At 43.3% G+C, this 60,948-nt stretch overlaps 2 protein-coding genes across 2 annotated transcripts; one reads left to right on the forward strand and one right to left on the reverse strand.

Annotated features, from left to right (window-relative positions):
* Positions 1–6,582: 6,582 nt before the first annotated feature.
* On the forward strand, positions 6,583–9,232 carry LOC120931410 (transcription factor SOX-3-like). Its single transcript, XM_040342825.1, has one exon. It carries the CDS (start codon positions 6,583–6,585, stop codon positions 8,722–8,724), a length of 2,142 nt encoding a protein of 713 aa, XP_040198759.1. The 3' UTR covers positions 8,725–9,232.
* A 16,386-nt stretch (positions 9,233–25,618) lies between these two features.
* LOC120914210 (uncharacterized protein At2g34460, chloroplastic-like) lies at positions 25,619–51,661 on the reverse strand. The gene is made up of 5 exons (XM_040324790.1): positions 51,554–51,661; positions 44,927–45,070; positions 38,252–38,453; positions 33,969–34,136; positions 25,619–25,897 (listed from the first exon to the last, which is right to left on the reverse strand). The coding sequence occupies exons 2-5, from the start codon at positions 45,059–45,061 to the stop codon at positions 25,740–25,742; spliced, it is 663 nt and encodes a 220-aa protein (XP_040180724.1). The 5' UTR covers positions 45,062–45,070; positions 51,554–51,661; the 3' UTR covers positions 25,619–25,739.
* Between the last annotated feature and the right edge of the window lie 9,287 nt (positions 51,662–60,948).

A 60,948-nucleotide genomic window follows, 5' to 3' on the forward strand; every position in this document is an offset into this window, starting at 1 on the left:
GAGGACAGTGAATGATGAAAAAAAAAAAATTAGTCGGCTAAGTCAGGACCATTGAATAAAGCACAACAGTTCCCAGCAGACAGCAGATTAAAGTGGCATTTTTTGAACTTTCCATCTATTAAATCTATTTACCTTCTTCCCAAAATACTAGCTGCCTGGCTGCTATACTGATCTTCAGGCTTCAATATGATCCTAGTATATGACCCAGAACAAGTTTGCAGATCAGTAAGGGCCCTTTTACATTGATCAGTTTTTGATCAGTTGTTAAAGTGGTTGTAAACCCACTTTTTCACTTTTACCTACAGGTAAGCCTATAACAAGGCTTACCTGTAGGTATAAAGAATATCTCCTAAACCTGTACGGTTTAGGAGATATTCCCCTCGCAATGCGGGCAGCGCATGCGCAGGGGGCAATCCACGGCGAAAGGACCGGCATCCGCCGGACCCTGCCGATTTTAAATCTCCGGCGCGCACGCGCGGGAGTGACGTCATCGCTGCTCCAGCCAATCACAGCGCTGGAGCGGCGATACCCAGAAGACACGCCGGAGCAAGATGACATCCTGCTCGGCGTGGACCAGGTAAGTGGTGTTCACCTCGTTCTGAGGTAAGTATTTCATAATCGGCTAGTATGCGGTGCATACTAGCCGATTATGCCTTTTGCCTTTCAGGTTTGAAAAAAAAAAAAAAAAAAGTTTATGCGGTTTACAACCGCATTAAGCTAAAAAAAGTGGAATAAAAATGCATAAACAATGCAACATTTTACTATTTTCCTATGTGAACTCTTCACACTGGTCAGTTGTGTTTCAGTTGCATTTTTTAAAAGTTCTGCTCCCTGCATTTTTGGTGCACGTTTGGTGTGGTAAAAAAAAAAAAAAAAACACACCAAAAATGCACCCCCTTCTTTGAAATGAATGGAAACTGCTGCAAAAATGCATAAGAAACTCAACGCGCTTGTGGGAAGTCTGAATTGCATGACAAGGGAATTCACATTGTTTTCAATGATACCAGTGCTTATCAATGTGACTTCCCGCATTACTTTGGTGTGACTCCAGTGCGATTTCAGCTCCATTGACTTCTCTATTAACTTGCAGAAGCCTCAGAATTAGATAAGAAGCCATTCCTGTGGGACTTTGATAAGATAAGTGTTTTTGTTTAACCCTCACCTCCTTCCTTGCTGTCTAAAAACTCTTCTCTCCATGCACATTCTGTACGCACCAGAGCGTAGCGGAAACATGCATTCCCCCTCGTTTTATTTTTTGGTCGTTTTTCTTTTTCAAATATAAGTTTTTATTAAGATCACATATGGAGAGATTCCAACATCACAACATAGATGTACATGTCATCCATAAATAAGTACAGAAGGTTTGTATACATTGCAGCTATCGCCATGCTATACCTCTGTACAAAGTCGTGCGTGGAAGAAAGTCAGTAGGCCATGCACGTTACATTCTTACCAGTTAAAAATGCAAAAATGAGCAAGAACCTCTCCGTGTTCATTTTTTGAAAACATTAAAGTAGTAACAAGTGTAATAGAGAGAAAATGGAAGGGGGTGGGGGAGAAAGGAAGGGTGGGGGGGGGACAGAGACAGGGCGAGGGCGGGGAGTGGACGACACCACTCCGGGTCAAATCAATGTTAAGTCCAAAGTAGGGATGTCCCCTCATCCGAGTAAATAAAAATATTCCAAGGACTCCAGGTCTTAGTGTAGTTCCCACGCTTATGTTGCGCGGTAAGGATCAGGTCTTCCATTTTCTTTGTTTCTTCTACTTTCCACAGCCAGCACCCAACAGATAGTGGGCACTGCTGCTTCCAGTAAAGGGGTATACAAGCCTTGGCCGCGTTCAGTAGGTGGTGCACCAAAGATTTTTTGTAGGATGTGATTGGGATCGTTGACAGGTGAAGTAGAAAGAAAGACACGTCCTCCGGTATTTCATATTCCGTGAACGTTTGTGTAATACGGCGAACTTCTGTCCAGAAATTCATCAGTCTTGGGCAGGACCAGAAAATATGTAACAATGAGCCCGCGTCCCCCCCGCGCTTTTGCCCATTTTTCATGTTAAAATTGTGTATAGCATATAAGACAGCCGATTGACTTAAATGGGCTGCCCAACATGCAACAAAGGCCCAAAGTAGCTCAGGAACCTTTTCGGTTGTGGAGTGTCGCACGTTTTTTCAGTGGGCGTTTTGACATATTGTAACACTTTGTCACGCAACAAACACGTGACAAAATGCACATCTGCTAGCCATGACTGGGGTGTCATTAACAATTAGGCTGCATTCACATCTGTGTATTTCCAAACACGTGGCAACCCACACAGAAAAGGCGTTTTTGAAATTGCCCAAGGGCATTGCCCTTGTGTTACCATTATGGTGACACAAGCGTGATATGGTTTTGCAGCGCGTTTCGAAACACACGGCAAAGGATGCCTTCTTCTGTGCCGGTTGCCGTGCATTTGGAATTGCACAGACCCCAAAAAAACCTGATCGGGGACAAGCATTTCTGCTACCCTCGGGTGTGTTTGGGAGGAAAGTTTTTAGGCAGCAAAGATGACCTGGGAGTGGTGAGGGTTGAAAAAAAAAAACACTGGTCTTATCAAAGTGTTTCAGGAATGATTCTTATCTATGGTTGATGCAGCTTCTGTGAGTAAAGTTGCATTGAAGTCTGATCAAGTAAGTCGCACTACTTAAGTTGGCCATAGACAGTTCAAATCTTGGCCGGCTTAGCAAGGACTAGCCAAGATTCAAACCATGATGTATGGGCAGGATAATTGTACTCAATTTGATCAATCGATCAACGTGGGTACAACCAGTATGTTGGATTTTTCCTGTGATTATTGCCAGTGGCTAAAGTTGGCAATAATCGCTGTGTGATCTTGTGGCATGGACAGCTCCCCCACCTGCTGGGAGAACACAACAGGGATTCCCCTATCAACACTGACTGTGTTTTCTTTTCTGTAACTTGTGCTTGCAGGAAAGAAAATTGCACCATCTATGTCTGGCTTTATTCGCTCTGGAAATTGCATGTAAATCACATTGCATAATGATATGGGGAAAGCACAGCACAAACACTGCAAAAACGCCTAAAAAAATGCATTTGTGTTGTGGTAATGTTAACGCACCGCAGAAAAAATGTGGCATATGTGTTTTTGATGCATTTTTTCGGAGCGGTGTGAAAACAGCCTAAGGCTGAGGGGAAGTTTGAAGTCTTTGGGCCAGATTCAGGTAGAATCGCCTATCTTTAGGCGGGCGTAGCGTAGCTAAGATACACTACACCGCCGTAAGTTTGAGCAGCAAGTTGTGTATTCACATAGAACTTGCGCTTAAACTTACGGCGGCACAGTGTAACTGGGCCAGCGTAAGCCTGCCTAATTCAAAATAGGCTGGTTGGGGGCGTGTACTATGTGAAATAGTAGTGACCCCACGTTTTTTACGTTTTTAACGAACGGCGCATGCGTCGTCCGTGGACATATCCCAGTGCGCATGCTCCAAATGATGTCGGCAAATCATCATGCTTTCGACGTGAACGTAAATTACGTCCAGCCCTATTCGCGAACGACTTACGCAAACAACGTCAAAAATGCAAATTTCGTCGCGGGAACGACGGCCATACTTAACATTGGCTGCGCCTCATAGACCCAGGGGTAACTTTACGCCGGAAAAAGCCTAACGTAAACGATGTAAAAAAATGCGCCGGGCGGACGTACGTTTGTGAATCGGCGTATCTACCTAATTTGCATATTCCTCGCTGAAATCGACGGAAGCGCCACCAATCGGCCAGCGTAAATATGCAGCCTAAGATACGACGGTGTAAGAGACTTACGCTGGTCGGATCTTAGGGAAATCTATGCGTAACTGATTCTAAGAATCAGGCGCATAGATACGACGGTGCACAATCGGACTTACCACGGCGTATCTGGAGATATGCCGTAGTAAGTCTCTGTGAATCTGGCCCTTTGTTTTCAAACATTTGGGTCAGTGATCCAGGACCTATTTAGACTTGTCTTATTTGATAGGGTAGTAGTATGTTGCCCTGGATTTGCACCAAAAAAGAAAAACGGTAAGTTTTTGATATACTTTTCCATAATTTACACAAAAGAGTGTAAATCCAGCCTTAATATATTGAAGAATAAGGGTCAGCTTTGGCAGCCTGAACACTTTTCAGAATGAGAGGCAAGCGATAGCAGCCTCCATATTTTTTCATGACATACCGTATTTATCAGCGTATAACACATACCCTAATTTTAAGAGGGATGTTTCAGAAAAAAAAATAATAATAATTATATAATGCACTTTGAAGCAAAATAAGGGTCAGTGCCCATTAATGAAGCCTAATCAGTGCCCATTTGCAGCCCCACCATTGCCCATTATTCGACTCTGATCAATGCCCGTTTGCAGCCTCAGCAGTGCCCATCATTGCAGCCTGCTCAGTGCCCATCTGCAACCTTGCCATTGCCCATCATTGCAGCTTGCTCAGTGCCCATCTGCAGCCTTACTTTTGCCCATCATTGCAACCTGATCAGTGCTCATCGGCAGCCTCACCAGTGCCTGTTAGGCCCCTTTCACACCGGGGCGGGAGTTGCGGTGGCAGTATAGCGCCGCTACTTTTAGGGGGGGCATTGGCCAGGAACTTGTCTTGCATACAAACGGCACACAATTGTCGGCCAACAAAAATGAACGTAGTTACGTACTACGTGTTTTTTCAGCTCTTTAGCGCCATCCTTTGGGCACCTTCTGCTAATGTTGTGTTTGGTGAGCATTGCTTCCGAGCATGCATGTTTGTACTTTGGACTTTTGTCCGACGGACTTGTGTACACACGATCGGAAAATCCGACAACAGACCTGTGTCCACGGAAAATTTTAACGCATGCTATCCAACATTTTTCCGCGGAAAACCCAAGGTAATCAAGGTAATCCTATAGACATAGTTCACATCATTGCAGTACAGTTTAGCGCAGAAAAAAAAAACAGAGCGTGCTGCACTTTCCCACACTGCAAACGCAGGTAACGCGCTACAAATGTGCTTGAAATGTACTGCACAATGCCTCTTTTAGGCCTGATTCACACCTATGCAGTTTTAGTGCTTTTTGCATTTTGCAGATTTGCACTACAGTCCATTTAACATTGGTTCCTATGGAACATGTTCTGTAGTACAAATTTGCAAAAAGTACAAAAACTGCATAGGTGTGAATCCAGCCTAAGCCAAGTCCAAAAACGTATTGAAAAATGCAGCACAAAATGCATGCAAAGTGCGCGTCACGCACACTTCAAATGCGCTTCAAACGCATGTAAATATGCAGTCAAAAACACGCAGTTATGTGCAATGTCTTCTGTGAATCGGCCCGTAAAAGGGATTTTTGGTCTGTCTATACAGTTCAAATTGCATCCAACTGCATTTGGTGTGAAAGGTAGGTTTGCCACCTCATCCCTTTAAAACTGAACACATATAAATTACACAGGAGGCTAATTTAATGCAGATAAGGCACCAATTGAGTTTAATTACCACCTTAATCCGCCTCAGAACCTGTGTAATTCCTATGTGTTCAGGTTTAAAGGGATGATACGGCAACCCTATGTGAAAGTGCCCTAGCGTTAACATTCTATTATTCAGCAGAGTATGGCAATTGTATGCTGGTCTTTCCAATATAAAGGAAAAGAGGCATTCATATGCCCTTGCCCTAGTTTGTTGAAGCAGTTTGATATTTTTGTATGTTTTGTAACCTTTTATTTCTCTAGGGAATGTTTATGGTTGTTATGGGCATAGGCGTGCGCACAGGGTGTGCCAGGTGTGCCTAGGCACACCCTAATCGCCCTGTGTGGTGCAGATTGGACCGAAATATACTGCGTCAAACGTGCACTAACGCACAGAAAAATGCAGCATTAAATGGCACATAACACACTGAAATATACAACGTTAAACATGCACTAATGCACAGAAATATACTGCGTTAAGCATGCACTAATGCACAGAAATATACTGCGTTAAGCGTGCACTAATGCACAGAAATATGCTGCATTAAACGTGCAGTATCGCACTGGAATATACTGCGTTAAACGTGTAGTAATGCACAGAAACATACTTTGTTAAACGTGCAGTAATGCACGGAAATAGACCCCTGATATTTCACCAAAGCTCCCTAATGGGGCTCCTAAAATAAAAAAATTGATTAAAAATAAAAACTACTGACACCTTCCACCGCCCTACTGACACTGTCCACTGCTCTGCTGACACCATTAGTATACTGTATATGCGCATGCAAATATGTTTGATCTTTGGGGTGCACACCCTAATGCAATAGGCTGTGCACACCTATGGTTATGGGTAATTGCTCTACTTTACCATGTATTCTTTGCACATGTTTTTTTGTAAACTATTCACAGTGATATACAGTATGTCAAGTAAAAGGGTTAATAAGCCTTTGCAATGGTTGATGTTAGCTGGGCCGTCCGACCTTGTGATTATTGGCTGATTGGATCCAATTAATATACAATCAAGCAGAGATCTAGATTGCTTTTAACCAGAGAAACAGGAAGGTGTTAGTGTTTGTCATATGTTTCTGAGAGGTTGCTGCTACAAGCTGCACAAAATGTATACACTGGTGGAAACTAGCATCAAGAACCCTGTGCAGAAACCTAGCACACACACTGGGGAAGGTGTGCCTTCAGGGGTGACAAGCAATACTCCCAACCCAGAAAAGTTTGTAAGCAATGCTCCCAACCCAGAAAGGATGCACAGCATGGCTCCCAACCCAGAAAGGATGCACAGCATGGCTCCCAACCCAGAAAGGATGCACAGCATGGCTCCCAACCCAGAAAGAATGCACAGCACTGCTCCCAACCCAGAAAGGATGCACAGCACTGCTCCCAACCCAGAAAGGATGCACAGCACTGCTCCCAACCCAGAAAGGATGCACAGCAATGTTCCCAACCCAGAAATGATGCACAACACTGCTCCCAACTCAGAAATGATGCACAGCAATGCTCCCAGCCTAGAAAGGATGCACAGCAATGCTCCCAACCTAGAAATGATGCACAGCAATGCTCCCAACCCAGAAAGGATGCACAGCACTGCTCCCAACCTAGAAAGGATGCACAGCACTGCTCCCAACCTAGAAAGGATGCACAGCACTGCTCCCAAACCAGAGAGGATGCACAGCACTGCTCCCAACTCAGAAATGATGCACAGCACTGCTCCCAACCTAGAAAGGATGCACAGCAATGTTCCCAACCCAGAAAGGATGCACAGCACGGCTCCCAACCCAAAAAGGATGCACAGCAATGCTCCCAACCTAGAAAGGATTCACAGCACTGTTCCTAAACTAAAAAGGGTGACCACCAGCTCTGCTCCTCAACCGGAAAGGGTGACCACCAGCTCTGCTCCTCAACCGGAAAGGGTGACCACCAGCTCTGCTCCTCAACCGGAAAGGGTGACCACCAGCTCTGCTCCTCAACCGGAAAGGGTGACCACCAGCTCTGCTCCTCAACCGGAAAGGGTGACCACCAGCTCTGCTCCTCAACCGGAAAGGGTGACCACCAGCTCTGCTCCTCAACCGGAAAGGGTGACCACCAGCTCTGCTCCTCAACCGGAAAGGGTGACCACCAGCTCTGCTCCTCAACCGGAAAGGGTGACCACCAGCACTGCTCCTCAACCGGAAAGGGTGACCACCAGCACTGCTCCTCAACCGGAAAGGGTGACAAGTATGACTCCTAAACCAGAAAGGGTGACAAGCACTGCTTCTTCGCCAAGCCAACCCAAAATAAAGAGGCCTATGAATGCTTTTATGTTGTGGTCAAAGCAAGAGAGAAAAAGGATACATGAAGCATTTCCCAAGTTGCATAATTCTCAGATCAGCAAACGGCTGGGAACAGACTGGAAACTTCTTACTGACGCCCAAAGGAGACCCTTTATCCTTGAATCAAAAAGACTGTGCGCAGAACACATTTCCGAATTTCCGGATTATAAATTCACCCCAAGGAGAAAGCCAAAGAAACTACAGCAAAAAGACCAGGATTCCCTGCCTGGTGATAATTCAGCTGCGGGTATTAATCCCATGGTGGGTTCTAACGGAGTTGGTCAGCGGGCAGACCATTCTGCCGGCGTTGGTCAGCGGGCAGACCATTCTGCCGGCGTTGGTCAGCGGGCAGACCATTCTGCCGGCGTTGGTCAGCGGGCAGACCATTCTGCCGGCGTTGGTCAGCGGGCAGACCATTCTGCCGGCGTTGGTCAGCGGGCAGACCATTCTGCCGGCGTTGGTCAGCGGGCAGACCATTCTGCCCCTATGAATGGATGGCCGACAGGTCCATATGTTTTTAGGCAGGAGCAGCTTGGCTACATGCAACATCCTGGTATTAACCATCCCCTATTTCAGCAAATGCAAAGGTTTGCTATTAATGGCTTCCATTATGGTCCCATGTTGGCTCCTACTCAGACTTTTAGGGGTTTAGCTCCCATATATAGCATACTAGCACCCTACACTCAGCAGGCTTCTGGTACCATGAGCTTTGGCTCTACAGCACCAAGGACTGAATCTGATTCTAGCTCTTCTCCGGTCTCCCCACACCCTCAACATATTTACTCAGCAGATATGAGGGATGCAACACGCATGTATTTGCCTCTAAATCGAAATGTCAGTGACCCATCTTCCGTATCAAACCGGCTACAGAATGTTCCTCAGCACTACCAAAATACCGGCACTGGAAGGAATGGGATGCATAATACAAACCTATAAAATCTGTATGATGTGCAGTGGCAAAGACTTTTTTGCTTGATTTTTAAAACCTATGGAGGATGCATTTTTTTATTTTTGTTTTCTAGAATGATTACTGGACACCTTTTTTGTGTTCTGGAATTTTTAAACATACCATTTTGTACAGTGGCATTATTTTACAGTTACTGCTTTTTTATGTATTGTACACATTTTGCACTTTTTTTTTGCCAAAACCTAATTTGTAACTACCTCACCCAATACTAATGCTGTCCTGTGTAGTAAAGGATTTTTTTTTTTTCACACATTTTTGACCTACACACATCAATAAATTGACTAGATTTAATCTTCTTACTTTGTAGGCTGCTTTTTCATTATAATGCATGAATAAACCTTTCATGTTGCTATCAAGTCAATCACAACTGAGGTGTGTGTCCCCCCTACTCAAAGTAAAAACGGATGATTAATCAGTCAGTGCAATGTGTAATGACGCACAAAATGCTGCAGCCAGTTAATTAATGGACTGATGAGTAAATTGATAAGTGAGGCTGTCCATACACCATACAATTTTTTCCTATTCAATTTCCTTTAGATTTACCTTCAACTGTGTAGTACAAGGGCCTGCCTGCATACACATTGAAAGGGTTTAGGTCTGCCCTCACATGGTTTTGGTAAATCTAAAGGAAAGTTGAATGAGAAAATTGTATAGTGTATGGCCAGCCTTATTGCACTAAGCACAAGTCCTGTTTGACTTGCTATTTTTCCCCAAAGCATTCCTCCCATGTCTTGTGGTTTCAAGGTGATCTCATGTATTACATAATGTACTAGTAATGTGCCTTACCACTCGGGTTTGTTGAAAGGCGCTTTATTTGTTTTGCTCTCCTTCATAAAATAATTATGTAGGTTACCATTACTGAATGTCTCAAAGCTAGCTGCCTGGTTGACAATTACTTTTATACATTTAGAGTATATGTGTGTGTTGTGTTTTTTTTTTTTTTTATATATATATTTTGCAATCTGACGGTACCAACCCTCTCCTGATGCCTAGACATTTGTTTTAGGACAATGAAGTGAACACATTAAGACCCCATACACATTATGCAACTTTTCTGATTTAATTTAGATTAGAGCAAGGGCCTGCCTGATTGCATACAAATTGAAACTCTTAACTTCTTGAGGCCCGCGCTATAGCCGAATGATGGCTACAGTGCGGACCTGAATATCCAACTGGACGTCAATTGACGTCCGCTCCTTTGGGCGTTCCCCGCGCGCGCTCCAGAGCGTGCAGCGGGGAAACTCTGTGTTGGCCGTGTCCCTTGCACAGCCGATTACAGATCACCGCGAACGGCCAATCAAAGTGGCCGTTTGCGATGCGATCTGTGCCGCCAATGAGAGATGATCTCATATGTAAACATATGAGATCATCTCTCATTCCCGGCTCACACAGAGACAGCGTCCTGTCTCTGGAGAGGAGACCGATCTGTGTCTCTTGTACATAGGGACACAGATCGGTCACCTCCCCCAGTCACCCCCTTCACCTACAGTTAGAACACTATGCAGGGAATACATTTAATCCCTTCCTCACCCCCTTCAATGCCAGTCACATTTATACAGTAATTAGTGCATATTTATAGCTCTGATCGCAGTAAAAATGTGAATGGCGCCAAAAATGTGTCAAAAGTGTCCGATGTGTCCGCCATAACGTCGCAGTCCCAATAAAAATCGCAGATCGCCGCGATTTCTAGTAAAAAAAAAAAATAATCTGTCCCCTATTTTGTAGGCGCTATAACTTTTGCGCTTATTGTGATTTTTTTTTTCTATTTTTTTTTTACCAAAAATATGTAGAAGAATACGTTTCGGCCTTAACTGAGAACATTTATTTTTTTTTTTTAATTAGCATATTTATTATAGCAACAAGTAAAAAATATTGTATTTTTTTTTCAAAATTGTCGCTCTTTTTTGTTTATAGCGCAAAAAATAAAAACCGCACAGGCGATCAAATACCACCAAAAGAAAGCTCTACTTGTGGGGGGGAAAAGGACGTAAATTTTGTTTGGGAGCCACGTTGCACGACTGCGCAATTGTCAGTTAAAGCGACGCAGTGCCGGAAGCTGAAATTTCACCTGGGCAGGAGGGGGGTATAAGTGCCCAGTAAGCAAGTGGTTAAGGTCTGACCTCCATTATATGGTTTTGGTAAATCTGAAGGAAATCTAATAGTGTGTATGGGTGTCCTGGAACTGGTTGCTTGTGATTTGTTGCATCAGACAGAGCTTAATGTCGCAAGTGTTTTTTGGTTCATTTTAGTTGTAGCTGGAGGATGTTGGGTCAGCCCTTGGCTTGACCATGTGCCTTAAAGCGGAGGTTCACCCTCAAAATGAACTTTTTAGCTAACCTATCTCCAGCCTTAATAAAGGCTTGTAGCGTTGTCTTTTTTTTTTTTTTTAAATGTGTACACTTACCTGTCTTCAGCCTCACTTGCGGGTCTTCTTCCTTGCGGGGAGTGGGCGTGTCGCTCCTTTTTCTTGACGGGGAGCTCTGCGCAATGTCTCCTGGGAGTGAGTGTTGTTCCTCCCTGGAGACGATTGACGTGCGGGTAAAGCATCGCCTTCCGAAAATACCCGATGGGGACTCGGCTCTTTCCGTCGCGATACTGCGTCTGCCATGTAGAGCTGACTGCGCAGGCGCCGTAAAGTGCCGAGTCCCCCTCAGATATTTTCGGAAGGCGATGATGCGCTTTACCCGCACGTCAATCATCTATGCCTCGTCTTAGGAATGCCTACTCCCCGGGGGAGCGAGAACCCGGAAGCCCGGTGAAAACAACCATGAGACTGTAAGTACAGCGGATAAAAAAAATCCAGCATACTGTAGATGTCAGCAGTATGCTGGATGTAACGGTCTATTGATGTTCTAGGGTGCACCCCCACTTTAAGTATACTTAAAGGGGTTGTAAAGGTTTTTTTTTTTTTTATTTCCAAAGGTTCCTTTAAGCTAGTGCATTGTTGGTTCACTTGCCTTTTTTTCTTTGATTTCCCGTCTAAAAAAATAATTCTTTGTCAGAATTTCTCACGTCCGGTTTCTCCTCAGTAAGCTTGCCCCCATCATCCATGGGGGTTAGTCAGCCAGAAAAGCTTACTGAGGAGGAACAGGAAGTGAGAAATTCAGAAAAAGAAAACCAATGGGAAAAAAAAAAACATTTAGAAAGGTAATCCAAAGGAAAAGGTAAGTGATCCAACAATGCACTAGCTTAAAGGAACCTATTTTAGAAAATAAAAAAACTGACTTTTACAACCCCTTTAAAAAATAAGTTCAAATTTTTAGAAAAAAAAAATTGCACATTTTATTTAAAGGGAAAAAAATTGTCTTTTTCCGCAAAGGATGTCAGGGCTTGTAGTTCATTCACACAGATGTGTGAATGAATGGCATGCCCATGTAGGTGGAGCAGTGATTCAAAAAGTGACGGCTAGTATGTGAGCTTCTCCCTGTACTGCTGGCACAGGGAGGGCGGGCAGCCGCTGCATCATTGAGAACGTGTTGCATGTTCCACCCCAAAAACGTGTGGCACATGTAACATGTCTCCAAAGGTAAACTTATTCTGTAAAGGATAAGTTCACTTTAAAGAAAAAAAAGCGAGAAATTAGCGCGTGTGTGTGTTTGTTTGTAGGAGCCTGTAAAGCATTGCACCCATGATCAGCAGATTGTGGGTGGCATGCAGAATTCCAACACACAAGGTGTAAGCTGTATGCGCTCTGGCAGTCTATTAAGAACTACAAGCCGACAGCCGCAAAGACTGTCGGTACTTGTAGTTTTTACATTCACAAAACTCTGTGAATGAATGACGCGGGTGGCCATTTTTTTTTTTTTATTACTGTGAGCGGACCTGCGGGAAACCTTCCACCCCCCTCTTTTGATCACCTATGCAGTTTTTTAATTTTTTTTGCGCTTTTAGCCTAAGTTCACACTGGGCTGCGAGAGTGATGCTGTGCGTGTTCAGCTGAACGCGCACTATTTCACTCCCGCTGTCAGTCCCGATTTTGGCCGCAATTTCAGAGAAATCTGTGCAGGTTTCTGCATAGATGTCAATGTAAATGTGTGCCAAAATCGCAAAAAGTATTACAGAAACGACTTTTTGAAATCGGTGCAGCGCCATTGCTGAAAAATGCCACCGATTTGACATGTCAAAACACAACAGTGTGAACCAGGGCTTAACAAAAGACATATCCAAAAACGAACAATTTAGGCCAATATGTATTCTGCTACATATTTCTTGTAAAAAAAATAAAATCCCAAGAAGTCTATATTTGTGCAAAAGTTATAGCATCTACAAACTATGGGATGGATTTTTAAAATGCGTTTTAATTTTACGGACACCCCTATTTCTGCACATATATCGCACTACGAACTGTTAGTTCGGACATGAATTGGATCACATGGGTGTGTACACCCATGTGATCTGATTTTGGTGCGGACCAAAAAAAGAGTCCTGTGCAAGTTTGGTCCGAATGTGATATCTTTATGGCTGAAATCACATGTGATTTTTATACTGCAGTGCAAATCATATATGATCTTGCAGCGTGCAGTAGTGTGAACCTCCACTTAATCTTCCAATGGGGACGCCAGTTCTAGTGACATTGGGGTACCAAGGGATTCCCTATATTTTTTTTTTTTGGTATGTGACGGGAAGCAACGTGAAATCTCCCCAATGGGCCACAGATGGCAAAAAAAACTGACGGATTATAACCTTCCTTTACGTGATTAAAATAAAATGCAAGTTTTTGCCTATAGTTCTACTTTAATGTCTAAAAATAAATAAAGGAGACGGACTTCTCATAGATGATTTGCATATCAATTTTTTTAAAACTTAAACTAGATATTTTCACTCATCCTGCTTTGCACAGAACGGCTTCATACATCAGTTGGGGGTCCCCTATTGGCACGGTCCGCTCTTCCTTTTTGGCTTTTGCCCTCTTAGCAAGGCACTTGCTATGAGGGCGCACTCACAAGCCAGGCTGTGTGCATCCACAGCAATGCATTAAGGCTGTTAAGACCCACTTTAAGAGCATGTGTACACATGGGGTCTTGCGCATCAAGAGCTCTTTAATAGTGTCTCTAAAACAAAAAGTTCAGCCTTTGTCCTTTAATAATCCAGCATCTATAAAAATTGAAACCTCCAATTTGAAGTGAACTAACCCCTTTAAGGTGGTTGTGTGAGGGCTAGTTCTAGGTGTTCTATAGCAGTGTTTCTTGACCTTTTTCCAGTCAGAGCGCTCTTTAAACATTTTCAGTCTTGAAGCACCCCAGTTAAGGCTTGAGTCACATTACTCTGTGTTGGGGAATGCGTGCAAAATTGCCTGTTTTTTCAGCATACACTGTTCTTTAGCAGATGCACAGGGTGCCAATCCTTAATGATGACCCCATGCACTAGCAAATGCAATGCATTTTTGGTGTGGCACAACTTGAACAAGGATCTGGAATCTAGAACTGGTTCACACCTGAATGCAATGTGGTAAAATTGCGCTCTGTCTGCGTTTCCCTGCACTGCCTTTGTGATCTGCATGCAGGTGCCAATGCATGTTATCGGGTGCAACTGCAGTGTGTTTTGAAGGCACCAACTTGCATGGTATCGCAGTACCATGCAGTTTGGTGTGACACCTTTTTAAAAGTAGTGCATGTACTGATTTCTCAGTGTTCCAGTGCAATTTTTTGCCCATTTAAATGAATAGGCTGCAAAATTACACTAGACGTTCCCCTCTAACTTCTGCACTTAAATGATCCCATTCTGTTCACCTTTGGACCGCAATCCCCCTGCTTATCTCTGCACCCAATAACCCTTCTGCTCCCTTCTGTACCCCAAAAACCCCTGTTGGCACACCTATGTACCCCAAAACCCACTGTTGGCACACCTATGTACCCTGCTCTCTGCAAGCCAACCCCCATCCTCTACGCCCTGCTTTCCTCTCACCACAGCTTCAGGGCAGGACTGTTCTATTAAAATCCACACTGCTGTGGGTGGTGCTGGGTACTGTCCTGTGGAGGAAACTGCAAGCTCAGGATTCGTCTCCCCCTGCCACTAGGGTGACCACATTTCCAAAATCAGCTTGTGGTGTAACAAATCACAGCACAGTGATTGGACACAAGAGGCGGGATTAACGATTTCTCCAATCGCAAGCAGGGGGCAGGGACTGTGCTCCTCCAGGCTTTCCAGGCCAGAAAAAGTACTTATAAAGTAAAGCAGTGATGTGGCGGCCTTTTTTGGGGGCATTAGTTTGGCTTGGAGGGAGGCTGTGTCAGTTTCATTCCGGGACACTGTATTGTCCTGGAATGAAGATGCCCGGGACAGACCTGCAAAATGCGGGAGTGTCCCGGGCAATCCGGGACACGTGGTCACCCTACCTGCCACTGCTTTTCACTGCACTGAGTTGCTGATGTTCAGCAGATCTGACAGCCTTTTTCAACCAGGATGCTGCAGCACAATGATTGTGAAAGGCTGCTCTATAGTTTGGGGGATATTGGTAAATCTGCTGAAATAATAAGGCGCTATCTATAGCAACTGTCCAGAAGGAATGGATATTTGTTGCAAAGGAAACTAAAATATTATTTGGTTTACTTTTTGGAAATGTCTGTTGGGTGCAATTGGTAATGATGTCAAGCAATTGAAATGGGCTGACTGGCATTTTTTGGCCCAGGGGGCAAGTACAACCAGAGGCTCATGGTGCATGGATATGGCTCCCACTCTTCTCTTCCCAACCCCCACCTCCCCAGAAAGCACCTCATGCGTGCCTCACAGGTCATGCTGTGGCACGATCTGTCTGACAGATCGGTGTACTGGGCCGCTGCTGGTATCATATGATTGCTGTATCACGTTACAAATGTACACAAAGGATGGCAACCATCCATTCATTGTGTACTATTGTGTTGATCTGTGATTGGTCACATGGTACAGACAGGACCAATCACAATAAACGCAGAATTTGATTAAAAAAATAATTTGATGCTTAGAACAGTGAAATTTACTGGTATAAGCAATATTAACCACTTCAGACCCAGGAGGATTTACCCCCTTCCTGACCAAGCCATTTTTTGCGATTTTCTTTTGGTGGTATTTGATCACCGCTGCAGTTTTGAAAACAATATTGTTTACTTTTTGCTATAAGAAATATCCCAATAAAAAAACAAAAAAAAACTAATTTCTTCACCAGTTTAGGTTGATATTCTTCTACATATTTTTGGTTAAAAAAAAGGGATGTTTTTCCTCTTTTGTTGCTATTTGTTTTTGATCTGGGGCTGAGGGTGGGTAATATTTGGAAAGGGTGCAGAGGTAAAGAAGAAAAAAGAACTCACACTGAATTAATGAGCTGTTCAAGAGGTAATGTACATTTAGATGGAAATATTAAGGATGGTATAATAAGACACTGTAAGACTGTGATGAATTGTAACATGAATTCTATGAAAAATAAAGAATTTATTAAAAAAAATTGCAATAAGTCTATATTGATTGGTTTGCGCAAAAGGTATATCATCTTCAAAATAGGGGATAGATTTATGGCATTTTTATTATTTATAATTTTTTTTACTAGTATTGGTGGTAGTCTGCTTTCTTCTTTTTCTTTTTCTTTTTCTTTTTCTCGGCAGACAGGTCGGACACTTGACACATTTTTGGGACCATTGACATTATACAGCAATCAGTGCTATTAAAATGCACTAACTACTGTTAAAATGTCACTGGCAGGGAAGGGGGTTAACACTAGGAGCAATGAAGGGGTTAAATGTGTTTCCTCACTGTGGGGGGGATGGGACTGACTTGGTGAGGAGACCGATCGTTGTTCCTATATACTAGGAGCACACGATCTGTCACAAATACCTGTTTTCGCTCTGTAAGGAGCGGTTGCGGGTGCCAGGCGGACATCGCGGCCGTCGGGCACGCGCATCGACCCCTTAGGGACATGTTGGGCACGCGCCCCTACACTCAAATCGCTCGCCGTACAGCTACATCGATTTGTGCAGGAGTACAGTACTATTCTGCTCATTGCCAGCGGGCAGTCGGCAAGTGGTTATTATGTAAAACAAAAAAAAAACCTCATCACCTAGGTAGTAAAAAAAAAAAAAGGTAATTAAACAAAAAAAATATATAAACATTTTTTACCAGACAGAAAGGATTTACTCCCTAATGACCAGGCTATTTTTTGCGATACTGCACTGCGTTTTTTTAACTGAAAATTGCGCGGCCACGCGACACTGTACCCAAATAAAAGTGATGTCCTTTTTTTCACCCACAAATAGAGCTTTTTTTGGTCATATTTGATCACCTCTGTGGTTTTTATTTTGAAAAAAATATTTTTTTTTATTTTCTGCTATAATATATATCTAAAAAAAAGCCTTCATAAATTTAGGCCAATATGTAGTCTTCTGCATATTTTTGGTAAAAAAAAACAATCAAAAATAAAGTATATATTGATTGGTTTGCGCAAAAGTAACATCGCCTACAAATTATGGGATTTTTTTCAGCGATTTTTAGTGGGACTGCAACATTGCGGTGGATAACTGACCACAAGTGACACTTTTTGGGGACTAGTGACACAAATACAGTGATCAGTGCAAAACAAATTACTCCTATAAATGACACTGGCAGGGAAGGGGTTAACTGTATTCCAGCAGTGTATTTTCTAACTGTGTGGGCTGGTGGACTGACTGGGACAACACAGCGATCGGTGTTCCTGATTACTAGGAACAGACAATCTTCTCACCTGTCAGAACAGGAATCTGCCTTGTGGGTCTGCAGGACCCACGCACACGCGCCCACAGCATCTCAAGCACAAAATGGGTACAGGTACATTGTTTTGCACAATAGAGCCACCCTGCTGCAGTATATATGTGGTGGGCGGTCTCTAAGTGGTTTAAAAAACGTTTGTTTTTGTTTTTTTACATACTGTCACTAGTCAGTATCCCCGATCACTGCCACATCAGTTACAGTGGAACCTCGGATTGCGAGAAACGCGGTTAACGAGAGTTTCGCAATACGAGCACTGTATTTAAAGAAAAACCTGACTCGGTTTGCGAGTGTTGTCTCGCAAAACCAGCAGGATTCGAGCCAAAGCGGTGTGCAATACCATGTTTAGCGTGAGGTGGGGGTGCCGGAGCCAAGCAGAGCCAAACGGCACCGATTTGGAGCCTGTCGGAAATGCTGGGAAACCTGGGGAAATACTTATTTTCAGACGTTTTCTGAGTTCACCTGAGGTGTCCTCGGCCCTTTCCGAGTGTTTATGAGGCTCTCCGGCGCCCCCCGCCTCTGGCCACATGCGGTATTGCATGCCATTGAAGTCAATGCGGAACAAATTCATTTTGTTTCCATTGACTTCAATGGGGAAACTCACTTTAATATGCGAGTACTTTGAATTACGAGCATTCTCCTGGAAAGGATTATGCTCATAATCCAAGGTTCCACTGCATATGATGGTGCTGTACTGCACTGGGTGAACTGAAAGTGCCAAGCATGGCGCTCGCTGTTTACCTTTTTTGACGCCTAGTAGAGCCTAACGCCCCCTGCCGCTGTAATTTAGGCCCCCGGTGCCCAAGAAGGCACCAGGCGCCTGAATAGATTCATGCAATGCATGAATCTCTCTATTGAATAGAACCGCCTCTCTGCCAATCGGGTGCTCGTGTCTGTTACCCGTCACCTGATAGGCATCCAATCACAACACCTGTCATTTTGGCCAATCAGGCGTCCGATCATACGAGAGTAATCGAACATATTCGCCGGCACACCATGGATCGTGCAATTACATCCAAAAAAAAATTATTGTAGAAAAATCACATCACAAAGGTGCAACTTTTCGGGGTCACGCAGGACCCCTTCTTCAGGCATGTGATAAAGTGTACCAGTGCAGCAGCAAAAAATATATACAATGATTCATACGAGAGGACAGGAGTAGAGGACGGGAGAAAACATTGAGGACATCACTCGCCACCCGGTGCCCCACCGAGACAGTGTAAGTGTAGGGTAGACAGTGGACGGGGAGCAACAGTGGGAGCATTTGGGGCACATTGGCAGCGTTTGGGCACAGTGGTAGCGTTTGGGCACAGTGGTGGAATTTGATGGTACAGTGGCTGCATTTGATGGCACAGTGGCTGCGTTTGATGAGCACAGTGGTGGCATTTGATGGCACAGTGGCTGCATTTGAATAAAACTGTCTTCCTTCAGAGAGATTTCTATTAACAAAACTTCCCGGGGATCCCGAAAAAGCAAGGGCTCTCCCACTGTTACGGTCTCAAAGAAAAGCGAAAGGGTTTCTACTCACACATTTTTGTGATCAAAAAACCTTCCGGGAAGTTACGACTAATATTAAATCTAAAACCCCTGAGTCAAGCAATAAAGTACAAGAAATTCCACATGGAATCTGTATTCTCAGTCAAGAACATTCTTCAACCGTTAACCTTCCTGGCAACCATGAATCTCAGGGATACCTATATCCACATTCCCATACAAGAAAATTCCCAGAGATACCGGAAGTTGGCAGTGGAGATGGAGGGAAAGGGGTATAATTTCAAAAGCAGGGCTATTCCTTTTGGGCTATCATCGTCACAAAGGATATTTACCAAAGTCCTAGCAGAAGCCCTGGCCTCTCTGAGGTTGAAGAAAATGACCATAGTGCCTTACCTAGACGACCTGCTCTTCGCGGCACTGTCGGAAGTACAGCTGGTAAAAGACCTGGCAGAATCCCAACTATGGCTGAAGTCTTTAGGATGGATTTTAAACATCGAAAAAATCCAACCTGTGTCCTACTCAGAACATACGGTTTCTGTGATATCTGCTTAAAGCGGAGTTCCGGCCACAATTTCACTTTTTAAATGTAAATACCCCTGTAATACACAAGCTTAATGTATTCTAGTAAAGTTAGTCTGTAAACTAAGGTCTGTTTTGTTAGGTTGTTACAGCATTTAGACACTTTATAAAATAGAAATTGACTGGGGCCATCTTAAGTGTGGGCATCATGAAGCCAGACTGTATGACTTCCTGGATTTCAGCCTTGCAGATCTCGCACATGCTCAGTGCTGCACAAGCAGTGTAATAGGCTTCAGATCAGGTTTCAGCACTTGTACTGTCCAAGTCACATGATTCTTCGAGACTGGGGAGTGCACAGACTCCTGGAAAGTTACACCCACTACATTCCCAGGAGTCTGTGCGGTGTAGGTTAGGAAGCTTAAGCACCTAGGTGCAGGAAGTGGGAAGATTAACTATTCTGCCTAGCAACAACACTTTGAAGGCATCTAAAAAAAAAAAAAAAAAATTCTTAAAGAACTAATGACATTTTTTTTAAACTACTGATGTAATGTTATATTTATGGATGGAACTCCACTTTAACTCCACAGTGCATAAAACGTTCCTACTGGAAGAGAAAGTTCAAGACCTTACAAGGAGAATGTGTTCTATACAGAACAACCTCCCAATATCTATCCGAGAGATGATTTTGGTTCTGGGTCTGAGGACCTCAATACCTGTGGTTCAATGGGCCAAGTATCATCTAAGGCCTCCACAAACCTTTCAACTAAAAGATCAACAAGAAGATCTAGAACAGTCTTTTTTTTATAACAAGAGAAAAGACAGAACCGTCTTAAGCCTCGTACACACGATCGGACTTCAAACAAACGTTTCCTTGTTTTTTTTTTGTCCGAAGGGAGTTGGCTGGGCACACGCTCTGACTTTTTCGGCAACAAACACGAACGTAGTGACAACTCTATCTTTCACCCAGCCTCACACCTTTTTTTGCGATTTTTAATTGCACCAGGATGTGCCCTATCTTTTATGATCTCCTTGTGCTTTATTCTATCATTTACTTTATGTAAATCATACTCATTGCTAGAAAGTACAATTGTCAATCGCATAGGGTTGTAAGCGTGAATCTTTCATTTTAGTAATTACATTACATTTCAGCAACACTTTGGGGTCTTTTTAAAACAAAATTAGATTTGCAAATGTCATATAATTCGTGCAAGTATAACTAATAATACCTAAAATGTTTGTAGTATATGTGTAATAATTTATTTGTTGCTGGGCAAATGTAATATTCCCTAACATTCAATCCAGAGAGAAAACTAACATTCAGCTATGGAAGTTAGAGAACTTACACCAGGGGTGCCCAACCTTTTGAAGAGTGAGGGCCACTTAAGCAACTTGGTAACCAGTCAGGGGCCACAATGAGCAGAGCGGGCACATGACAGGTCACGGCTACTCTATAGGCCTTCTGATCCACCCTGATGGAAGGGGACAAATTCCCTTCTGTTTTTCGGATTGGAGCTAGGCGGGCGTAAACAGACATCTGTCGCTCTATAGAGGTGAATTGAGGGTCCCATTTGATCAGGCTGGTCGTGTGAAAAGGGCCTAAAGGCCCGTACACACGGTCGGACTTTTTGCCAACAAACTTCAAAATCTGCAAGTTTTCAATTTTGTCCGATCGTGTGTACGCTCCATCGGACCAACTTTTTCGGGTTTTATCGGACAAAAAGTTCGGTCTGCAAACGGACAAACTTTTCGGCAACAAAAGTCCGATGGTGCCTAGTCCGACTGTGTGTACAGCAAGCCATCGGACTTTTGTACAAAGTGCAAATACACATGCTCAGAACCAATGTTAAAATCAACCAACAATAGCAGAAGTTAACCAAAGGGTGGCGGTAAAGAGCAGAAAATAGCAGAAAAAACATGTGATGTTGGGAAAGTTTTAGAAAAGTTTGCAGAAAAGTCCGAGCGTTTGTATGCTATGGGTGTGACCGGACAACTCCCTTCGGACAAAAATCCAAGGGAAAGTTTGTTGGATGTCCGATCGTGTGTACGAGGCTTTAGACTGCTTTCACACTGATGTGCTGCGGTTTACCCACACTGCGGGTGCAGCGTAGTGCATCTGTGTCTATCCTGCGGGTTAGCTTAACTTTGCCATAAACCCCGCCTGTGGCAAAAGCCAGAGCTGTAGAGGAAGCATTGGCTTATGGGGCTCTGCTCCGCAGCCACTTTCTTCCTCTACCACCAGCTTCAATCACAACACTGATGCTGTGGTATGGCGGGTCGGCAACCTGCGATCTGGACTTGCCAACCCGCCATTCCAGAGCAGGAGGTCGCGGGCCACATCAGAGGGCTCCGCGGGCCACTGGTTGGCCACCCCTGACTTACACCCATAGAGGAAAAAAGCCTAACGCTATAGTCTAAGAACATTCAACCAACAGGGGAAACCTCAGCACTGTGTACAGTCTATGGAGACTTCTATGTAAACGGCTGGTCAAATGAGTGTTTGGTCGAACGCAGCTCCAGCTCAGTGGCGGCTGGTGGGTTCACCTTTTGGGGGGCAACAAACAACACCCTCACCACGGCAGGAGTGAGACAGCATCCCCCGCCAGGCGGTGCAGTGTCCTCTCCTGGAGTGCGGGCAGCAGCGGCTCCGGTGTCCGTTCCTCATGATTCCTCTGCTGTGTATCTCCTTTTCCACCAAAACAATAGGAATCTAGTAGGATCGCCTGCCGCTTTGGCCAAACCGGAAACATGTTTCACGACCTGCCTCCTGAGTGACGGGGAGGAACTTTAGTGTGAAAATAACTAAAATTAATTTACTATCGTCACACAACTGGGTGGGCTCGGAGCGTAATGCTCTGCGCTCCGAAGCCACCCTTATTTGAAGGGTCTGGCTCTAATCAGGTCCTTTATAAAAAAAATACCTACCCCTCATTGGAATCCATGCCCTAATATGAAGATCAGGGGGCTAGACGCATTGATGGGAGAGGTGGCGCCAGTGAGCCCACTATGGACGGGCCACCACTGCTCCAGCTGCAGGATGAAGTGAAAAGGGAAATATTAGGCAGTGGTATGTGACAGCTTGCAGCTCAGAGCTCCTGGTTGTTGGGAAGCCTGCACCTGCCAGTTATTATACAGCAAAAACTATTTTTTTCTAAACAGTCGTGTTATTGAAATTATCACACCGAATCATATGTATAATTTACACTTTATTTTGTATACAACTTGCAAATTCATTATAAAAATTGCTAGTAAAAACAAAGTAAACTGTACACATTTAAGCAAGGAAAATTGTTGTTAAATGCAAAAACGGCAGCATATATATTTAATTTCTGTTTGTCGATTTCTGTTTAAAGTATTTTTGCTGTCTGTGTCTCTGTTGGAGAGATTCACTTTCTCTAATTGCCCTGATCCCCAATGTTACTGAGAATGTGTACAATGATGTTGCTGGCTGTGATTAGTCAATTTGATCACATGGTACAGACAGGGCCAATCACAGCCCATTTATACCATGAGATTAGCTTTGACCAATCACAGTTAATCACAAAAAAATAAACAAAATGATTCAGTTTCATTCAGTTAAATGCTTGCTTATAGCAATGTAATTTACAGCTATAAGCAAACATAATGTGTGAAAAAAAAAATCCTGATCACTTCCCCAGAGTAGTACAGTGTTACACTGGTCCCAGTGTGTAAAAAAAGAAAATTGTAAAAAAAAGGAAAACGAAAATGTAAAAAAAGTGTCCCTGATCACCGCCACACCAGTATATGATGATGCTGTACTGCACTGGTGACAGTATGTAAAAAAATAAATAAAAATTGATTGAGTTTTTTTTTTTTACATTTCTTCATTATCCCAAACATTTTAACAAAAAGTGACAACTTTAAAAAAAAAGTCACTAAATAATTTGTGTGTCTACTTTCCAAAAAGGGGATATTTGTACTGTCCTGGCATTGTAGGGCCTCAAGAGATGAGATTGTCTGTCAGTACATTCAATTTGATCAATTTTCAGATATATACCATAGTTTGTGGACTCTACAACTTTTCGTACGTTCAGTGCGGTGACGTCAGTGTGCGCCGTCCCAGACGCGTTTCGTCATCAATGGGGATCAAATTGATAACGTCTGTTGATGGCGAAATGCGTCTGGGACAGTGCACACTGACGTCACCCCGCTGAACGTATGGAGGAAGGGCTACTGTAGTGCCGGCCGGCATTTGTATACATGCTTTTAAAAACGCTACATTTTGTAAGTACGTTTTCGTCCTTTTTTATTAAAATTTTCTACGGAATCACACTATGGTCCGTTTTCATTTACATCCATGAACTGAGGACCTGTTTACTTATGAGGAAGTGATCATATCCTGGATATCTGACCTTTGGAGTCTCTGTTTGGTCCGGTGCCTCAGTCCGTGGATGGAGTTTCTTACAGGCCTTTGAACCTCATGGTTGTGGTAAGCAGCTTTCCATTAGGTGGTGGTTTCCTCACAAGAAGTCATTCTCACGGTGGTGCTGCTTTTATCCACTACTTGGGACCTTTTATTATTCATACCCCTATTATGTTACTATTCTTGGGGCTCAGAGACCTTGTTTTTCTGTATTAAAGCACTGGCACTTTGGTGCTGGTTGGTTTCACTGGTGCAGTTTATTTTTGTACTATGTTATCTGTGTTTATCGCTTTTAATTGCTGCCTTTGATCTTTATTGATGTCATTTATATTAGTTTAGCGCAGTCTTTTTTTCCTTACTTTAATTTACCCCTGTCAGTCTTAGCCCTTTTTCACACAAGGCGGACTCGCTATGGAGTCCGTCAGCTCAGCAGGAGATCTCTACGCTGATCTCCGCTGAGCCGGCGGATTACAAGTCCCATCTCTGCTCACTGAACGGGGAGGGGCTTGTGCAGCCCCACTGTCTCCTATGGAGAGATCTGATGAAAACGGACAGCATGTCCGTTTTCATCAGATCTCACCCGATCCGCCATGGACGGATGGGGACATATCGCCATACGTCTGATTTTGGCGGATCGGATCGGGTCGGATGTCAGCGGACGTGTCTCTGTTGACATCTGACGCTCCATAGGATTGCATGGAGTGGCCGTTCAGGTCCTCCGACAAAACTGACAGGTGAACCTGAACGGTCCGACCGTGTGAAAGGGGCCTTATAGTTTGTGCAAATTCTTTTTACTTGGTCTGCATGTAAATGTGGGGAAAATGTAAATAACCAAATATGAAACATAATAAATTACTTTGATTACATGCTGATTTGTTGAAGTTAGTTTTGGAGAGGTTTTCTCTTTAGGCTACTTTCACACTGGGGTGGGGGTCGTTAGCGGTAAAGCGCCACAAATTTTAGCGGCGCTTTACCGTTGTTATAGTGGTGCTTTTTGGCCGCTAGCAGGGTGCATTTAACCCCCCGCTAGTGGCCGAATAAAGGGTTAAAAGTGCCCACAAAGTGCCACTGCCGAAAGGGGTTTGCAGGCGCTTCGGCAGCGATGCCCATTGATTTCAATGGCAGGGGCGGTGGAGGAGCCCCAAAGATTCTGCTTGCAGGACTTTTTCTTACGTTCTGCAAGCGCACCGCCCCAGTGTGAAAGCACTCAGAGATCTCACACTGGGGCTGCAGGGGAGGTGTTTTACAGGCGCTAGGAAAGCACCTGAAAAACGCCCCAGTGCGAAAGGGGTCTTAGAAACCTACTAGGAATTAAAGGCCATGTTATAAAGAGACTATTGTCTAGAGTGGAAAAGTACTTCTATTGGAGCTCAAAGTAACGTAAGCCTCCACCATGAGCTTTAAAGGATAAGTTCACCGTTAGGAACATGTTACATGTTCCACTTGTTTTTAGGGTGGAACATGTCGCATGTTCCCAATGCTGGAGTCGCTGCCTGGTCCCCCCCCCCCCAGTATGAGGAGAAGTTCTCATACTAGCTGTCAGTATTTGAAATCTGTGCAGGGCTCCGCCCACATGACCGCGTTGTTCATTCACAGAGTTCTGCGAATGAATGAACTACAAGTACAAGTACCAATATCCTTTGCGGATGTTGGCTTGTAGTTCTCAATGAACTACCACGGCTCTGTGGAGTGCTCTGGTAGTTCATTGATTTTTCCTGTCAGTGTATCTGCTTGCTTTACAGGCTCCATGAAAAAGGTGCATTTTTTTTTTTGTGAACTTATCCCTTAACGATTTAGCATTCACCCACTGATCAAATTCTAGGTTTAGCAACATTTGGGTTTTCCTTCATTATTACCATGAATTTCTACATTATTTCTACATTATTTACAGCACATTGCAACTATTTTTCTGGTCCACTTTTCATCATTGAGGGTAGAGAGCATGAAGCGCGATACGTCTCCTCGGGACACTGTGTTGGTACAAGGGTATCCATTTTCATCTGGGACAAAGTAGCCTTCATGAGTCAGTATTTCTTTGTCTGTAGAAAAAGATAATAAACATCCATCATTTTTATGTACAGAATTGTACTGTTTGGCTGAAAATAAAAATGTAAAATTAAGCACAGTATCTTAAAATTTTTATCATTTAGAACCAATAATATAAATATAGGAGCTGCTGATAGGTCTAACTAACCTCTATGGAACCTCTGTATATTTTGGGCCAGATTCACAAAAGAGATACGACAGTGTATCTCCTGATACGCCGTCGTATCTCTGTTTTAGGGTCGTCCTAACTATGCGACTGATTCATAGAATCAGTTACGCATAGTTAGCCCCTAAGATCCGACAGGTGTAATTGAATTACACTGTCGGATCTTAGGATGCAATACCTTGGCCGCCGCTGGGGGGAGTTTGCGTCGTAAACCAGCGTCGGATATGCAAATTAGTACTTACGGCGATCCACGACGTTTTTTCGCGTTCGTTACGTCGTTGCTAGTCTAGTTTCCCGTCGCAAAGTTAGTCGTCGTTTTAGCTGCCCTAACTTTACACAGCCCATGTTAAAGTATGGCCGTCGTTCCCGCGTCAAATTTCCCCAAAAAAAATTCTTGCGTAAGACGTCCGGGAATACGAAAGTACGCTACGCACATATATATATATTCGCCAGCACACTAGGGATCATCTTAAAAAAACGTCCAAAGATTTAATGCATATCTATTGATCCAAAAGAGCAACGTTTCGAGGCCACGCAGGACCTCTTCGTCAGGCAAAAGATGAAATGACGTCACTTCGCGCAAAGCACGGCGGGAATTTCAAAACGGAGCATGCGCAGTAGGTCCGGCGTGGGAGCGCACCTCTTTTAAATGGCACACGCCCCTTTGAATTACGCGGGCTTACGCCGGAGGCTGACGGCGTAAGTTTTCACGCAAGTGCTTTGTGAATCAGGCACTTGCGATGAAAACTTGCGGCGGTCTAACGTATCTACAATACGTTACGCCGCCGCGATTCTACGTGAATCTGGCCCTTTGAACCTATAGATTACTTAAATTGACTTAATTTTCTAGCATACAACAGAAACTTAATTGGGTTTAGGCTGCCACTACACTTTTGCTTTTGCCATAAACTGTTTTTTTTTTTTCCTCAATCACTAGTAATATCATTAGCCTCCTGCATCAAGGATTCTAATCAACTTCTACAAGCTCTTAGGAACTAAATTTGGGAACACATAGTAGGTGTTGCACCATAAATATATTGCCTTCAGTACAATCAAATGGCAACTGCCCCAACCCATAACTGGCTTTAACTGCAAGGAGAACAGAAACAAAGACAAATTCCCAGCTTAAAGGGGTTGTAAAGGTTTGTTTTTTATTATCTAAATAGGTTCCTTTAAGCTAGTGCATTGTTGGTTCACTTACCTTTTCCTTCCATTTCCCTTCTAAATGTTTTTTTTCGTTGTCTGAATTTCTCAGTTCCTGTTCCTCCTCAGTAAGCTGTTCTGGCTGACTAACCCCCAGCCAGATCAGCTCGGATGATGGGGGCAAGCTTACTGAGGAGAAACAGGAAGTGAGAAATTCAGACAAAGAAAAAAAACATTTAGAAGGGAAATCGAAGGAAAAGGTAAGTGAACCAACAATGCACTAGCTTAACCACTTCATTACTGGGCACTTAAACCCCCTTCCTGCCCAGACCAATTTTCAGCTTTCAGCGCTGACGCATTTTGAATGACAATTGCGCGGTCATACAATGCTGTACCCAAATTATATTTTTATCATTTTTTTTCCCCACAAATAGAGCTTTCTTTTGGTGGTATTTGATCACCTCTGGGGATTTTATTTTTTGCGCTATATACAAAATTTTTTTGAAAAAAAAACATTTTTTACTTTTTGTTAGAATAATATCCCAATTTTTTTTTTTAAAACAATTTTTTTCCTCAGTTTAGGCCGATACGTATTCTTCTACATATTTAAAAAACAAAAACAAAAAAAAAACGCAATAAGCGTATATTGATTGGTTTGCGCAAAAGTTATAGCGCCTACAAAATAGGGGATAGATTTATGATTTTTTTTTATTTTTTACTAGTAATGGAGGCGATCTGCGATTTTTTTTTTTTTTTCGTCAGGCCTGCGATATTGCGGCGGATATATCGGACACTTTTGACACTATTTTGGGACCATTCACATTTACACAGTGAACAGTGCTATAAAAATGCATTGATTACTGTATAGATGTGACTGGCAGTGAAGGGGTTAACTCTAGGGGGTGAGGAAGGGGTTAAATGTGTAAACTGAGAGTGATTCTAACTGTGTGTGGAGGGGGACTGACTGGGGGAGGTGACCGATGCTGTGTCCCTATGTACAAGGGACACAGCATTGGTCTCCTCTATCCCTGACAGGACGTGGAGCTCTGTGTTTACACACAGAGCTCCACGTCCCTGCTGTCACCGCCAATCGCGGGTAGCTGGCGGACATCGCGCCCGCCAGGCACACGCATCGGGTTCTCAGCGATATGCCGGGCACAGTTTTTCCCCGCTGCGCGCCCCCAGCGGCGCGCGCGGGGAATGCAAATAGAAGAACGACCAGGGACGTCCACCCAGCACTTGAGAGCCGCGCTGTGGACGTCTTTCGTCTACAGCACGGGTCTCAAGTGGTTAAAGCAACCTATTTAGAAAATATAAAACAAACCTTTTCAACCCCTTCAACTTACCAACCTGCCTGCAACAAACTAAATTGTCCTGTCTCACAGATCACAATATATACCACCTTATCAAATAGGTATCAACTCAAAGCAGACACTGCTTTTTATTGACAGTTTACTCTGGAGCACAATTAATTTACATTTTTGGATCAACTCTTTATAGCCAAGATACCACTATAGAAAAAAAAAACAATGCCCCCAGCTATGTGAATGTGACAAAGGGCTATTGAGAAAACCTTAAAGAGTTTTTTATCTTAATGCATAGAATTCATTTTTGTGTGTAGCAGCCACCCAATTATTTACCTGAGCCCCTCTATATCCAGTGACGTCCACGAATGTCTAAGCAGTCCGGGACACTCCTGATTGGCTGAGACACAACAGTGGTGCCATTGGCTCCCGTGGCTATCAATCAAAGTCAGTCAGCCAATCAGGGGAGAGAGGGGGCGGGGATGGGGCTATGTGTCTGAATGGACACACGGAGCTGTGACTCGGCTCCAGTGCCCCCATAGGAAGCTGCTGACTGTGGGGGTAATCAATAGGAGGGAGGGGGCAGGAGCAGCAAAGAGGGACCCGAGAAGAAGAGGATACAGACTGCTCTGTGCAAAACCAACTTCACAGGAGGAAGTAAGTATAACATGTTTGTTTGTTTTGTTTAAAACGAGACTTTACAATCACTTTTAAATTTGGAAACACAATTCATTTTCACTAATATTATAAACCATGCAAGACACAGATGGTGCCCTAAAAATGCTTTTAAGGATGCCTACCAGACATTTTTAAATCTTCCAAATATACTGTGTGGCTATTTATATCACTTATGTCATTAATTCTCACTCTTGTTAAAAACTACATTCCAATAGTAACACCCTGTTTGCCCCTAGTACCCACTCGTTATTCTCTTATTCACATTTTCTTTTAATTCCATATATTTGTCTTCTTGAATTTGTGAATGTTTCCCTTATTTGTATCTCCTTTATATTTTCCATGTATTTCTTACTTGCATAGCCTAATACTATTACATAGTTTTATTACAGTTAATTCTTATTTCCATTCTTATAGTGCTTTTTAGGGCCCTTTCACATGGGGCGGATCAGTAATGATCCGCCTCCGTGTGTCCGTAAGCTCAGCGGGGATCGCTCCATATATCCCCCCATTTTAATGTCTATATATATATATATATATATATATATATATATATATATATATATATATATATATATGTAGCGCTCACCCCCGAAGGAGCCGCTGGTTATAGATTGGCATGGCGTGTTACCTCTGTGAGCGTCTAGGGGTAGATGATGATGAGAGTAGCAATGATGGAATGTCCAAACAGCAGGTGTCTTTCTTGTGCTTTTATTTTTGCCCAACACGGCAAACAGTAAAACTTGAGGTAGATAGATCAAAGATGGGTGAGGAGGAGGAATAGCAGATTCAGGCCCAACAGAACGGGAGCAGTCCTGCTTCCAACCACACTTTACTTTCGTCGCCACTCCAGCCGGAGTGGGTATAGTGTACCTGGACAGGCCTCTCACACCGACCTGGCAGCCAGGGAATCACTCGGAAAACTTGAGGGAAACAAGTCTCTGCCCTAGACCCTTCCCTAGAATGTAGATTATGGAGAAGATTCTCCTCAGAAGTATTTGGTGCCTGAATCTCCCTTAGGTAATTCTCAACTTGGTCACCGACTGACAGGTGGCTAACATCCAACCTTTTCAGTGTCCGGTTACCTTGATCCCCGGTGGATCGTCTAGGCCCTGTTGGACCGCCAGCCTCTCATTGGCGCTCCTCAGACGGACTCCCCACCGAACAGCTATCTCGCTTGGGATCTTCTCAGAATTGGGGACCCAGTCAATTACTGGGGCCCCGCCATAGCTTCAAATGCTCCGGGCCAACATGGTCCCGGAACCAGGAACACTGCGCGGCACGGGCACTCTGGCCTGGTAGGCCATATCGCCGGGGAGCCGTGATGTGTGGTCACCCTAAAGGTGGGCGCCACACCAGGAACAAGAACACCGCCTAATGGCGTCTGCTCCAGAAATACCTTCCCCCAGCATCCCCGCAAGGGAAAAACACTCCTGATTGGCTGCTGGCAAGAGGGACTCCAACCTAGACTCTACTGGCGCCACCTGCCGCCCCAGGTGGAATAGCACCTCAGGAACACAGAATGAACCCACAGTACAGCCCAGCTGAAACAGAGGCCTAATTTGTACAAATCACTTGGATGAGAGCTAACTAACTCTCTCATCCCCCTTTAAATTTAGAATAGCACCTGTGCTGAAAGTACACAGGCGCTACACATACAGTGCTCAGCATGAATGGGTACACTCCTTTTGAAAAGTAAGATTTTAATCAATATCTCAATGAACACAAGAACAATTTTTGACAAAATTCAGTTTTATAGAACATTGGTTTAGCTCATTACATGAAACATGAAGGTTAATAATATAACTTAGATTACAAAATCTTAGAATACACCCCACAACAAAAACTATCTAGTTTTTGTTCTAAGGCCCCATACACACGAGGGGATCTCCGCTGGAGATTCCTCCTCTGGATTTGGATCCGATGGCGTGTACTCACCATCGGAGCAAAATCCGCGCGGAATTCATCCGCAGTGACGTGTCGCGCCGTCGCCGCGATGACATGCGCGACGCTGAAATGTAAGTTCCTCCACGCATGCGTCGAATCATTACGACGCATGCGAGGGAGGGGAGCGGACGGATTGATCCGGTGAGTCTGTACAGACCACCGGATCAATCCGCTGGACCCGATTCAAGCGGATAAATTTCTTAGCATGCTAAGAAATTTATATCCGCTTGAAATCGATCGGGCCGAGAAATGTCCGCGGATAAATATCCGCTAGGCCGCACAGACGACCGGATTTATCCGCTGGAACTGATCCGTGGATCAATTTCAGCGGATAGATCCGGTGGTGTGTACGAGGCCTATGACTTCAATGATTTGTCATGTTGGAAAAGTGCACGACGATCAAGGGCAAAGAGTGATGGCAGCATCTTCTCTTTCATTAGCAGTGCATCTTTGAATTCATGATACAATTGATGAAATGCAGCTCCTCGACACCAGCAGCACTCGTGTAGCCCCACAGAAGGACACTGCCACCACCATGCTTCACTGTAGGAACCATGCTTTTTTTGTACTTCTCACCTTTGAAACGCCATACAGTTTTGAAGCCATCAGTTCCAAAAACATTTATTTTGGTCTCATCACTCCAGAGTACAGAGTCCCAGTAGTTATCTTTTTCAGCATGGGCCCTGGCAAACTCTAGGTGGGCTTTTTTTGCACGGACTTTAGGAGAGGCTTCCTTTGTGGATGACACCCATGCATGCTATTCCTCTGAAATGTATGCCGTATTGTGTTACGGGAAACAATCACCCTAGTTTGGCTTTCTACTTCTCTAGCTAATTGTAGTGAACTTGTATGATGATTTTCTTCAACCCTTCTCATCAGAAGACGTTGCCGTCAAGGTGTTAATTTCCATGGATGGCCTGGGTCTCTGTGAGATGGTTGCAGTTACATTTTTGCTAAATTTTTGTATGAATTTTGCTACAGTATTCTGACTGATAAGTAAAGCTTTGCTGATCTTCTTGTAGCCTTCACCTTTCTTGTGTAAAGAAATTACTTTCTTTCTCAGACCTTGCGACATTTCTCTTTCATGTGGTGACAGCATGAAATGGCAAGGGGTGTTCTTTGTTAAGTAATGCCCTTTTTTAATCAACTGTCTGCTGGACACCTGTTTAATGAATAATTAGACTCTGTAGTCGAACTCTTGTTAATTAGACTTTTGTCTAAAATTTAGCTTTGCTCCTAAGACTTTCAGTGAGGTGTATTTATTTTTGCAACATGGTCTTGAATGAATTTGTTAGGAAAAAAAAATTTGTGTGTGCAAATTAACAAATCTTGGTTTTAGGGCCTGCATTTGTGTGAGTATTTTGTAATATAAAGTCCCATTGAAAATGTTGATTCTGAAAGGAAAGTAAAGGTTTTCTGACAAATCTCTTGGGTTGTACTCATTTATGCTGACCACTGTATATGTATATACAGTGTGTGTGTATATATGTGTATATATATACTGATCCAATGGCGGGACATTGAATCAGTGTGACGTGATCACAGGAGAGGTGAGGCAGCTGGGCACAGGTAGGCTGCATCCACAGGCACTCGTGAGGCTGCATATGACGGACACTGGTGAGGCTGCATGTGACGGACACTGGTGAGGCTGCATGTGACGGACACTGGTGAGGCTGCATGTGACGGGCACTGGTGAGGCTGCATGTGACGGGCACTGGTGAGGCTGCATTGATCTATTGTATCATGTCTGCTAGAGGTGCACCGAATGGAAATTTTGATAATACTATTATCAGTGTGTAAGAGACTGCAGACATGATACAAGAGATGGTTAGAGACTAAAGATATTATGCAAGAGATAGTTAGAGACTGTGGGCATGATGCAAGAGATGGTTAGAGGCTGAGGACATGATGCAAGAGATGGTTAGAGACTGAGGACATGATACAAGAGATGGTTAGAGACTGAGGACATGATACAAGAGATGGTTAGAGACTTCATATTGCATTTTTCTTGACCTTTCTTGCGCCAAAGGTGCCAACAATAAATTCATATTCATTTAAATTGATGATATTAATTAAGTGGATGATAAATTATATCTAAAAATATAAATATTTTTTTAAAACTGTGATTTTCGGTTTCGGTTTTTCAGCAAAGTGCATCCTGCATTTTTGGTTTTGGCACCAAAATTTCCATTCGGTGCACCCCTAACGTGTGTATATATATATATATATATATATATATATATATATATATATATACACACACACACTCACATATTGCAAGGCACCCTTCTTGTGAAAAGTGGATTCCAAAAGTTTTACTATTGTATCCCTTTTACTTTGCTATGTATATTAACATGATGTTTCCCTTTTTTAGGCTGTTTACCATCAATTTTATGTCACTTTACTTATAGTACCCATTTAGCATGTTTATATTGTGAATTGGCATTACAGATGTTGATAACACCGGCCGTTATTTATATTCTTCAGGATGCCCAGGTTTGACAAAGGGAGAGGAGCCCCAGAAATGTATTGCAATAATAACTCAAGCTACCCGAAGTGAGGCACCAATCAGTTCCATTGCTTTCACATAGTAAAACATTAGTATAGACTTCGCTCCTTACACACTGCTCTGCTGCTGGCTGTGGAGGACTGCCAGGTGCACTCAGTGATCAACTCACCAGGCTCTACATGGGCTTTCACTTCTTTGGAAATTGTAAGTGCAATATTATTGTGTCTTATTAAACTCCACTGGTTTGTAATGTACACAGGTTGTTATCCCCTATTTCTGCTTTTCACCTTATATTTCGAAAACAATTATACCATGCATACCTGTTACTGGAACATTTTGAAGACCAGGTGGTCTTACCACAGTCCAGTCAAGATCAGGACATTCTTTTTCAAGGTACTGTTCCATCTCAAACATGTTTGTGAGAACGCTTTTTATGAGAGGAATGAGGAAATTGCGTACAAAAAATGAAGAATTCTGTGCAGAGCTAGCTATTGAAAGAAAGAAAACAATTTATTTGGTTATGATGCCAAACTTACATTTAAAAAATCACATTTGTATGTGTCCTGTGTGCAATCTAATATTCATAAGTGTTGTGACCTAACTAAACATTTATCCGGATATTTTGATAACACGGGTAAGGTGCAAGACTAATGAGCTTGTTCAAATGTCAAACCTACAAAGTCCCAGGGTGAAAGTATCTCAGAACCTAATAACAAAGCTCTAATTGGATAGCGGAGGTGTTAAAGAGCGCTACATTGGAGTTAAAGACAAGGGGCCAGATCCACAAAGAAATTACGCCGGCGTATCTATTAGTACGCCACGTAATTTCAAAGTTCCCGCGTCGTATCTTTGTTTTGTATCCACAAAACAAGATACAACGGAATTAGGGATCGATCCGACAGCGTACGTCTTAGTACGCCGTCGGATCGTAGGTATATATTTACGATGGCCGCTAGGTGGCGTTTCCGTCGAATTCCGCTTCGAGTATGCAAATTAGCTAGATACGGCGATCCACGAACGTACGTCCGGCCGGCGCATTTTTTAACGTCGTTTGCGTTCTGCTTTTTCCGGCGTATAGTTCCCCCTGCTATATGAGGCGCATCCTATGTTAAGTATGGCCGTCGTTCCCGCGTCGAATTTTAAAAATGTTACGTCGTTTGCGTAAGTCGTTAGCGAATAGGTCTTTGCGTAGAATGACGTCACCGTCGTAAACATTGGCTTTTTTCTGGTTTAATTTCGAGCATGCGCAGTTGAAAAAAAAATTAATTTACGTCGGGTCTAGACATATTTACATAAAACACGCCCCCATCACATCCATTTGAATAGCGCGCCCTTACGCCGCCAAAGATACACTACGCCGCCGTAACTTACGGTGCGCATTCTTTGAGGATTAAAAAAAATAAAATAAAGTTACGGCGGCGTAGTGTATCAGAGATACGCTACGCCCGACGGATATATGCGCCGATGTACGTGGATCTGGCCCAAAATCTCTGCACCTGGCACAGTTTCAAGCTTAGTAAAAACTTCATTCATTCATTCATTCATTAAAGCGGTAGTAAACCCGCTGCTTTTTTTTTTTCTTTATACCTGTAAGGGAAAAGGCATATTGAGCTAGCATGCACCGCATACTAGCTCATTATGAAATACTTACCTTAGAACGATGCGTCAGTGTCCCTCCCGGTCCACGCCAAGGCAGCTGACATTTCGCCTCGGCCTCGGGTATCACGGCTCTAGCGCTATGAGTGACTGGAGCCGCGATGTCGTCACTCCCGCGTGTGCGCGCGGGAGACTTCTTTCCGGCAAGGTCCGGCGGCTGCCGGTCCTTAACCTGAAAACTCCCTGTGCGCATGCGCCGCTGCATTCAGTGGCCCATTGCGAGGGGAATATCTCCTAAACCATAAAGGTTTGGGAGATATTTTTTTACCTACAGGAAAGCCTTATTATAGGCTTACCTGTAGGTAAAAGTAAAAAAAAAAAAAAAAAACTTTACTACCACTTTAAAAGCCAAGCAAAAACCTTTTTTAAAGCTACAGCTAGCACACGTATTAAAGCTAAACTCCACACAAACACCAACAAAAAATACAGAAAAAATACATACAGTATATGGTTTGTGTATTAGATGCCAAGGGAATTGTAAGTCCAATTTCCAGGTTCAGCAGCTGAGCTTCAGTCTCCTGATTGGGACAGTGACTCCGCACCATCACCTCTGTCTAGTGAACAGTGAGCAGATGCAGGAAGTAGCACTTGCAGTGTTAATCCCTTTGTTTTCAATAGTTGCAAGGTTGGTTAAAAGATACAATTCTTAGCCAATGTCAGTTACCCTCCTCAAAGTGTATGAGATACAGTGCCTTGAAAAAGTATTCATACCCCTTGAAATGTTCCACGTTTTGTCATGTTACAACCCAAAATGTAAATGTAATGTTATTGGGATTTTATGTGATAGACCAACACAAAGTGGCACCTAATTGTGAAGTGGAAGGAAAACGATCAATGGTTTTCAATTTTATTTACAAATAAATATGTGAAAAGTGTGGCGTGCATTTGTATTCAGCCCCCCTGAGTCAATACTTTGTAGAACCGCCTTTCTCTGCAATTACAGCTGAAAGTCTTTTTGGGTATGTCTCCACCAGCTTTGCACATCTAGAGAGTGAATAAAAAAAATGAAAACCATTTATAATTTTCCTTCCATTTTACAATTATGTGCCACTTTGTGTTGGTCTATCACATAAAATCCCAATAAAATACTTTTACTTTTTTGGTTGTAACCTGACAAAATGTGGAAAATTTGAAGGGGTATGCATACTTTTTCAAGGCACTGTACACAGGAAAAGGATGTTGGCTGAGATTTTAATTTTTAACTTTGCAGCTTTTCATAAAGTCATTAACCTGCAAGTGCCTCTGGGTTCTTTTGCTTTCAAAGCATCGATTATGGGGATCTCCTGGTAGAGGAGTGCACCTAGATTATACAGTATTATAAGCTGGAAATTGATCTCTGAAAGGTACCACATACTTTCTCATCTACTCTGTATGTAATAATAGTAAACCTGAAAAGAAGCTGAATGTTCTTAGGGGCTAGCAAAGGGGTGTGTATCACAAAATCACTGGGCCAGATTCAGAAAGGAGATACGACGGCGTATCTCCGGATACGCCGTCGTATCTCTCAGTGTGCGGGGTCGTATCTATGCGCCTGATTCATAGAATCAGTTACGCATAGATTTCCCTAAGATCCGACAGGTGTAAGTGTCTTACACCGTTGTATCTTAGGCTGCATATTTACGCTGGCCGCTAGGTGGCGCTTCCGTATATTTACGCGAGGAATATGCTAATTAGGTATTTACGCCGATTCAGAAACGTACGTCCCACCGGCGCATTTTTTTACGTTGGGCTTTTTTCGGCGTATAGTTACCCCTGCTATATGAGGCGTAGCTAATGTTAAGTATGGACGTCGTTCCCGCGCCGAGTTTTGAAAATTTTACGTAGTTTGCGTAAGTCGTTCGCGAATAGGGCTTTGCGTAAGTTACGTTCACATCGATACCAACGAGGCTTTGCGGCGTAATTTCGAGCATGCGCACTGGGATTTTTTCACAAACGGCACATGCGCCGTTCACAAAAAACGTCAAATACGCGGGGTCAAGTGAAATTTAAATAAAACATGCCCCCAACATCCCCATTTGAATTAGGAGAGCTTACGCCGCCACACATACGTTACGCCGCCGTAACTAAGGGCGCAAGTTCTTTCTGCATACGGAACTTGCGCCCAAAGTTGCGGCGGCGTAACGTATCTGAGATACGTTACGCCAGCAGAAAGATCCGCTGATCTTTCTGAATCTAGCCCAGTGTCTCCTAGCAGTGTCAAAAAGCAAATCTCTGTAGTTGAGGCTTCATTTACATGGCCATATGTTTATTTTCTGCATGGAATGCAGGGTCTTGTTGCCAACTATTAGAAGATTCTGTGAAAAATGTGTAAAGTACTTGCATTTAGATGCATACAATTATTTTAATGACTTTATGGGTGCATGCATGCAGGTATTTACATGAATTTACTTGTGTAAAATTTGCAAATGTATGTAAATGTACAAGCAAGAACAGAGATGTGTAGGGTAGTGCTGTGTTTAGATACGTACAATACTATAAAGCCCTGTACACATGCTCGGTTTTCTCGCCGAGAAAACCAAGGGGAAAACGGAGAACCTGGAAGGAAAACTGCCAGGGAGCTTTGGCCAGGAATCCCGGCCGTGTGTATGCTCCATCGGCACTGCCTCACAGTCTTTCCCATGGGTAAGTAGTAGATCTGGCAGAAAAAAAAAACGCTGGGAATCCCGACGGGAAAATAGAGAGCAGGTTCTCTATTTTCCCGCCGGGAGTCCCGGATCTTTTCCTGACGGGAAAAAAACTGCGAGGAAACATACACACGTCCGGTTTTCTTGGCCAAAAGCTCTCCTGGCAGTTTTTGCTGCCGGGAAAATCGGTCGTGTGTACGAGGCTTCAGTGTAAGCATCTAAAATCAGCATTTAGGCTCCTATGTGAATGAGCCCTAAAGGGTTTTATCTAAATGGTTCTCTTATTTGTATACACTCGCCAAATATTTGGTACATTTACTTACTATCAGTATACCATGAAGTCATCACTACTATTCTGTTCACTTCAGCCTGTCGCATTGCTCCCACAATGGTTTTCATGGAGTCAGTGTAACCACTAATAGAGGAAAACATTTTATAAGGAAATCCCAGACATGACATAACTGCATCCTGGCCTTGCAAATGTTCCACTAGGGATTCCTGTGAAAATATATTGGCTTCTACCACCTGGAAAACAAAGTATGTGTTAGATTCTAAGTGAATGTTTCTGCAACATGAATGCTGCATAATAAATATTTTTTCAGTTAGTGTTATGCTATTAAAGCAACATAGACCTTATATATCTGTTTATAATAACACTAACTAAACACATTGGAATAATTAAAGCCTTTGATATTGAACATTAAAGTGGTCAGTCTATTTTGGTTTACAGTCTAAAACCAATGGTCTCTAACCTGTGGCCCACGGGCCAGATGCGGCCCTTTGTTTGCCTTTATCCGACCCTTGTGGTACCATTCTTCCCACTGATACATGGCACAATTTCCCACTGACAACGATGAGAATCCATTCCATTGCTTCCACTGACCCCAACAGTGGGGAATTATTCCTTACACTGATACCAACAATGGGGCTGTATTTCTTTCACTGAAATCAATGATGGGGCATTATTCCTACTATAGATATAAACAATTGAGTACTATTCCTCCCACTGACAGCAATGATGGAGTCCTATTCTTCCCAGCAATACCAAAGATGGGGCTTAATTCCTCTTATGGATATAAATGATTGAACACTATTCCTTCCACTGATACAACCATGGGCGTCCGCTGAAATTCTTCCGGGGGGGCATCATTTTAAAGTCATCCCTGCTCGGTCCCTTTTTGACAATGTCATGAAGGGGGTGGGGCTTTGTCATATTTGCGTTGGGGGGGGGGGGGGGGGGGGAAAAAATCAGGCCTGCTTTAATAAAAAACAAATAAAAAAAGTCGGTGAAATAATTGTGCCCAATTTATCATGGTGCCCTGTGCATATATCTTGTTAGCATGTATGGGAAATGTGAGGCCGCGTACACACGGTCGTTCCAAACCGATGAGAATGGTCCGACGGGCCATTTCCATCGGTTCACCGCTGAAGTGGCCTGATGGTCTGATGTGCGTACACACCATCGTTTAAAAAACCGATCGGGTCAGAACGCGGTGACGTCAAACACACGACGTGCTGAATAAAACAAAGTTCAATGCTTCCAAGCATGCGTCGACTTGATTCTGAGCATGCGCGGGTTTTGAACCGATGCTTTCTGTACTAACCATCGGTTTGGACCGATCGAGCAGCGGGCCATCGGTTCGATTTTGAAGCATGTTTTAACATTTTGGACCGAAGGACAACAGACCGATGGGCTATACACACGGTCGGTTTGGACCGATGAAACTGAACCTCGGTCCATTCTCATCGGTTTTGTCCGACTGTGTGTACGTGGCCTAAGTGTTTTTTCTTTATATTTACACCTGTAACAGCCACTAATGATTACATTCTTGACCCTAATGAACCTTTTTGTTAAGTTGAGTATTTTTATATATATATATATATATATATATATATATATATATATATATATATATATATACACACACACATACACATACACACACACACATATATTATAAAAACACTTAAGTCACACAATTCTAAAACCCTGAATTAACAATTTATTTACTTTTATTTATTTACTTAAAAAAAAAAAAAAAGGAATATAGGCTCCCAAGAACCCTAAACTTTTTTTTTTTTTTGCGTTGTTTTTCATGCAGTCCTATCTCCATATTGTCGGTACAAATGAGCCCTATTGCTGCATTTTAAACAAATAAAGGAAATTTAACTAGTTGTAAACTGGTGCAAGGAACAGAGAGGAGGAAGGAAACAGGCCAGCTTCCCAGTATATCTCTTTGACATTGCATAAGGTCACTTGCAGAACAGTCCTTACCTGTAGTTCCCCAGGGCAGGCACTGGCCATTCCTCTCACTGATACCAATGATGGAACACTATTCCTCCCATTGACACTAACAATGTGACATAATTCCTCCTACTGACACCAGTGATGGGAGACTATTCCCTCCACTGACACCAACAATGGGGCATTATATTCCTCCATGGAATGTAAACAATTGAGCACTATTCCTCCCTCTGACACCAACAATGGGACACTATTCCTCCCACTAATACCAATACATCCTACTGACTACAGGTGCAATGTAAAATGTTTACCACTGGCACTTGGGCATTTTCTACTCACACTGGCCCCCCTAAAGTCTGAAGGACAATAAACTGGCCCTTTGTTTAGAAAGTTTGGAGAGTCAGCTTGGTATAGGAAATTATTTAGTGAATGCCGTTTTTGTTTCCAATGACAGTGATCAGCAACCAAGAGCAAATGTTACTGGTTTCTATGCTTTTAACATTACAATAATGTCTATCAACATTTCTATTATGGGAACTGGAACTTATCTGATCAAACATTCATTAAAAAAAAAAAAATTCCATGTAAGTAAACTCTATTGTACCTAGATGTACTGTATACAGGCACATGCTGATATATAGAAGGTGTGATAGTCTGCTGCACTGATGTAAAGCTAAGCTGTACATGCATGCCTGGGTACATAAAAGTCTTTCTTTAAAGTCAAATTCTATTCAAAATCCTTAAGTGGAGGTCTGTTATAACAAACTGCATTCTCTCTTGTAATGTGGTACTCTTCTATTCCAAGATTTTTATTGGACCAGTCTTTCAAGGTTCTTTTCTACTTTTCCTTTTCTTGTCTCCTGACCCTTTACCATCAGAATATATTTAGCCATTGGCTCCGCACACTTCCCAATCAACACCATATATAAAAATAAAATAAAACATGTATGCTATTGCCATCCACAACTGTCAAGGGGACTATCATACCTACTTTACTAAGTTCTGCTAAATCAACTTGCAAAACATCAGCACCTTCTTTTGATGCCTACAATATCAAAACCATTACCTCCATAATTTCTTACCCCAAACATTTCAGCAAGATTCCACTAACTAGACCAGCCTTTTTCAACCTTTTTAACATCGAGGAACCCTTCAAATAACTTTCTTGTCTCAGGGAACCTTCGTTAATAATTACCATTGTATATTTGTGGTCATTATTTAATTATGTTTAAGTATGTATGAGATTTTAGTGTTTGGGTTTACATAAACTTTAAAGGTGAACTCCAGCCAAATCTGTACCTCCAGGATAAGGATTTTTTACTGCCCCCCAAACTGTTCCCCCTTAAGTTGCAAAGGCAGCGGCCAGGGGTGTACATATGCTTTGCAGCTGTGCCAGGAATTAAACCCCCTGTCACCTTGGGTGGGCACTACTGGTTGCCGAATGTGACCCATTCAAGCAGGGATGGACTGGTCATTGGGACTACAGGGAGTTTCCCGGTGGGCCAGTGGCTCAGCTTCAGTGGCAGTGGACCGCCGCAACCCTCCGCTCCTCTGTCTCTCCCTTCCCGCAGCGCTTACCTCCTCTCCCTCCCCGCAGTGCTCACCTGAGGGGAACAAAGAAGCAGGGGGAGGACCAGAGGAGCAGTGGGGACGACAGAGGAGCATGGGGGAGGGGACAGCTGACTCAACAGCTATGGCCTGGGAGTTTCTCACTTCTGCCTAATCTTGTCCCATAAGGGGGGGGCATCAAACTGATTCTTTCCCCCGGGTGAAATAATGTCTAGCTTCCCCACTGGTACTGCCTATAAGAGTACCAGTACCAGCCGTTTTACTCTAATAAAGTAGTGGCTAGTGAAGGGGGAGAGGGGGCTTGGGTGGTCGGGGGGTGTGGGAGTTGTCCGGCCGCTGTGGGAGAGATCTGTCAAAGTGGGCCAGTCTGGATGAAGTCCAGGGCCAAATTTTTGTCCCAGTACAGCCCTGCATTCAAGTAAAAATCTTTGTTGAAATACATACAGTACATAGTAGCTATTTTACCTGTAAGTGGATTTCTGTTTCTCTCTATTCAGTTCTAAGATTTGCACAGGTTGGTTACACGACGTTTCTCTACTGCAGTTTAAAAAAAAAGTCCATCCATCCTTGTGAATAAGCAGCTGCAGGATTATGGACTCATCTATCTGCCCTCTCCTCCTGTCAATATGTTCAATGTCACAATCTGTTTGCCCTTCACACCTAGGGTTGCCACCTGTTCAGGATTCACCCAGACAGTCCAGGTTTTGAATCATGTGTCCAGGTTTCAGTACACCTACAATCTGGACACATTATTCAGACCAGGCTGTGGTGCTCCAAGTAACATGGATAGTTACAAAGGAATCTGTTGCCATTCGGGAGCTGCGGGCGGCATCACTGGGGGGCAGGGCAATGATGTCAGCAAGAGAATTTTGGCCAAACCAACTGTTCACCACCGCGCCCTATACACGCTGTAATACTGCTTTCCTTGGGGTACTCAAAAGTGTCCCAGGTCTTTTATAATCCTATAGCAGGGGTTGCCAACCAGTGGCCCGAGGGCCACATGTGACCCGCTGAGCCCTCTGATGTGGCCCGCGACCTCCTGCTCTGGAAAGGAATAGAATACTGTTATTAAAGGTCAGTTTATTTCTAAAATCACAGTGTATACATGGGCATATCTGTTCTGCAGTGGTTACTGGGCTGCTTTCAAACTGATCCGCAGGTACAGAGCAGTTTACCTGCAGGTTATCTGCACCAAGCCATAGACTTCTGTTATTACCTGCAGGTTTGATGAGCTTTCTGAAAGTGCACCAAACCTGCAGAATATAATAGAAGTCTATTGCAAAGTGCAGAAAAGCCAAAGGTACACTGCGTTGCACCCGTGGTGCGGGTAAACTGCAGCACATCAGTGTGAAAGCAGCCTTGGGCCCCTTTCACATGGTCAGTCCGACCAATTGGACCCTCCATTCACCTCTAAATAGTGGCAGACATAAACAGACTTGTGCCCTACCTCCAATCCAATTTGCTTTGTATAGTGGGCTGTGTCTGCTCTGCATATGCAGAGCAGACACGGACATGCCATCCACCCGCTACGCTCATTTTGTCCCGCAATTGGTTACCAAGTCGCTTAAGTGGCCCTCACTCTTCAACAGGTTGGGCACCCCTGTCCTATAGTGTATACTACAAAAAAATAAAAATAAACAATTGCCCTGCACTGCTAAAGTGTTCAGGGTTAGCTTGAAGAAAAGGTGGCAACCCTATTACACACCCGATTGTCCCTTTTAGCTGGCAGAGGGTTAAAAAGGCTAATGCTAAACTAGGCTTCATTCGCTGATAATTACGATGCTGCAGTCAGATGCTGCATCTTGCTACATCACTCTGTGCTATGATTTGCTGCATTGATTTGGATTCATTAAGATGATTCCTTGCATACAGTTTGTGTGCAGTCAGAACTGCTGATCCTGGGTGCAATTTGTGGCCAGAGCTGATCAGAGGCTGTATTTGCATTTGTATGTGTGGTTACATACATGGGGATGGCCATTGATTTGGGTTCAAATCCATCCATGACAGTTGCTAGCTACGGCTGTTGACACACAGTGTGCATGGGGCTGCAGTTTCTGCGTAGAATCTAATCGCCAGTGTGCATCAGGCCTTAATGCTAGTTGCATTTAAAGTAATGATTTCAAGTAAATACAAAATGTGTTATTTGGTGTTTTTTTAACCTTCTTGATGTTGTATTTTAAAGACTTATGCCCCATACACACAAGCGGTATTTCCGCCAGCAAAAGTCTGATGTGAGCTTTTCATGGAAAATCCGACCGCGTGTATGCTCCATCAGACTTTTTCTGTCGGAATTTCCGGCAGCAAAAGTTTGAGAGCAGGTTCTCAATTTTTCAGACGTAAAAAACTCCTATCGGAAAATCCGTTCGTCTGTATGCAATTCCGACGGGAAAAAAATATGTAAGTAGGAGGTTGGTTTATCTCCTTCCTCTTTCCCTTCACATTTTACTATATAGCTTCAATACACTTATTGGCTCTCATATGTATGTATAATGTTTTTCTTTTAGATTATATGCATTTTCTCCTGATGAGGCATTACAGTCGCCGAAACGTGTCGAGCCAATAAGCCCTCCAAAATCTTCAGGCCGTCCTAGATGCATTAATTTGATCATATATGATGTGATTCAGCAATTTTGATATTTGATGTTAACCTATATCTTTATATGGAGCCTGCTCCAGGCAGCGCTGGCCTTAGCAACCAGTTCCGGAAATGTAGTTATTAGTTAGTAGGGGGTGGCTGTGTCCTATATTTCATTGTATTGTCCTGGAATGAAGGTGCCCGGGACCCAGGACAGACATGTCAATTGCGGGAAAGTCCCGGTTAATCAGGGACACGTGGGCACCCTAATGTCACATGATCTACAGGAAGTGGTGAAAGCAAAAATAATGTGCAGTAGGGAACCGGGCAGTGAAGCCGCAACGATTCACTTCCTGATTCCCTCATCGAGGATGGAGGTTGGGCAGCCGAGAGACGAACGATTGCTCGGCCTTGGCTGCCGACATCGCGGGCGCCCTGGACAGGTAAGTGTCCATTTATTAAAAGTCAGCAGTTGCAGTATTTGTAGCTGCTGGCTTTAAAAAAATTATTTGGGTGGACCTCCGCTATAAGATAGAAAAATACTACATTACTTAATACAAAGCAGCAAAACAACCAAAAGAAAAAAGATTAAATGTGTATTACACAAACCTTTAGCTTTTCATGCTGAATTGTTATTTTATTGACATCTCTCACGAGGGCTTTTACTTCATGTCCCTGTTCCAATGCTTGAGACAATAAGTATAAACCTGTCTGGCCAGAAGCGCCAAGGATTGATAACTTCATTCTTGATGCCTGCATGTGGAAAAACACAAGTATACTTCTCGGTCACTATTTTCTCAAAATGATAAAAATAGTCTAATATGTCTTTATAACAGAGTGTAAAAACAAATCACAAAAATGTGTTCAAAAAGTCTTCTTTTGTACATTCTAAATTGTCACTCACTTCAGTATTCTAACATGTGTGGCAAAATTATTAATTTCATATGTAAGCGTCCTTGATGCATTCATATATGTCGAGAGGGCTTAAAAAATGCTTGCTTTTTTTTTTACTATATTTAACTTTTTTTTTTATCTTCCAACTTACCTTTATTGCTATCACATATGGGACTGACAAGTCCCCTTATGTTAAAGTATAGTGCAGGTGACCGGTTGTCTTATAGGAGACATCAGAGATCTATTAGATCCCTAATGTCACCTCTGCAAACCATTGCAGCTATTCAAACACAGATTGTGCAAACAGTGAGTGTTCAGTGCTGCGCAGCCACTGCGGCACGGCTGTCAACTTTTGATGTGCGGCTGTGTCCGTTGAGCTGCTCTATAGGCTGCCTACACAATGTAGGGTGGATGCAGATGCCAAAACAAAGACAGACTGCATAGAGAACAGGTACCATCACCTTCTCATTATTTCACCACCACAGCCACTGGGGCATAAATTATTAGGAATGAAATTAGGAAAATAACGTAGAAGTCCATTCTAACACTAACATTTCTGCATCTACAGAAATCACAATCTAACACTAACCTATCTAACCCTGTAAGGAAGAAACCGGTATACATAGCTTTTTTGAAGCCGAACCGATCCCAGGTTGAGCTGTCAGCTGCAGCTTAGTTGTGGAGGCGGGTGCAGAGGGCAAGGCTGACAACGGAAGCCCCATAGTAACTCTATGGGCGACGTCACTCCCTATTCATTTCACAGCCGTTGTCGGCTGTGTCCTCGGCAGAGCTTCTGCCGCTGGAGATCGAATTGGATCGGCTTCAAAAAATATATAAAGGTATGTATACTGATTACTTCTTTACAGAGCTAGATAGGTTAGTGTTAGATCATGGATGTCTGTAGATGCAGGGAGTTTAATGTTAGGGTGGACTTACACTTTAAAAAAAGAAACCTAACATGGACCCTCACATATACCCAGTGAAGTGAATAGCCTCAGATGATACACAGAAGTTAAACAAATCCTCCTACATAAGTTGTACTTGTTTGTCTGCAGTCTGCTCTTTTCTACAGTCCATTCAAAAGATCTGAATTTAGATAAAATCCTTCTTCATCTGTCAGGAGCACAGAGAGGAGGGTCTGGAAAACTGCAGTTAGAGCTCTTGTACAGTGTGCGACAGCTGATTGGAGAAAAGGAACAACCCCCCCCCCCCCTTTCACACACAGAACAGGAACAAGGGAAGGATGCAGAGCTGTGTTGTGAATTGACAATATGTGTGCTGAGCCCCCTCCCCTGTCACCATTTTATCTCTGGTGTCAGGATAAGTTGTAAGAAGAGACTCTGATGCTGATAACAGAGGAATGAAGCATCAGAGAGAAATGACACTTAGAGCTTTGGAAGTAGACAAGTAAACACTACAGATATATGTGCTTTGTTCAGATTTCATGACTGAGGTTTACAACCACTTTAATTATCTTATGGTTTCTGATAAAGGTTGTAACATTTATGTTTCTGGATAGTATACATTTTCACCACAAGATGGCGCTGCAAAACACACTGTAAAATACAATGAGGCATGTATTGATAATTTACAGTTTTTCCACAATGAGTTGTTAACATATTGTGGCATCCTATAAAACTAGATAATAGAAAGTAAAGACAAATTTTGAATTGTTGTTCAGAGCAAACAAACATAAATTACCTGGACTAAAAAATGAATGCTGAATATGTCATTTTTCTAATTTTGGAACTAGCTATGTAACTCCAGAAATAAGGTTTTGCAACATTTATGTCGGTACAAAGGTGAATCTTTGAGACAATGTTGACACAAATATTATTAGTCGTTTTGTCATGGTTTTAAAGCGGTGCTCCAGCCCCCCTTCATGGAAGAATTTAAAGTCAGCAGCTACACATACTGTAGCTGCTGACTTTTAATATTAGGACACTTACCTGTCCAGGGATCCAGCGATGTCAGCACCTCAGCCAATGTTTCCATCAACTCTTGGGTGCTGCCGCCACCAATGCCTGTAAGGGAAACCTTGTGGCTTCACAGCCGATTCCCTACTGTGTGTGTGTTTGAAGCATGCTGCGCTTTTTGAATGGCCCGACGGCGGTGAAGGGCGAGGGGGGGGGCTAAACCTCTGACTTACCTTGCCGTGGCAAGGTCTGGCGAAAGTGGGGACAGGAAACAGATAAACAGAGCTTCCACTTTTGGGTGGATCTCCGCTTTGAAGAACATTTCCACTCGCTAAAGTCCTGCTCTATGTGACCATCAGAAAGTAATTTGATTTTGTTATATAACAAAATAAAAGTAGATATCTATCTATATACATTTATAGATAGATAGATATATGTATATATATTTATTTATATAGATTTATATAGATATATATCTATGCAGCTCTGCGCCACGAGCCCCCATTATTTTGAAGTCTATTACTGACAGTCAGGCATAGCAAGGGTTATACTCTGCACAATAGATATTCTTTAGGCTCCATTCACACCTTGGCGACAAAACGCCCGGCGCTCGATACGCTGGAGGGGCGAATTTCCATTGCTGTCTATGAGATGGTTCACATCTCACGCCGAACCGCCGTACGCCTGCCGCCTGAAAACAAGTCCCGGACCCTTTTTTTCAAGCGGCATTGGCGTTCGGCCATAGAGAGCAATGGAAATTATTTGTTAAAAAAAAAAAGTTAAACGAATCGCGGCAAAATACGCCGCGTACGCGGCGTTACTTGTCGCCTAGGTGTGAATGCAGGCTTAAAGTGTAAGTTCACCTTTACAGAAAACTTGTAAGGTGAAGTTACACTTGGACCCAGCTAGCCTGGAGTCTGACTATCCCCTGCACTGACAGCTTGTATCACTGCTGTACCGGTCCGGGGGTTTGAAATCCCCCGCGGCTTTTTCTCCTCTTTGCCCACTGTGACAGGACAGGGTACGTGGGTTCTGATTGGTCGGGACCACCCAAGTGACGGCGTCGACCAATTAGATTGCTCTTAAACGTACCTCCTGACGAGTTACGTTTTGGAGATAAGCTGCGGGGGATTTGTAAGCCCCGGACCGGGTGAAGCGGCTATACGAGGTGTCAGAACAGGTCAGCTGGACTGGCAGGAGGGCATCCTGCGTAGGTCAAACGTGCAGATTTTTCTGTAAAGGTGAACTTACCCTTTAAGGGCTGGTTGACACCAGATGCAGTGCAGTGCATTTTTATTCTGCATCAAAAACCACACGGATAGTGTTTAAGATGGATTTCAATGGCTCTAGTTCACACCAGTGCAGTGCGTTCCAGTGTAGTCAAGAAAAGTAGAACATGATATAAAGAAGAAAATATTCCGCGCTTAGGACCCACCAGGGCTAATACAAATGACAGTAGAATATTACGCTAAGGGAAATGAAGTACTATAACAAAAATCCAATAAATTCCAATAAGGTATCCAGTAAATATTATATATATAATTTTAAAATTAAAATTAAAATTAGAATGTCAGGCTGCAGCCCCCCAGAAACGAATCACCAAAGGGGATACCAAGAGTAAAAAAGGGTTAAGGTGGGGTGTTGGCGCTGCCCTACCTATAAACTGTGCCAAGCCGTATATGTGAACAGTGACCCTAGGGGGTACGTATATAGGTGATGGTGTGGTAATCAAATAGCCAGCATAATATGTGGAGACAAGTGTGTGTCCCAGCTATATGTAATATATATAGTGACAGTATCTGAGTGCTGGCATACTAGAATGAACCAAACGAATACAGGTGTAGTATAAACAAATAAAACAAACTGTGCTGCCACTGACCGACTGTCAGGAGCCTGTGCAAACCTCCACTGTGTATATACTAAACACTCATATACAATAAAATAAAGATGATGCTCATGAAAAAAATGAATATAATAATAATAATATTAAAGGAATAGTCCCATCAATGTGTGCAGTAAAAAAGCTTTCTTCAAAGATTTGCATCAATAATTTTTCTTTGAAGAAAGCTTTTTTACTGCACACATTGATGGGACTATTCCTTTAATATTATTATTATTATATTCATTTTTTCATGAGCATCATCTTTATTTTATTGTATATGAGTGTTTAGTATATACACAGTGGAGGTTTGCACAGGCTCCTGACAGTCGGTCAGTGGCAGCACAGTTTGTTTTATTTGTTTATACTACACCTGTATTCGTTTGGTTCATTCTAGTATGCCAGCACTCAGATACTGTCACTATATATATATTACATACAGGGAGTGCAGAATTATTAGGCAAGTTGTATTTTTGAGGATTCATTTTATTATTGAACAACAACCATGTTCTCAATGAACCCAAAAAACTCATTAATATCAAAGCTGAATATTTTTGGAAGTAGTTTTTAGTTTGTTTTTAGTTTTCGCTATTTTAGGGGGATATCTGTGTGTGCAGGTGACTATTACTGTGCATAATTATTAGGCAACTTAACAAAAAAAAAATATATACCCATTTCAATTATTTATTTTTACCAGTGAAACCAATATAACATCTCAACATTCACAAATATACATTTCTGACATTCAAAAACAAAACAAAAACAAATCGGTGACCAATATAGCCACCTTTCTTTGCAAGGACACTCAAAAGCCTGACATCCATGGATTCTGTCAGTGTTTTGATCTGTTCACCATCAACATTGCGTGCAGCAGCAACCACAGCCTCCCAGACACTGTTCAGAGAGGTGTACTGTTTTCCCTCCTTGTAAATCTCACATTTGATGATGGACCACAGGTTCTCAATGGGGTTCAGATCAGGTGAACAAGGAGGCCATGTCATTAGTTTTTCTTCTTGTATACCCTTTCTTGCCAGCCACGCTGTGGAGTACTTGGACGTGTGTGATGGAGCATTGTCCTGCATGAAAATCATGTTTTTCTTGAAGGATGCAGACTTCTTCCTGTACCACTGCTTGAAGAAGGTGTCTTCCAGAAACTGGCAGTAGGACTGGGAGTTGAGCTTGACTCCATCCTCAACCCGAAAAGGCCCCACAAGCTCATCTTTGATGATACCAGCCCAAACCAGTACTCCACCTCCACCTTGCTGGCGTCTGAGTCGGACTGGAGCTCTCTGCCCTTTACCAATCCAGCCACGGGCCCATCCATCTGGCCCATCAAGACTCACTCTCATTTCATCAGTCCATAAAACCTTAGAAAAATCAGTCTTGAGATATTTCTTGGCCCAGTCTTGATGTTTCAGCTTGTGTGTCTTGTTCAGTGGTGGTCGTCTTTCAGCCTATACTGAAAGACGACCACCTTTCAGAGTATTGCACACCTTGTGCTTTTGGGCACTCCAGTGATGTTGCAGCTCTGAAATATGGCCAAACTGGTGGCAAGTGGCATCTTGGCAGCTGCACGCTTGACTTTTCTCAGTTCATGGGCAGTTATTTTGCGCCTTGGTTTTTCCACACGCTTCTTGCGACCCTGTTGACTATTATGAATGAAACGCTTGATTGTTCGATGATCACGCTTCAGAAGCTTTGCAATTTTAAGAGTGCTGCATCCCTCTGCAAGATATCTCACTATTTTTGACTTTTCTGAGCCTGTCAAGTCCTTCTTTTGACCCATTTTGCCAAAGGAAAGGAAGTTGACTAATAATTATGCACACCTGATATAGGGTGTTGATGTCATTAGACCCCACACACCTTCTCATTACAGAGATGCACATCACCTAATATGCTTAATTGGTAGTAGGCTTTCGAGCCTATACAGCTTGGAGTAAGACAACATGCATAAAGAGGATGATGTGGTCAAAATACTCATTTGCCTAATAATTCTGCACTCCCTGTATAGCTGGGACACACACTTGTCTCCACATATTATGCTGGCTATTTGATTACCACACCATCACCTATATACGTACCCCCTAGGGTCACTGTTCACATATACGGCTTGGCACAGTTTATAGGTAGGGCAGCGCCAACACCCCACCTTAACCCTTTTAAGAAAAGTAGAACAGGTTGCATTTTTTTTAACGCATCTGTAAAGTGGCAAAACGCATCAAAAACACACTTGATTACACAAAATTGTGCATACAGAAACACATAAATTGTGCTGTGAACCAGCCTTAAAAACCAGATTATCAACTGCTCTTATAAAATGAAATAGTTCCTTTATTGCACAAGCCCTGGGAAGTCCAGGGATCTGCGTACAATTATTTAGGCGAGGCTAGGCTGGTCAGCCCCCACCCATTATTGTCAATGAGGTGTTTGTATTCCTGCAGGCACACAGTCATGCTAAATACCTCAACTAATTTGAAACCATATTAACAAAGCAAAAAGAAAAATCATGAAAAATCATGACAGTTGCATAAGCAAGGAGAACCTTACCTGGAGTCAGTCTGACAGCTTCTCTATGTACGGTTGCTACAGTATGACAGCAATGTTGGTGATGCAGTCATGGAAGGGGAGGTCTAAATTACACAACGATTCCCAGAGTATCACATTACAAGCACGTTTTCTAAGGCCTATGCTCATGTTTGTTTGACACTCCCATCACCCTGCCTTTCGCTAGCAAGCTTTTGATTATATTCAATTGTATTCAATCAATTGCAAAATACATCTGGCTGGACTTTGACTTCCATGATGTAATAATAAATGTTTTGCACATCATTCAGTGTTAAAGCAACAGTTTTATAAATGAAATAAGCCATACAAAATTGAATTTATACTTTAGTCCTCGTTCACATTAAAAGCGACTTGTCGTGCGATTTGACCGATCAAATTGCATGACAAGTCGCACCCTATTGTCAGCAATGACCCCATTATGCCGCATACACACCATCACTTTATGTGATGAAAAAAAAAAACATTTTCTGTGAAGTAAAAAACAACGTTTTTGAAACTTCAACTTTCAAAGACGAAGTTGCCTACACACCATCGTTTTTTCACAATGCTCTAGCAAAGCGAGGTTACGTTCACCACTTTTTTCCATTGAAGCTCGCTTCATAACTAGCTTCTGGGCATGCGCGGGTGTAAAAACGTTGTTTTAAACGTCATTTTTTGCTACACACGGTCAATTTCTGTGAAGTAAAAAATGACGTTTTGAAAAACGACACATAAAATTGAAGCATGCTTCAATTTTTTTTGGTCGTTTTTCACAAGACATAAAACTACGTTTTCCCCCCACACACGGTCATTTAAAGTGACGTTTTTAAAAACGTCGTTTTTTTTCATCACATAAAGTGATGGTGTGTACGCGGCATTAGGATTGCCACCACATCCTTTTAAACCCAAACACTTATGAATTACACAGGTTCTGAGGCTAATTTATTGCAGATAAGGTACCAAGTGAGTTTAATTACCAAAAACTTGAAGTAAACAGGGTCACTTTTCCTCTATTGTTAAAAACAGGGTCACTTTTCCAGCGCCTAGATGTAAAGTTATCTTAATTAAACTAAGAGGCTACTATATTGGTACAAGATATTATAAACAGTGAGCAAACAGTTCTAATCAATAGTCCTTCAGCACTGCTTAAGCCAGGACGACTATTGATTAGAACTTTTTGCTCACTGTTTGAGTTTAATTACCATCTTAATCAGCCACAGAACCTGTGTAATTAATATGTGCTCAGTTTTAAAAGGATGAGGTGGCAACCATAGGCACCGTCCAAATCGTAGCGATGCTGTTTTTGGGGTGCCAAATCGATTTGAAAAAGTTCCTGCACTACTTTTAGCGATTTTGAGTGCGACTTGCATAGACATCTGTGCATGAAGCTGCACAGATGTCTTCAAAGTTACACCTGAAGTCACACTGACATACGACTAAAATTTATTAAGTTGCCCAATTTCAAAGCTGCATTCAGTGTGAACGAGGGGTTAAAGTGTTACTAAGCCCACAACAGTATAATCAGTCTGTATACAGTATCTCACAAAAATGAGTACACCCCTCACATTTTTGTAAATATTTTATTATATATTTTCATGTGACAACACTGAAGAAGTTAAATTTTGCTACAATGTAAAGTAGTGAGTGTACAGCTTGTATAACAGTGTGAATTTACTGTCCCCTCAAAATAACTCAACACACAGGGGCAGATCCACAAAGCGAGTACGCCGACGTATCTACTGATATGCCGGCGTACTTTCAAATTTCCCGCGTCGTATCTTTGTTTTGAATCCTCAAAACAAGATACGACGGCATCTGGGTTAGATCCGACAGGCGTACGTCTTCGTACGCCTTCGGATCTTAGATGCAATTCTTCGGCGTCCGCTGGGTGGCGTTCCCGTCGTTTTCCGCGTCGAGTATACAAATTAGCTATTTCCGACGATACACGAACGTACGAGCGGCCATCGCATTCTTTTACGTCGTCTCTAGTCGGCTTTTTCCGGCGTATAGCTAAAGCTGCTATATGGTGGCGTACTCAATGTTAAGTATGGGCGTCGTTCCCGCGTCGAATTTGAAAATATTTTATTTTGTTTGCGTAAGTTGTCCGTGAATGGGGCTGGACGTAATTTACGTCCACGTCAAAACAATGACGTCCTTGCGACGTCATTTAGCGCATTGCACGGCGGAAAATTTAGGGACGGCGCATGTGCAGTTTGTTCGGCGCGGGGACGCGCTTCATTTAAATTAAACACGCCCCCTACTCGCCGCATTTTAATTGCGCGCCATTACGCCGCGAGAGATACACTACGCCACCGTAACTTATCGGATTCGTGGATTCGTAATCTTTGTGGATTCGAAGCTGGGAAAAGTAAGTTACAGCGGCGTAGCGTATCTCACATACGCTGCGCCCATGCAATTGTTTGTGAATCTGCCCCACAGTCATTAATGTCTAAACTAGGGGTGCAACGGATCGTCACCGATCCGTGATCCGAACGGGCCACCCCGTTCGGATCGGCACACCCCGCGATCCGCGGAGCGCTCCGGAGCCTAGGCCTAGGAAAGTCCCCGGCTTCGGCCTAGCTCCGGAGCGGCGGCCAGTCTGCTTGCCAGAGCCCAGCGTGACACGCCTCCCCGGGGAGGCGTGTCACGCTGTGCACTGGGCTCTAGCAAGCTGAATGGGAATGTTAGCAGTGAAGCACTGGTGTGAGAGGAGGGTGGGGGGGAAGGGGAAAAAAGAGCACAATAGCAATTCATAGGGGTGGATTAAAGAGGAAGCAGGTGAGGCTGTTTGGGACTTAAAGTACAATCTTGATGTTTTTACAGCAAAAAAAATATATATATATATATATATATATTTTTTTTTTTTGCTGTAAAAACATCAAGATTGTACTTTAAGTCCCAAACAGCCTCACCTGCTTCCTCTTTAATCCACCCCTGTGAATTGCTATTGTGCTCTTTTTTCGGATCAGCAAAAAAAAAAAAGTTCCTTTTTTTCATTGGTCCAAAAAAAAAAAAAAAAAATGTGTGTGTGTGTATATATATATATATATATATTAATAATAATAATAATAATAATAAATATTACTAATATATATATATATATATATATATATATATATATATACACACACACACATTTTTTTTTTTTTTGGACCAATGAAAAAACTGACCCTTTTTTTTTTTTGCTGATCCGAAAATGATCCGATCCGTGACTCCTGATCCGAGGATCGATCCGATCCGTGAGTTTTTTGATCCGTTGCACCCCTAGTCTAAACCACTGACAACAAAGGTGAATTGGGCATGGAGTTCACCTGAGCTTCACAGGTTGCCACTGGAGTCCTCTTCCACTCTTTCATGATGACATCACAGAGCTGGTGGATGTTAGAGACCTTTGTGCTGGTCCATATTCTGTTTGATGATGCCTCACAGATACTCAATAGGGTTTAGGTCTGGAGACATGCTTGGCCAGTCCATCACCTTTACCAGCTTCTTTAGCAAAACAGTGGTCGTCTTGGAGGTCTGTTTGGGGTCATTATCATGTTGGAATACTGCCCTACAGCTCAGTCTCCTAAGGGAGGGGATCATACTTTGCTTCAGTATGTCACAGTACATGTTGGCATTTATGGTTCCCTCGATAAACTGTAGCTCCCCAGTGTCTGTAGCACTCATGTAGCACCAAGACCATGACACTCCCACCACCATGCTTGACTCTAGGCAAGACACACTTGTCTTTGTACTCCTCACCTGGTTGCCGCCACACACACTTGACACCATCTAAACTAAATAAGTTTATCTTGGTCTCATCAGACCACAGGACATGGTTCCAGTAATCCATGTCCGCTCGTCTTCAGCAAACTGCATTCTTTCTTGTGCATCATTTTTAGAGGAGGTTTCTTCTGGGACGACAGCCATGCACAAAAATTTGATGCAGTGTGTGGCGTGTAGTCTGAGCACTGACAGGCTGACCCCCCACCCCTTCAACCTCTGCAGCAATGCTGGCAGCACTCATACGTCTATTTCTCAAAGACAACCTGTGGATATGACGCTGAGCACATGCACTCAACTTCTTTAGCTGACCATGGCGAGGCCTGTTCTAAGTGGAACCTGTCCTATTAAACGGCTGTATGGTCTTGGGCACCATGCTGCAGATCTGTTTCAGGGTCTTGGCAATCTTCTTATAGCCTAGGTCATCTTTATGTAGAGCAACAATTATTTTTTTCAGATCCTCAGAGAGTTCTTTGCCATGAGGTGCCATGTTGAACTTCCAGTGATCAGTATGAGAGTGAGAGCGATAACACCAAATTTAATACACCTGCTCCCCATTCACACCTGATACCTTGTAACACTAAAGAGTCACATGACACAGGGGAGGGAAAATTGCTAATTTGGCCCAATTTGGACATTTTCACTTAGGGGTGTACTCACTTTTCTTGCAGCGGTTTAGACATTAATAGCTGTGTGTTGAGTTATTTTTAGGGGACAGCAAATTTACACTGTTATACAAGCTGTACACTCACTACTTTACCTTGCAGCAAAGTGTCATTTCTTCAGTGTTATCACATGAAAAGATATAATAAAATATTTACAAAAATGTGAGGGTCGTACTCACTTTTATGAGATACTGTATGCAGTAATGCATGCTTGTTATACTTACTGTGGGAACCAAGGGGTTATTTCTATGCATTGTGTGCTCAGTTTAGTGTGTATTGCTAGAGAGGTTTTTCTTTTTCTTGGGAGAGTGCATGTGATCAGCACAGGGCCAATCAGCACTGTCCAGACAGATGGTCATGGGCCCTGCATCCTGATAGGACAGCCTGTGCAGAATGAAAACTCCTACAAGCTATAACCAGACACTGACAGAAGTTGTACGCAAAAAGCGTATATTGATTGGTTTGCGCAAAAGTTATAGCGTCTACAAAATAGGGGATAGTTTTTTAAACTAGTAATGGCGTGTTAAATCTGTGTTTTTTTATCGTGACTGCGACATTATGGCAGACACATCAGACACTTTTAACGCTATTTTGGGACCATTCACATTTATACAGATTACTGTATAAATGTGACTGGCAGGGAAGGGGTTTACCACTAGGGGGCGAGAAAGGGGTTAAGTGTGTCCTAGGGAGTGATTCTAACTGTGGGGAGGCTGGGCTACCAGTCACAAGACATTGATCACAGCTCCCGATGATGGGGAGCAGTAGATCAGTGTCCTGTCACTGGGCAGCTCTGTGACACGATCGCGGGACTCCAGCGAACATTGTGGGCGTATGCACGATCATGGGGAGTGCGGCGGGTGCGCGCGCCCGCAGCACGGATTCTTAAAGGGTATTACAGGTACGTCCATATGCCTACTGGTGCCATTCTGCCGACGTATATCGGCATGCAGCGGTTGGCAAGTGCTTAATATGAGATTTATACTCTTCCCTTCAAATTGCTGTTAGTGCTCGGACTGCTCGGAGAATTGTTGGGGAGGAGGAATGGACTCAACCACTGGAGGTGTTACCAAAAGTTTCCCTCTCACCTTCTCAGCGCCTGACTGATTTATTGTTCATAGAGTGCATTATATTCCCCAGAAACAATGGTATGACAGACTTAATTTAATGTTAAGGAGAGAAGAATTAACTTTTAAACATAGGGGATGCCCTAGTAAGTTCCAAAAAATATGGTCTTGGTGGGTGGACTCTACTAATTCCCTGTATGCTCTTCCCCCTCAGGCCTTGTACACACAGTCGGACCAAACCGATGAGAATGGTCCGACAGACCGTTTTCATCGGTTCACCGCTGAAGTGGCCTGATGGTCTGATTTCAGTGTGTACACACCATTGTTCCAAAAACCGATCGGGTCAGAACGCGGTGACGTCAAACACACGAAGTGCTGAATAAAACAAAGTTCAATGCTTCCAAGCATGCGTCGACTTGATTCTGAGCATGCGCGGGTTTTGAACCGATGCTTTCTGTACTAACCATCGGTTTGGACCGATCGGGCAGCGGTCAATCGGTTCGGTTTTGAAGCATGTTTTAACATTTTGGACCGAAGGAAAACAGACCGATGGGCTATACACACGGTCGTTTTGGACCGATGAAACTGAACCTCGGTCCATTCTCATCGGTTTTGTCCGACCGGTGTACGGGGCCTCAGAGGGTACCAATTATGTTTCTAAAAACAAAACCAGTTAGATAAGACGAAACCTAGGTGGTGGTGAAAGGGTGACAAATAATGTAGATGGTGGAACGCAGTCATCTAACCAAAAGGCAAAAGTATACCATGCTGAGTCGATTAAGGGTATTACATAACACCTAAGTTAAAGGGGTTGTAAACCCTCCTGTTTTTCACCTAATGCATCCTATGCATTAAGGTGAAAAAACATCTGACAATTACCGGCCCCTCAGCCCCCCCTTTTTACTTACCTGAGCCTTGGAATGTCGAAGACACGACAAGGACGTGCTGCATCTTTGGTTCTCGGCTCTTGATTGGATAGATTGATAGCAGTGCAGCCATTGGCTCCAGCTGCTGTCAATCAAATCCAATGACGAGAGTGCCAGGGGGCCGATTTTTGCATCTGGCAGCTATGGCCGCCGAATGTTGGACTCGGGAGCGCGCCCGCAAGGTAACCCCCTTGGGAGGGCGCTTCCCAGAGGGGGTTATCTGATGGGGGGAGGAGCCGAGAGATGCCGGGGGACCCCAGAAAACGGCGCTCGGGGCCACTCTGTGCAAAACGAGCTGCACAATGGAGGTAAGTATGACATGTTTGTTATTTAAAAAAAAAAAAAAAATGTAGCCTTTAGTGTCACTTTAACCATTATGTGTCTGAGTTATACACACTAATTTGTACATGATATTGACAAATTTGTGGAGTCTGTGAACTGCTTTGTGCTGTTTGTTTATTGTTTTATTTTCTCTGTCTTGTTTTGTTATCAGATGTCTTTCCTTCTGATACTCTTTAGCTAAAACCTATGGGGCAGATCCACAAAGAGAGTACGCCGTCGTTCCCGCGTCGAATTTGAAAATATTTTATAGATACGCCAATGTTAAGTATGGCCGTCGTTCCCGCGTCGAATTTGAAAATATTTTATTTTGTTTGCGTAAGTCGTCCGTGAATGGGGCTGGACGTAATTTACGTCCAAGTCAAAACAATGACGTCCTTGCGACGTCATTTAGCGCAATGGACGGCGCATGCGAATTTAGGGGCGGCGCATGCGCAGTTTGTTTGGCGCGGGGACGCGCTTCATTTAAATGAAACATGCCCCCTACTCGCCGATTTGAATTACGCGCCGTTACGCCGCAAGAGATACACTACGCCGCCGTAACTTACGGCGCAAATTCTTTGTGGATTCAAAGATTAAAAAAGTAAGTTACAGCGGCGTAGCGTATCTCACATACGCTGCGCCCATGCAATTGTACGAGGATCTGCCCCTATGTGTTTTTTGTATGCTCAAAAATAGTTAATAAAAAATTACCTGATTAAAAAAAAATTCTCCGAGCTATATAAATACCTGTAATAAATATATAAAAAATGCAAATGTTGACCACAGAAATGACTGAATCTGTCAAAAAGTTTCTATTATTATCCGTAAACAAATGTGTCAGTACAGTTATGTTTTTAAAAATGTGTTTTCTTGCTCATACATCACGGGACACAGAGCCTTTAATTACTTAATGGGTTATGTAGTCACCACAGGTGATTGGACACTGGTAAACCCAATTAAAATTGAGTTCCTCCCCTATATAACCCCTCCCAAATGGAGAGTACCATTCGTTTTTTTTCGCCAGTGTCTAAGGTGGTTGGGCACGTTGAACATGTGCTAAGAAGAAAAAGCTCTTTTGATGGTCTTTCTGCAGAGGCCTAGGAGCTATAACCGGATCCATACCTCGGGTCGATATCAAAAGCCTAAGATGGGGGGGCGTGTCCTGGCTATGGAGGAGTGAGGACGCGTGTGCCTGCTGCTCCGTTCCACCGCCGCACTGTTCTGAAGCTACGGGAGAGATACCTTGCCGGATTGTCTCCCATCATGTCCCACAAGAACCGGGCGTCCTCGCAGCCCCCCCGGGCAGACCGCACGAAGCAGGGACAGCTGCATTCTTTCCTCACCGAGCCCGGCAGGAGCGGCCGCGAGGTCTCCAAGATGGCATGTCCAAAACGAAATAGAGAGATGATAGTCACCGCTCCAATAAGGTATGTGGATGAATCCGTATCCTCTCAGAGAAACCCAGGTGCCGGCAATGCACGAAGCAATTGTAGAAAGAAATGTTTGGACAGCCGCACTCTGGAAAAACCTTCTCAGTTGCCTTTTATTGGTAAAAGCATGCAAACACTACACATCACAGCAAAGACAGGGGCATACAGTTGACGATTCCCACTATTAATCAGTGCTTACTCATAGCTATATGCCCCTGTCAGCTGTATGCCCCTGTCTTTGCTGTAATGTGTGGTGTTTGAATACTTTTACCAATAAAAGGCAACCGAGAAGGTTTTTCCAGAGTGCGGCTGTCCAAACATTTCTTTCTACAATTGTCTCCAAGATGAAGCCGGCCGGGAAAACACAGAGCGCAGCTAAGACATCGCAGGCTGCTGCATTCCGGTCCCAGCTGCAGACGTGCTCCCCTGTGTCCTCTCCGATGCTGGTGAGTGACTCACCCTCCTCCCTGCTAGGCCTGTCGGATGGTCCTGACCCCCTGGAGGACATGGACATCAGGCGCCATATTTGGGCCCTCCCTACCAAGGCCGACCTGGAACGCTTTGCGGACCGGGTCGAGAAGGCTCTCAAAGAGGATGTGGCACAGCTTAAGGCTGATACTACCCACCTGGGCAATAGGGTAGAAGCCCTGGAGCAAAGGCTGGAGGACGCCCTGACAATTATCTCTCAGCTACAGGAGAAATGTACCGCTCAAAGTCACCAAATTGAGGCCCTGTAATGCCAGTTAGATGATATGGAGAACCGCAGTCGCAGGGCGAACATCAGGATAAGGGGCCTGCCTGAAGCGACGGGGGCTAAGGACATTATTCCTACCCTGGAGGGTATCTTTAAGGAAATTCTGGGTCTGCCTGCCACAGGAATGGTGGAAATTGATCGCGCGCACAGGGTTCTTAAACCCCTGTCTCAAGATGTGAACAATCCGCGAGATATAATTTAATAAGTTCACGCTTAAAGATCGTATTATGCAAAAAATGAGGGGTAAGCCCTACTTTGATTTTGATGGTGCGCACTTGTCCTTCTACCAAGACATTTCCAGACGTACACTTATGCAGCGAAGGTTGCTGCGCCCTCTTTTGGCGGCCATCCAGGATGCAGGTCTGCCGTACCGTTGGGGTTTCCCCTTTTACCTTCAGGTCACTAAGGAGGGCAAGACCGTGACCATACGCACGAAGGACGACCTACCAAACTTCCTTTCCTCTCTTGAC

Source organism: Rana temporaria, chromosome 1 (assembly GCF_905171775.1).
Source record: "Rana temporaria chromosome 1, aRanTem1.1, whole genome shotgun sequence".
In the NCBI taxonomy this organism is placed as follows: Eukaryota; Metazoa; Chordata; class Amphibia; order Anura; family Ranidae; genus Rana; species Rana temporaria.

Coding starts and splice junctions, on each gene's coding strand:
- LOC120914210 (XM_040324790.1), bottom strand. CDS start 45,061: ATGAAGTTATCAATCCTTGGCGCTTCTGGCCAGACAGGTTTATACTTA. Junction 38,454..44,926: donor TTCAGCATGAAAAGCTAAAG/GTTTGTGTAATA, acceptor TTTGTTTTCCAG/GTGGTAGAAGCCAATATATT. Junction 25,898..33,968: donor TCAAAATGTTCCAGTAACAG/GTATGCATGGTA, acceptor CTTTTTCTACAG/ACAAAGAAATACTGACTCAT.
- LOC120931410 (XM_040342825.1), top strand. CDS start 6,583: ATGTATACACTGGTGGAAACTAGCATCAAGAACCCTGTGCAGAAACCT.